The sequence below is a fragment of the Protomyctophum parallelum genome (genome assembly GCF_964188405.1).
Source record: "Protomyctophum parallelum genome assembly, chromosome: 21".
Lineage (NCBI taxonomy): Eukaryota > Metazoa > Chordata > Actinopteri > Myctophiformes > Myctophidae > Protomyctophum > Protomyctophum parallelum.
In genome coordinates this window covers 21,811,791-21,872,738 of record NC_139713.1, presented here as the reverse complement: position 1 = coordinate 21,872,738, position 60,948 = coordinate 21,811,791, and the positions used below count along the sequence as shown (strand labels likewise).

Sequence of the window (60,948 nt, the reverse complement as noted above, 5' to 3'; positions counted from 1 at the left end):
TGCAAGGGCCTTGACTTCTTGGCAGTGGGGCTTTCCTGGTGATGACTGGTCCTCTGACGCCCCCCCCTTTGGTCAAAGATGGAATCCATGGCAGTCTCTGAAACTTCACTTCCATTTCTGCTTCTCTCCAGAGCACAAAGTATTGCACAGATTTCATTACTACTACAAATCTAAACTAGGGGAAATTTACAGTCTCCCCCATGTGTGATAGATGTGGTATTGCAGAGGGTTCTGTCACATAATTGATGGCAGTGTCCAGTAATAACCAATTTTAGGGAAATCGTATCTAACTATAAATGCTCCAATTAAGTCTCTGTACGTACGTCTGTAATCCACGTAACTCGAGAACTATTCGCCCCACCGACTTCAAAATTGACACACACGTTCCACCCCACCACAGGGGGTGCAGCAGTGCCCGGTGTCGAGTCGGTCGAACCCACGGTTGACCAGAACCACAAAAGGCCTCTCCACCGGGCTCTGGACAGGGCCCTTACCCCGACTCCATATATGGAGTCCAACTTGCATCGTTCCAAGTAGGCCAGCGCCCAACGGGCACCGCTCTAGTATATTTAATTGGTTCTCCAGACAACTGCAAAGGGATATCCAGCCAGATTGCTGTTTGGTAATATATGGTTGCTCTGATGAGATAAGGGCCCTTACTTCTCACCAAAAGCAGATATGCTTAAGGCAGGTGTGGTTGCTGCCAAAAAAGTACAAGTCTCCAACTTCTCCATGTTCCAAGCAATGTTTCAACAAGATGCTCTCCATTGCTAAACTAGAACAAATCCGTCATGATGGACAGAATACACAAGCTGCTAAGTTTCAAAAATGTGGATGCCATTCCTGGCAGTGCAGCTTGACAATAGTCGAGTATATGTTCTGTATATCTGGCCGCTATGGTAAAATCTGCATCTTTCACTACTGGACTGATAACTATCCCTGCTTTATGATGGTCATCGATCCCACCCATGTCTCCTTGTTTTCTTCTTCTTTTAATAGTATGTAAAAAAAATAAAAAATATATCTTCTATTTTTAGTAATGCTTTCGAGGCCCTTCTGGATTAGGCCACCTGTTGTTTCCTCATTGTGCACCTTCCACTTACCCCGTGTGTCGTTCTCCATCCATTTCGTTGTTTGTAATGATGTTCTCTTATATTTTTTAACTGTTTGACTCCTTGTTTGTCTCCTCTCATTACTCATTACAATTTTATTTTGCAATTTATCTCGAGTTTGTTGTATTGACCAGAGAGAGCTGAAATCTCAAGCAGCCATTGCTTAGCCACTCCTACCGGAAGTCTCAGAACTCAGAACTTGCTCCCCTTTGCAAGGCTGAGTGAAAGGGGAGCGGGCGAGGTTGGAGCTGCCGTCGTCGGGGTACCACCGTACCAATGAAGCCTCCGCCCCAAGCCCCCTTTTCTCACTGGTACTCCCATGTGACTGCCCTCTTCAGTCCCTCTCAGGAACGAGCTTCAGTACTATACCTCTGGCAATGGTCTTTCCTTCGTCCCGCAGAGTGAACCGTCCCATCTGTGGGAAATCTCTGAAGGTCTCGAGGCAGATGACTCGTGCTGCTCGCAGACGCACAATGCACTCCTGGTCCTGTTTGACAAACCGTGGCCGCGTTTTGCTCTTCTCACTTGTCTTCTTGTCCACTAGACAGATTAAGTGGGTGATCTGCACGTCCTCAACACAGGTGTGGATGTAAAGAACTGCATTGTAACCAGGGCAGATGATGGACTTGTGTTCAAGGATTTCAATTCGGGCATCAAAGGTGCACCCTGCATGGCAAAGATTCTCAGTGTCACACAGAATGAAGCCGGGTAGGATCTCGCCTTCCTCAATGCCCTTTAGTCGAAGCCTGAGGTTCTCACCTGGGGTGGCATGTACTGTCTCCTCGTCTTGTGGCATGTGGTAGAGGTCCAGCACCTCCACAACATGCTTGCTGTTGGGCATCATAATGAGGTGCTGTCCTTTACAGATGGAACCAGACTCCAGTTTCCCCAGAACTATAGTGCCCCTATCGTTGTATTTGTCTAAAATGGGTAATCTAACCGGGCCGTCATTTGATGCATTGAAATTTGCCAAACTGTCCAAGTATGGAATGAGTGGTAATCCTGTATACCAAGTGCACTGTTTAGTTGGTTCCTTGAGGTTAGCTCCAGTAAGACCAGAGCAGGGCATGAAGTGAATATCTTTCTTGGGGTTGAAGCCCACCTTTTTCTTTAAAAATGGCAACAACTTCTCCTTGCATTCCTCATATCTCTCATGGCACCAGTCGACTGTAGGGTCATCCATTTTGTTGATCAGAACAATGATGTGCTTCACCCCAACCGTTTTGGCCAGGATCGCATGCTCCTGTGTCTGTCCGCCCTTCTCAAAGCCGGTCTCAAATTCACCTTTCCTGGCTGAGATCACCAGCACGGCCACATCGGCTTGTGACGCTTCTCCTATCATGTTGGGCACATAACTTTTGTGACCTGGAGCATCCAAGATGTTATAGTGCTTTTTCGCTGTCTCAAAATAGGCCCGGCCCACCTCCACAGTCTTTCCTTTATCTCTCTCCTCTTCGTTAATGTCAAGAGCCCATGATAAATACCAGGATTCCCTGTTCTTCTCCTTGGCCTTCTCTTTGAACTTCTCCAAGGTCCTATCATCCACCATTCCTGTTAGATGCATGATTTGTCCAGCGATAGTGGACTTGCCAGCATCTACGTGTCCGATGAACATGAAACTGACATGTTCCTTCCTGGCAGCGTCTGGAGGGGTGGTCACCATATTGTGTATTATAGGCACTTCCTCATCCATCCTCGCCATCGTCTCCGACATCCCTGGCCCCCTGTCGTCTCTTGGGCTAATTGACATTTCAGACAGCTCCAGGGTGGTTACTGTTTCAACAGCAGTGCCGGAATTACTATGGAAAAATTCAGCCGCGTTCACATTGGGGACGAACGGCTTGGCACCCACATTGAGCACCTTGAACGCAGACTCCAGCTGCTCAGCTGCGGCTTCTCTCAGTTCCAGCATGGTGGTGATGGTGGTGGGGAGCTTGGTGGTGGTTCTTCTTGTTTGGCTCTTTCCTCTTTCAATGTGTCTCTCAATGTTCTTTTAGTCTCTACAACACCTTAAATACGTTGTCTAGACCTCTGGTCTGACATCACACAAACCGTCACACAAACCGTCTCCATGTATAGGCATAGACGTAGGTGAGGGCTGCATAGCTGGCCGAACTCTAGGGGCCTCATTTATCAACGTGATTTACACAAAAAATGGGCTTTTATCAGCATTTATCATTCCAGCGTACCCTACGCCAAAACTCACGTCTGGTCGGGAGCTGTCGTAGGCTTTGTCTGCACCCGTAGATGTGAGGGCTGCAAAGCGACCCAATCTCTAATCGCACCACCGATCCAACTGATGTTACTTACATCCTGTACAGGAGTTACAGTGAGTTACAGTGAGCTAGCATGCACAACTGTGACTTTGATTCTGTTTGACCTTAAGGGAATTGGAGCCTTAATTACTTATCATTGGTAACACATGTGAAGGAATATTATACAATATTTGGCTGCAGTGAAAAAGGGTCACTCATACCTACGGGCGCGTTCGGAAATACCGCACCGGAGCGCACTCGCCTGTTTGCATTGTGCATGCAGTGCATATTCCAACACACCCATGGGTTAAACAGTAACGGCTAAACTTACATTTTGAGTTAATAAGGTCAGGTGAGGACGTGTATGTCAGGTGAGGTAGCCTATAATTTTTGTTCTTCTGTTATGCTACTCATTTCACATTCCACACATTAGGCTACTCTTGTAAACAAGTGTAATGCTTAATTGGGTCGTCCACGCTTGAAATGTACTGTAATTATGCAAACTGTTAATAAATATTTCAATCAATCAATCAATCAATCAATCAAAGGTGTCTGTCTGTGCAGTCACAGACAGTGTGCACACACATGAACATGAACACACATATTTGCATTTTCAATTATAATTAAATACTCCAGCCTATTTTTACGCGCATGCGTGTACCACCTGTGTCACGCGAAACCGCATTACACAAATTCATCCCTCCACCTTTCACAACAACAAAGTCTTTGGTTTATTTGCAAACACAACTGGAATGTGTACAACTTACAACTATGAACAATAATCAAAAGCATTGGGGATATTATTTCAGTAAACATAATTGCAAAGTAATTTAGATCGATACATTTCACATTTGTCGTAAAATGTCTCATGTTCCATCTGGGGAGATAACTTGTGGGACTACTTTGCATGCAGCCAGTCAGACGGAGGCGGAGGAGGACTTCGGTGGGATGGGCTGTGAGGTGTTCAAGATGGCGGCGCCCTGTGGAGTGCGGTTACTCTAACAGGTAAACAGGTCCATTTATTTGCGACTTATTGTTTTAAATGTGATATAATGCATGTATTCACGTGAGTTGGATGGCGCGCGTTGCCGCAGAGCAGTCACGGTTGTCAAATGGATGATTCTTCATCCTCTACTACTCCTTAGTTGCAGCTAACGTTAGCTGTCAACGGCGATGGTGTGACTGACTTGTTTTTTTCATTAGGAAAATACAGTTAATATCAGACTGACTGATTTCTAACATGTAGTCATGTATTTATTTTTCCTTCGCCGCGGTTTCATAACTGCACGAACGTTGAAGTATGAGTATACCGCTACAATAATGCCAGCAAAGATAATCGGATAAAGTAAAGCGAACCCTGCCCATTGTTCTCTCAGCCAGGGTTGTTTACCAAGCCAGCAGTCCGTGGTCCATTCATATTGCCGAACACTGCTTTAGTTGTGTTTAAAAAAAATCTATTCTATATACTTGTTGTTGTCAACATAATGTTTAGAGGAGCTGCAAAGTGCTACCCGCACGGTAATTGCACATGATGTTTTGATCGCCATGAGTCATTTTGGTCGTTTCTTATGCGTCTCTCTCTCTCTCTCCGTGCAGTTATTGCATCTTGTCTGCACAGTGCACACTGAAAAATTAAATTCCGATTAATTTTACTCGTGAGAGAACCACCATGGCCTCTTGCCATTATCATTATTATTGAACCTATGATAAATTAAATTCTATTAAATTATGCATGGTTGGGGCTTGACATTTTATTGCAGCAGTCTCGGTAATGGTTAGCCCGGAACCCTCCATAAAGCTTTTCTGAAATTTGGATGTCGCTTTGTGTAGGGTCCCTGTTCATATTTATATTTTCGTATGGGAATTTTGGAACGCGGACATAAATATGCTCACTATCTGCGCCGTTTGACGGCCTGTTTTCCTTTGAGGGCTTCTGAATCTGTGAACTATAAGTACCTATATACCGCTGCGAATATCTCCTGTGGCGCGGAAGCCGATTGACCGATTTGGTCGCTTTGATTCTTCTTGTTTATTTACCGTTCATTGCGATGAGGTGTCAATAAACACGGAAGGAAGAGAAGAATCAAAGCGACCAAATCGGTCAAACAAAGATTAAAAATACTTAACGGCTTCCGCAGCGGTATGTATAGGTACTTAAACTTCACAGATTCAGAAGCCCTCAGAGGAAAAAATGCCGTAAAAGAGCGCAGACAGGCCGTATTCACGGTGTTTATGTTTTATTTATTTTTTATTTTATTGCCACCAGGTGGCAGGGTACTGCTGGAACAGGACCCCATGGTCTGGGTCGTCAAAAATGTCAGAAACTTCAGTACCATTGGGTTCTGCTTGGAGGGCTAGGTAATGGTGTGCGTTGACTTCACAATTATGAGCTCAGTGACCCTACATTATGAAATGGACTGCCTTGTCAACATTACATGACACATTCAGCCTAACCTTTTAAAATTAAATGAATTATCTATATTGTTTACTACCACTTTCAGAATGTTGCGCTTAAGTTGCGAATTATATATATATATATACACACACACACACACACACACACACACACATGTTATGTATTGCCCTAGAGTGCAACACACACACACACACACACACACACACACACACACACACACACACACACACACACACACATATATACATATACATACATATATTTCATTTATGATCGTCTCTTATGTGGAATTGCCTATAATATGGACTGGATGCATGCGAAAGGAGGCTGTGCGTAACAGCTTGTACACGGCCAAATGCAATTTCCAGTGTTTACATGGAAGTGCTTCGGCAGCATAAAGGTTCTTTGTGTCCCCCGGAGCGTTCCAGAGCTGCCAGGAGTGGCTGCTTGAGGTCACACGCAGGGTGGATCCTGTTTGTGTCACTGGACTGACTGACTGACTGACCGACCATGGGTCCCCGGCCCCGCAAGACACTCAAAGCTACACAACATTCACATTGGCCTAAATCCACTTGCAGTACAGTACAGTTACATGTCCCAACTACTAGCCCCATGACGGGGCAGTTAATTGATAACCCAGAAGACGATCGAGATGTAGCTTTTTTCTGTGAACCACGGCTATCTTAACCCTTTTACTGCTGCCATTTATTGAGAAATTAGGACCTAATTCATGCCAGCATTTTTTTAATTTGAGCTCTTATTTTGAAAAGCCACATTTTGCCTCAACCGGAAGTGAGCTTATCCCTGCCAGCTTTACGTTGCCAAGACAACCTTTGTTTACATGATCGAAAAATGCCGGTACATTTTTGCACTCCACAACGTCGGCTCGTGCCGTCAAAGAAACGCTGTTTTGACCAAAAATGCCATCTGGGACAAGGAATAGGAGATACAGGCGATTGAAAGAAACGGATAGAATGGATTCTTATGGCGACGGTGAATTAATATGAACGATCCAGTGCAGTGCTAACAACAGTGCTAGCTAACCGGCTAACGTGAGTAGCATTATGGCTTGATCAATCATATGCACTAATAAAGGGCAATTGCCGAAGGGCTTCGGCAATGGCAGCAAGCGTTAATATCAAATTAATGCTTCAATTGCCGAAGGGCTTCGGCAATGGCAGGAAGACGGTTAACACTTTGAGAGCCTCATTGAGATTATGCATCTGTCTGTTCCACTAAAATTATACACTGCTGAAAGAAACGGTCTACGGTACAGCATCTATTATGATCATGCCTGTATGCCTGTGTTGTCTTCATTGACCCGTTTGTCAGGGATTTTAAATTAAGTCTAGAACGCTGGTGAGAGCTCTCGTCCACTGATTAGTTACTATTGTTAAGCAATATGTAAGGATTGCTTTGTATTTGGATGGGCATTTGAAATGTCATTCTGGCTTTCTGTTACTTTGGTGAGCTGAGTCACTGCAAATCCAAATGGTATCTCAGAAAACCTGCATAGATTAACTCATCATGACCTATTAAGCCTTGTTAAACCTGTCCTAGATTCATTCTTTTAGAAGATGTTGGTGTGAAGGTTAAGCTAAAGGAAATCAGAATTCAGATTGTATACTACGAAGACTGGCAAGAAAAGATTAGATTCAAGCAAGCACCATAGCAACTTTGAGGTCAAATCATTTCTCAAACAACATTTCTCAGAAATCGTTGTGCTTCTTGTGTGTCAGGTCTGGTGCTTTAAAAAAATCATCTTTACTCTTTGAATTTGGTGTTAAAACTAAAAGCCCAATGAGTATGCTGTATGAAATAATATTTAGGTGTGGTTGCGTATCTTTACTTCAATTTCTGGTCTTATGTCAAGCAAAATGACAACAGAGAGTCTAGGCATATTCATATTGCATATATATTAGCGTCCGCTAATGTTTGGCAATGGAATGATGCATGCCTAATACTGACCGATTTGATATGGGTGGAGTAAATGGGGTTAGAGTTAGATATTCACTGTGTCTTGGGCTTGTGAGGCAGAAACTCTTCATAAAGGCTCTGGTCCTGTGTACATACCTAGGAATTGGGGTCAACTCATCATGGTCCACTCGGTACATTTCTAGGATATACATCAACGGGAAAAGTTTGACTGTTGGTTGCATTTATACTGGACATCAGAGCAAAAAAAATCCCTATTGATTTTTACCATGAACTGATATGGTTATGAACTAATATAAAAGTTTATTGTATTAACCCGTTTTGGGTGGGAACCCATTTTGGTGTTAGCATTACGTTATGCTTTAGCTATTTAAAAATAGCAGATCTACAAGCTCATAGCGCGCCACCGAGGGGCGCGCTACGAGCTTGTAGGTCTGCTGCTTTTTGAAAAATCGAAGAACGACTGACATAGAAACATAGCTTTTTCAGAAAACTGTCATTTTCAAACAGACATTTTTAGAATCTGATCTCAGGTCAGAATGGGTTTAACACTTGACTTGGGTTTCCTGCAGCGGTGCCTGGAGACTGTAAAGGCGGGTGGCCCACTGGCCCTGGGAGCCCTCCAGGCAGGCAGGGAGGGACGTGCTGCGTGAGAGACGCCCCGTACTGCCACCATGGCCAGGGAGCAGCCCAATGTGGCCGACCTCCTCCCGCTTCTGGAAACCTCTGACCTCCGTCAACTAGAAGAGATCAGAGGCGTTGTCAATGAGCACCTCAGCACTGGTAAGACGGTTCACCTGCCTGTGGACACCATTATGATTTTGTGATCCCATGTTGTGCTTTTTGGTGAGTCGAGCATGTCGCAAGTACCAATGTTTGTTTACCACTGAGTGCCATGCTACAAGCTTGTAGATCTGCCATCTTTGAAAAATTGTGAAAACGTGTACAAATCTTTGAATGTACAGTATATTCTTTCACAGCGAACGTCTCATACCTAGCTATACTTCTGAGGGGCCTCTGGAACAATCTATTTTCAGATGGGCGTCGGCGGCCAATTACATATAGTTTTTGGGGTTGTTGACATGGAACGTCTGGTCTCAGTCTCAATGGGTCGATGTTCTTCCCTCCTGCAGAACGAGGGTCCATGCTGCTGAACGTCCTGGTGGACTACTTCTTGGAAACTAACTCGGCCCAGGCCATGCATATCCTCAGTTCCATCAGAGAGCCACACGATAAGGTGAGACCTCGTGTATTAAAGTTGTCGGTCTCCACACCGCCGGACTTTGGTCGTTTGAGTTCCATGATGGAGGCCAGAGTGTCTTTTTCTTGGCTAGATCTTGGTTTTCCCTTAAGGATGATATATACATGGGTGCATGCCGATGTTCCACACGATGTTCCACAAAATGTCTGATCTACAAGGTCACCATGCGATGTGGTGTGAGCTTGTAGTGGTGCCACTGAATCCTTCAGAATAATGGCGATAGATTGCCAGCCAAATGAACCACTTTCACGTTTCCCAAAAAGCAGGAAGCAAAATTTCCCATTTCTACATCGCGCAGATAGTTATTTCTCTTCAGAAGCGTTAAGATTAAAGAGTATTTGAATTGATCAAACTAACAATATGTTGCATCTTCCATAAAACCCTAATGGTCTCCCATATATCATAAAAGCAAAGGTTAATTCCTCAATCTATGAGTTCTTGGTAGAACAGTAGGAACACTAGGTTTGCATGTTTAGGAAACGGCACTGGATAATATGTATTTGTAATTAAAGTGTTCTATATGATGACAGCTTAAAGGGACACTTCACCCTTTTTGCAAAAAAATATATGTTAATGACGCTAAATCTTCTAAACGTCATTAACATATTTTTCTTTTGCAAAAAGGGTTTCCCTTTAAGGATGACAGGATAAGGAAAGCAACAGTCAAGCAGTTGTGTGTTGGGCATCTTTCACGCTGCTTTACAAATCACTGATAGGGACTTGGCCAAATCCATATTAATTGTGGGGGTCCTTGACATGAAAAAATCACTGATATAGCAACATAAGGATTTAGAAAACGGCCTCAGGTCTCAATGGGTTAATCCCTGGGACCTCTTTATTGCCCCCCCCTCCTTGAAATGCCAAAGCGGGTGTTTCGAGTGTTTACATGAGCGGACACAGGCCTGAACCTCCCTGTGTGCACATGACCCTTTCCAGACGCATGAATGTAGGCCAACATCATTTATTTCATGCATTTCATCCTATTTGGTGTATCCTCCTCGTGGTTTACTAGACCAATGAAATGCACTATTGGTCATTCACATCTCCCTTTGGAGCAGCAACTGTACATTGCGCCCAGACACGCACAACTATCACTGAAACACAAAAACAATCCAAGATAAACGAGATGGTTGGCCTTGGATTCTGGCAGTAAAGGGTCTGCATAAATACAGTAGTTGAGCAATCTATTTAATCTTAAAACATCAGTTGTCTAGGGGTGCAACAGTCGATTTAATCTATTATAATAAATAATCGATAATTTAATCAAATAATTGATTAGTAATCACTCCCTATTTCGGGCATAGGAAAAAAATAAAAAAAGAGATAATGGTCCATTTGTGAACCCCTAATATAATGCGAGAGTCTTTTAATGTCCTCACCAGCTAGCATGGAATCCTTTTTCGCGTTTGAGTAAGGATGCACTGTGATTGGCCAGTGCACTTGTGAAAGGACAGTATCCACTTTGAGTGGCAGTCGGGGCAAACGCTCTTGCAGGAACATGATGTAGTATTCTGTGCCTATCGGGTTGCAACTCGAACGGGGCTGAGGTGGCTAAGCGAACTTCACAACGTTCGACACAGCAACTTGCACGCTTTAGCGCGCCCGGCGGTGTCTCTCGTGCCTCAAGTTCGCTTGAGACGGCGCCCCTCCGTCGCGGTCTGAAACTCTACTTTATCCCCTACTACTAGTAGGAGGGGGGCGTGACCATTTATTCAAACGCAAAGAAGATTCCACGCTCGCTCCTCACCATGGATCCTCTCAAATAAATCCCAGTCAGTTGTCCAATAGCCTTCTGTCAGTTCCATCTCTACCAGCTCAGACTATTGCTGAACAGCCCTGGTGGTGGCAGGCTGCGTTCTTAACGTTAACATACAGCATGTTAATCTCTCTTGTGTTTCCCAAGTCACATACTGAGTGAAGTTTCTCTATAACAATGTTAAAATCTCCAATGACTATTACACACTGAATGTGCTGGAGTGTTGTCAGTAATCCAGCAACAGTAGAGAGGCTGACGTCATTTGCGTGCACCGCTACAGTTGATGGCGGGAACATGGACAATAACTTCTATGTTCAGTTCAGCGAAGATTTCTGCCAGGAGGCATGCCCCAATAATAAATTATACTTGCTGTAATTGCAGTAATGTCAAACTGCATCTCTCTCTCTCTCTCTCTCTCTCTCTCTCTCGCTCTCTCGCTCTGTTCATGTTGACATGTTTCGTATGTTGGTGTTAATCAAAAGTGAGCTTTAACTGAATGGCATCTCTTACACAGAACTGTGTGCAGCACTGTCACTGTGTGGAAGAGACAGACTGCAATCTCTATTTAATAAACTTCACTGAGACTAACGCCAACCACAATAATAATGTGACAAATGTTGCGGCTGAATTTTTTTTTTTACACGTTATAATGTTGCAATGCTATCCATACACTGCCTTGACAGCTTGTACATCGATTGGTTACTCACACTCCATGGCGTTATGCCCACGGCACATAGCCTGAATATGAAAAGCTGCAACCAGCAAAGTACTTGTCTGCTTTTGAGTTGAGTCAAAATAGTATACTATTGACATTTCGTTTGTTCTAATATTTCTCAAATGACTCTGGGACTGTAGTTTTAAAAATATACCCTCTATTCCTCTAATACCTACTCTATTTTTGGCACTGTACATTGCTATAAGCAAATGCATCCTCTAAAATGTCTCTCTCTCTCTCTCTCCTTTATTGATCCATAGCACCTTCTGGACAGGATGAACGAGTGTATGGCCAAACAGTCCTGCCGGCTGCCCACCCTCACCCTGCTGGGACATGTCATCCGAAAGCAGCCGTCCTGGATCCACAAGATCGCCCGCTACCCTCTTCTGGTGTCGCTGCTCAAATGCCTCAAGGTATGAGTATGACCCAATGTCCCACGGTCATGACGCCCATTATTATTGTTATATTATTATTATGATCAGGTGGTGTTAGAATAATGTGTTTATAATTGTGGTTATTTTTTATTTTATTTAGCATTCTTGCCATCAATGTCTTGTAACTCCACTGCTGACTTTTCCCTCTTCCACTGGTGTCAGACTGACACAGATGTGGTGGTCCTGATCACCGGCCTGTTGGTGCTGATCACTCTGCTCCCCATGATACCCCAGGCTGGGAAACAACACCTGTGGGAGTTCTTTGACATCTTCGGCCGCCTGGCATCCTGGAACTTGAAGAATCCCGGTATGAAGTGTCCCCGAGTCGCATGCTAAACATTTCACTTTGTGTTTGATCTGGGTGTTAATAATGACTGCTTATTGCGGGGGCACGGTGGCACAGTTGGCAGTGCTGTCGCCTCACAGCTAGAAGGTCCTTGGTTCGATTCCCGCTGGGGACGCTGTGGGCGCTGGGGGTGTTCTCTCCCCTCCGCGTCATCAGTGGTTGGCGAAAGGGCCTTTCTGTGTGGAGTTTGCATGTTCTTCCCGTGTCCCTTAGGATAGGTACCCCCACAAAAACATGCAGTAATCCTGGTCTCTAAACTACCTCCCCTGGCCAGCAAAATCGTGGGATACGTTTATTGCACGTCGGTATACTATCATACTATGTCTCAATAATGTCACATTTTCTTGAACGTAAGCATTAAGTAAGTAAACCAAGCAAAAGAGTGGGAATCGTATCAGTATCAGTAAAAGTATAACTCTAGGGTGGTAAAAAAAAACTGAGATAGAAAAGGGAACCAATAAAGACTTCAGTCAAACTCGCACAGAGCAGGTACGTCGATTAAACCATACGTCGTTGGTATACCATAATTCTTCCCTACACGACATGCGCACGTATAGTCTATACGCTCGTGTGTGGTCTGGATGACATGATTAGCAGACGGTATGCGCTTTTATTTCATTTTTATTTTTCAAAAAATGTTGGCATGGCATACTACATATTTAGCATATAGTGATAGACTACACCAGTGATTAAAGCTGCTATCCAGAACTTTGTTACTGAATAACATGTTATGTTGACCAATATGGTAGAGTATGTTAACTATGCAGCTTGTCATGCGTTATCGCACCATATGTATGTTGTCTTTGATGTTTTCTTCCATCCCCCAGGGCATGTTTCAGAAGTGTACCTGATACATCTGCACGCCAGCGTCTACTCTCTTTTCCACCGCCTATATGGCATGTACCCCTGCAACTTTGTTTCCTACCTGCGCTCCCACTACAGCATGAAGGAGAATGTGGAGACATTTGAGGAAGTTGTGAAGGTCGGTATTGGTACTTTGTTTCAATTTCATACTTGGTTGTGCGCCCCTTTTAATCGCACAGTGTGGCATTTTCAACGGAAAAGAGTCAAATGCCACTTGTCTCTCCAGTTGAAATTACTTTTGTCGAGTGAGGAACTGTAAAATTTGCCTTTACAGTTCACTTAGAATGGATAACATAAACGCTCTCTCTCTACTCCCCATACATAGCCGATGCTTGAGCATGTTCGTATACATCCAGAATTGGTGACAGGAACCAAGGATCATGAGCTTGACCCCAGCAGGTAACTCTATAACCACTCTAACCCTTTCAAACGAAAAGACACGGCTTTCATTTAGCAAAGTGGCATTCTGTATAACATTGAGTGGCGGGTCTGTCCTCTTAATTCAGGTGGAAAAAGTTTGAAATCCACGACATCGTCATCGAATGTGCCAAAGTGTCTCTAGATCCCAAGGAGGCCTCGTGTGAAGAGGGCTATGCTGCCATGCCCGAGAACTTTTTCTCCCACCTCCAGCTCCGGCCCCAGGACTGCACATCCAGCCCCTACACAGACTTCCACAGTAGCTATGGTGAGGAGGACACAACAGAACATAATGTCAAAGTGCATAGTGCTTCCCAGGTGTACTGTATGACTTCTTCTTCATGACTAGTGACTACTAGAAAAATAGTTGTCGGAAGAAGCACAAATGCAGTTGAGTGTAGCTTCAGAGGTTGACATTTTTAAAATCTTCAGATCTCACGCACAAGGAGATCATAGTTAATCTTAAATATGCAGTCTTGTGATGGGAAGCAACACGCAGTGAATAACTCTTTGTGCAGTCAAAACAGGATGTGCATTTGCCTGGTTTCATGTGTTTTTAGTGGGGTTTTTATGTGTGTTTTTACACTAACATCTATAATGAAATCAAATCATGGTATCAAACGTCGGTTTGAGTACAATGTAATGAAAAAAGGTATGTATTTGTAGACTGTGCAGACAGTGTCATGCATTAAGTAATCTGTGGACTATGTTCAAATAAAAGATGCACTACTATGGAATTGCAGACAAAAGCAGGTCTTGATAAAAGCTAATAGTAGCCAAGAGTTGTGTCATCTGCATGTATTTGCAAGCTGCAGGCTAACTAGAGACGTAATGGTCTCATTTAAATATCGTTTTAATCTAACAAAACCTTGAGTGGATTTGTGGTTACCTAGCAACATATCTAGGAAAAAGAAAGCGACACTGCTTTACACTTGAAGATAAAATGTGTTAATGAGGCCAACCTTTTGGTGAAAATGACCTTCAGAACAATGGCCAACCTTTTCTGGTCAGGGCGCACTTGAAAACCTCCACAGTGTTTCCTATCTGACCACTGTTTTATAAATCTCAACAGTGTTTGCGTCCCACCCACCTGACCACTGTTTTAAGTGGACGTATGGGTGGACCATGTGCATTGTCAGCGTGTTTATTTTAACGATTAATCAATCCATTGTTTATGATAAACATGAGCCCTGACCCACAGGTTGGGAATTGCTGAGATTGAACGAGAGAGGTTCCATTTTTATTTAGAAGAATGTCCAGGAGGATAGCAAACAAATGTAAACGCAAATGTAAGTTGATTTCCCCATGTTGCTGCAGATATGATGGTTGTAAACTTGAACAGAGGAAGAATAGATTTTTGAGCATGTCTGTGTGAATTTGATTTCGAATTTTAGCATGGCTAAATATACAGTACTATTGAATGTTTCTGTCTTCTCATCAACAGGAAGCTCTTCCTCAACCCCCTTCTCCACTCCACGACAGCCACTACTCCCACCCCTGTCCTTGCCCCCTTTCTCAGGGACACAGCCCTCGTCCTACCGTAGCCCACCCACCTCCAGGCGGCAGGTAGGGACAGCCGTATATTAGCCAGATCACTGTATGTTCTTTGGTTCATCAACAAGAGCATGAGCAGTTTGTCCCTAAATGTGGATTTGCAGAAGGTAGTTAATTTCTTGTTGTTGTTTGTGTGCAGGGCTGCGTTGTTTACACGCGACATATAAGCCGTGTCAGTGAGTTGGATCGTTCTGCTCTGATCACATGCTCGTCACCCTCCCTCCCGTCTACCAGGCTATCGAATAGCCCCCTTGTTTTCGTAGCGGCAAGGAGGGAGGGAATGCAGAGTGTGGGTGGACAGGGTTTGAGTCATCGAAGCGGGCAAGCTGGCAGGCGGTCGAGTCAGGCTTCAGGAGTAACAAAACATGCCCTCGCCCCCACCCTTGTCCTGCCACCCCTGTGTAGTCTGTCCAAGGGGTTGGTTGCCGTGGCGATGCTGTCTCTCCCTCTATTTGAGGGCCAGCCATGCATGGGGTCTGCTGTGTTTTCTGTCTGGGGACTTGTCAATCTGTTAACTCTCTTCGAACCGAGGCGGAAATCCTGGAGAGGAGAGACAAAAACAACCTAACAAAAATAGGGAGACTTCGATTCCATGCTATCACCGCTTCGAATGAGATTGCCTGTCAGTTCATGGGGTTCAAACGGGTTCAGTTGCTGTTTTCTCTGGCATATGCGGAGGTGAAAAAGATTGAATTCCTTAGCCATAAAGTATGGTTGATGGTGGTACAATGACGTACCGCTTCTTTCATGACTCCTTTCATTCGTTATTCATCCTATTCTTGTAGTTAGAATGATGGTAACAGATATGTAATTCAACAAGTTAATTATTCCCTATAAAACAAAGAATACTTTTATATAGAAGGCTTTATTTTTAGAACAGGTGTTGGAAAGAAACCAATATATTGCGTGCACACCATCTCAAGCTAAACCCGTGGGTCGCAACCTCACGGGGGGTCGCCAAGTTATTTCTGGGTGTTCACCAGATTATTTTCTGAATGTGTAAAACAAATATAGATATTTATTTATTTTTGCAACTGAATGGCTGGAAATGAAGAGTTTACATAGGCCATGTACAATGTACATACAGTACATATATACACTTTAATAATTAAAGCCATAATCATTAACAATTATATCTGGTATATGTATTTTCTCTATTATTAAGGGCATTGTAAGCCGTCAATTTGTATGGGGGGATGGGGTGGGGGTCTCGAGACATGGCCAAATCATTTTTTAGGGGTTTTTAAGGTTGAAACCTAGATTACTAATACTAATCCTAGATTAGTATATAAGTATAACTTGAGCTTTAGTCAGTATTAGTCTGGATATTCTATTACCGATTTTTGTCTTACTATAAACACATTTGAGTTGGTGCTAGTGAAGTTTGGAAGCCATGATTGTGGGGGATATTCTGTCTTAAAGCTACACTATGTAACTTTTAATTTTGTCCAATCTGTATGGTAAATGGTAGACTACAGTATATAACATACACAATTGCAGTGGTTGTGATGTTCTTCCTGCTCTTCTATTGAGACACTTATAACCTGTGGTCTGGTTTAAGCACTACTGGTTGACACGTGGTAATGCCTGAAGGTCACAAAATTCGATGTTTTTCCCCTGAGCAAATAGGCATGCTCTATTAACCCTCTAAGACCCAGCGTTGCTTTTTAGCAACAATTTTATTTAATTTAATTACTAAATTATATATTTTTTTTCTGTTCTTTTTTCACCTAAACGTCATCAGTGATGTTCATTGCAATGCCATTTCAATGCCATTGGTCATGATATTTGCATATAAATACCCCCCACAGAGGCTGAAATTCACAAAAAAAAATGTCTGGACTCTGCAATTTTGAATTTTTATTAACCTAAGACTTTTGACCTTTACCCTAATAAAAGTAGGTAAAATAATGTAATGTAATGATGTAATAAATGTTTTTTTGTGATCATTAGAATGTCTAGAACATGTTTGATTAATTATTGTGAAAGATATCCCCCAAATGTAAATTATTAATTTATTATATTATTATATAATTATTATATAATTATTATAAATTTTTCATCAAACTTTTTTTTATTTTTTTTAACATATGTTTTAGTCTTAGTCCTAGTAGTACAAAGTAGTAGTAAGGTTTCATTCATCCTATTCTTGTAGTTAGAATGATGGTAACAGATATGTAATTCAACAAGTTAATTATTCCCTATAAAACAAAGAATACTTTTATATAGAAGGCTTTATTTTTAGAACAGGTGTTGGAAAGAAACCAATATATTGCGTGCACACCATCTCAAGCTAAACCCGTGGGTCGCAACCTCACGGGGGGTCGCCAAGTTATTTCTGGGTGTTCACCAGATTATTTTCTGAATGTGTAAAACAAATATAGATATTTATTTATTTTTGCAACTGAATGGCTGGAAATGAAGAGTTTACATAGGCCATGTACAATGTACATACAGTACATATATACACTTTAATAATTAAAGCCATAATCATTAACAATTATATCTGGTATATGTATTTTCTCTATTATTAAGGGCATTGTAAGCCGTCAATTTGTATGGGGGGATGGGGTGGGGGTCTCGAGACATGGCCAAATCATTTTTTAGGGGTTTTTAAGGTTGAAACCTAGATTACTAATACTAATCCTAGATTAGTATATAAGTATAACTTGAGCTTTAGTCAGTATTAGTCTGGATATTCTATTACCGATTTTTGTCTTACTATAAACACATTTGAGTTGGTGCTAGTGAAGTTTGGAAGCCATGATTGTGGGGGATATTCTGTCTTAAAGCTACACTATGTAACTTTTAATTTTGTCCAATCTGTATGGTAAATGGTAGACTACAGTATATAACATACACAATTGCAGTGGTTGTGATGTTCTTCCTGCTCTTCTATTGAGACACTTATAACCTGTGGTCTGGTTTAAGCACTACTGGTTGACACGTGGTAATGCCTGAAGGTCACAAAATTCGATGTTTTTCCCCTGAGCAAATAGGCATGCTCTATTAACCCTCTAAGACCCAGCGTTGCTTTTTAGCAACAATTTTATTTAATTTAATTACTAAATTATATATTTTTTTTCTGTTCTTTTTTCACCTAAACGTCATCAGTGATGTTCATTGCAATGCCATTTCAATGCCATTGGTCATGATATTTGCATATAAATACCCCCCACAGAGGCTGAAATTCACAAAAAAAAATGTCTGGACTCTGCAATTTTGAATTTTTATTAACCTAAGACTTTTGACCTTTACCCTAATAAAAGTAGGTAAAATAATGTAATGTAATGATGTAATAAATGTTTTTTTGTGATCATTAGAATGTCTAGAACATGTTTGATTAATTATTGTGAAAGATATCCCCCAAATGTAAATTATTAATTTATTATATTATTATATAATTATTATATAATTATTATAAATTTTTCATCAAACTTTTTTTTATTTTTTTTAACATATGTTTTAGTCTTAGTCCTAGTAGTACAAAGTAGTAGTAAGGTTGAAATCTATTTTTTGCAAGTAGAAATTAATGCGGGTGTAAGTGGTAAAAAGAGAGCCAGCAACAAAATGTTAACACAGTGTAGCTTTAATGTTGTCCATTCATTTGTATGTCCCCTCGTCAGAACTCCAGCTGTGAACTGAACTCATGCGGGGGTAAGGACTCGCTGTGGAGCCCCTCCTCCTTGTGTGGCATGGCCACGCCCCCTTCCTCCAGGGGAATGTCGCCCAATTTGGAGCTCTCCCACAGTGCCTCTCACCTCCCCGGGCGTTTCCAGTCCACCTCAGGTCAGAGTTCAACTTTAAAACACATTAAGACCCGAGACCAGATTCTACAAAAAATGTCTTCTTAAAATCAGTCAGTTTTCTGAAAAACCTATGTTTCTGTGTCAGTGGTTCTCAAACCTTTTCATGTCAAGGACCCCCAGAATGATATGTAATTGGCCGCAGACCCCCATCTCGAAATATGTTTGCGTTAAACATTATATATATTCAAAGATTTGCACACGATTTTTCAAAAATAGAAGATATAGCTCGTAGCACGACACTGCTATTCATATAAACTAAATAGAAATGTAATAATATATACCGTAATTTCCGGACTATAAGGCGCACCTGAATATAAGCCGCACCAGCCAAATTTAGGGGAAATCCCAAATATGTACGTATACAAGCCGCACCGGACTATAAGCCGCAGGTGTTTTAATGTTTAATTACCATTATGTAAAGGTTTCCGCACGGTCGCCCCTTTTCCATCTCACCCCACTATTATACTGATTATATAAAAGGTATTATCATATTAATGTATCATTGTTAAGTTCACTCTGCATATCCACGGGCATAATAGCATGATGATGCCATTACAAAAAATGGGCTAAATCAGGAGAAATGTATTTTATTTTTTATTTTTTATAAAGTATATTTATTGGTTTTTTAAAGACAAACAGACATTACAGATTACACAACAACAACATTATAACAAACAAAAGAAAAGAAAAGAAAAACGGAAACACTATTATAAATAAAAAGATTGAATATACAAAGACATGACAAGGACAATGAACCATAATGACAAGTGACTTTCGAATTTTCATAGACTCCCAATCAGGGAATACATCCATACAGTACATTAATACATATATTAAAAAGGCAGACAACAGTTATCATAGGCACCAAAGCATTACAACAAGAGCAGACCCATGCATGCTCCACTCAAAGGTGGCAACCGCCACCCCTCCAGGCGGCAGGGCCACCGCCCCAAGAAGCGGCCCCGACGCAACGCATCGAAAGTATAGAGATCGACTACTTCTCCAACCTACATCCATTCATCCTGGCTGATCGTTTTCATATCATATACAAGCCTACTGTACGTGGATTTTTCCGTCACCGCCACTCTGTGGGCTGCAGTGGCAGCATTCAAGACACAGTCCCTCCTCACTCTGCCCAATATTATCCACAGTTTGGTGACAGTCAATGGTGCAACGGAGTGAAGTGATCACTGTAGCCTGACAGCTAGCAAGCCTAGCATGTAATATTAAATAACCTAGCCATTATAAAGACCAAAGGAACTGTGGTTGTAACTTGATGTGAACATTTAGGCTTGTATGAATAACATCCAATCGTTTTTCAACCAGCGCTGGCCTCTCTTCCGTGCCTATATAACTAGTCTCCATTCCAAAGTAACGTAACATGCTAATGCTATGCTGCTCCATAGAAAGGTCTAGCTGCGCAACGAAAATAGCAGATCTACAAGCTCACAAGGCGTCCATCCGTGAGGCAGTGTAGACTTGGAGGAACAACAGCTGTTGTGAATTTTGGCCAATCAGAATTGCAGCTGCAAAGCCAGTTTGCATGCATGGACCGGCCATAGATGGATTTAGAAGGCCCTCTAGTGGCCGTTACGTTAGCTCAGAGCCTTAGATGGCTCTGTGTTAGCTGTAAAAATCCATAGATAAGCCGCACCGTTGTATAAGCCGCAGGGTTCAAAGCATGGGTAAAAAGTCGTGGCTTATAGTCCGGAAATTACGGTATATTATTTTTATTGTAGTTCTAGTTAGTGAAGTTTTTCTCTTGACTCTCACTCATGTTGTGTTTTATTTATTTTTTGCCCAGCAGGAGGTAAAGGTACACCTGCTTCCAGCACTCCAGCCACCACCTCACCACCCCCGACATTGTCGGACGACTTTCCCATCATCTCCCTGCCTTCTAACACTGTCCAGTCTAGTCCACCAAGAAAGGTACTGCATGCCTTTGCATGATTTCACACTTTTTTCACACATTTGTCTGACTAGGGAAACTCACTAGGCAGTAGGCACACAGGACTCTTTTACGTTGTGAGCTTGTAGATTTGCTATTTTTACTTCTTTTATTTTTGGGGGCCTAAATTAAGACGAGGCCCAGTACACACAGTGTCTGTGGTGGGGTTTATGAATATATAACCAAAAAAAAAGGTTAAGCTTGTGAATAAATAAATAACTCCATATAAATAATAAATAATATTGGATATCATCGCTGTTGGGCAGAGACCTTATATGTCCATATTATTATTATTTTTATTATTTTTATTCGTAAATGAATATCCTACTTTGGCCTACTTTGTCAGACTGTTGTGATGTGATGCATTGTGAGCATGTAGTAGATGAACAACTTTTGAAACATTTTGGGAGTGAAAGTGGTTAAGTCTGCCTGTGGGGTTGGCTGAGCTTCGGCAGGTACTGTGACGCGATTCCTACTCCAAACAAAACCGGACAACTTGTTGCTGTTAAGGTGATTTTATGAACTCAAAATATAAAGGTCCAAAAAAGGTTGGGTACTGAAACTTGCATAAATAAAAATGAAGGCAAAAACTCAGTCGGGTCAATAGAAGATTTTGAACCTAACTCACCAACCCCCTTCACTCACTGACTGCCTAGCTGCCTGACACACAACATAAATGATAAGATAATTAGGAGACACGCAAATGGAGCTAATAAATCAATTAGAAAATGAGACATTAAAACAAAGCGTTGGAAAACCAAACAAAATAAAAACGCAAGCTAAATATATATTCTGCTTGTGTTTCGTGTTTTTTATTATCTCTGTTCAACACAACCATGTGTTGAACAGAGTGCAGAGCATGTTTTTCTTTGTTTTTGTTGTTTTTTCAAAATATTCTGTGCAGTCTGCTTGATTTATTTTATTCATGAGAACATTGAAAGTCTCTTAACCAATGTGTTATTTCAATTTGGCAATAATTGCAAACATCCGGTAATAATTCTATGAATTGTCAAACTTTCAGGATCGCCGACCAGGAGATTCTACTAAGCCTGCACTGGTGAGGCAGGAACCAGTGAAAGAACCAGAGAAAGGTGGAGGAGAGGTTGCCAACAACAACAGAGGTTAGTCATTAAGTGAATATTGAATATTTATTGTATAGACTTTTATAGTTCAGATATGCTGCTACATTCTGTATATCCCATTTATCCCAAGTATTAAATAATGTAAGGAACAATGGGAAGGAGGGGGGTGGTTTCCAATGCGCCTCAAGACAATTCCAGACTGGTTCTTCAGTGCATCTCAGGAGAAAGCCTCGTAAGGCCCAAAGAAAGAAGGCACTGGAGCAAACTCAGGCAATTGAAGTCTTTCTTTCATTAACAAAAAACGTTGTTAATAAAAAAAGTCTTCAATTGTTCTCCATACAACATTTGTCGTTCACTTCCCTGTTTACCGCTCACAAAGAAAGGCTCGGCCCGGGTAATCTAAGGAGCTCTCAGTGGTTTTGACCAGATGGATATACTAAGCACTTAATTTCTGACTTCAACATGCCTCTCGTTCAAAATATGAAGTGAGGGATTATTCAGCGATTTTATCGTAATGATAGCGAGGTAAGCAAGCAAAAATATGTCTCCCGGTTTTTGTCCGGAACGGAAGGGGGGGGGGCTTACAGAGTAAAAGCGGCCATTTCTTCCCGGCACCCCGAGCTTCTATTTTGAAAGAAATCCTGGTGCTGATTGGGTAAAAGTTTGAAATAATCGTGATATTGATTTGAAGTCTTATGGCCCAGCGCTAGTTTAAGTGTTTAAAGATGATTTCAATATTTGCATTCTTCTAAATACCTATCATGATCATCAGATACAGGAGGTGCAGGGAACATCCCCCTGACTCTGACAGAGCTGTCGGTCTTCATGAAGAAACAGGAGCTTGACCTTCAGCTGAGAACGGAGAAGGAGAGGGAAGAAGGTGAGTAAAGCCTAATGCAGTCATTCTCAACCTGTGGGGCGTGGGCACCAAAATAATTGGTAAACTAAGTAAAATAATACTTTTCATTGTGATGCAATGAAAAGTAGGAACTGAAAGTATACTGCGTTAATATTGAGAAGTGTTGACCCTGTGGTTGAGCACTACTAGTCCACTACTGGTTTTCACTACCACTAATATCACTCCTGAGTAAGCTCCATTGAGTGCGTCACGTTGCGAGTCCAGACGCCGTTCAAATGCAACCGTCGGTGGTGGAACACCCTTCATTCATTAACCCTACTCTCATTTTACACTTAATAATAATAATTACACTCAAGTGAACCAAACAAACCTTTGGATTCAGTGCAGTTTTAAATATTTTTTTATTTAAACAGCCACCTCCGAAGTGATTGACCCCCTTGACAAAGATGCAGAAACGAGACGGAATAATTGTTTTTTAATAAAACCCTGCGGCCATATCGATTTAAATTTAACTTGGAAAATGTTGACTTTGTTAAAGTCAGTGGAGACAACCAAATTAACTTTGAAATGAAAGATTCTACTAATAAGAAATGGGGAATATTGTGTCCTCATTCATCACCATAAGAAACACCATGTAATTGAAGGTTCTGAACAGACAAATGGTTTATGATTATGAAGCTATATTACAATACTACACTAGTACTACATAAAGTACACGGTATTATAGTACTAATATCTTTAGTACTATAAACTTTCAGGGTTAAGTTAACACACATGATCTTGCTGTCTGTGGTTACCCCCAAAGCAGCTGCCATCACGGAGGAGCTGCTGAAAATCACCGAGGATAAGCGAGACCTGGCAAGCCTGAGGGGATTTGACTCCCCCTTCTACCACACCACTGAGACCCTGACAGGCAGCCAGGCTCAGGAGAAGACCCTATCCAACACGCAGCCCAGAGGCACAATCCGGGACAGCCATGATAATGTCATCTGCACCCCAGAGAAAGCGCCAGGTACGGGTGTGTTCGGCAGCGGTGCCGGTGGAGGATCGGAGGACAGCAGGGGGCCAGGAGCCCTGGGTCTGGAGGACAGCAGGGGGCCAGGAGCCCTGGGTCTGGAGCAGCCCTGGTCTTTTCAGACAGTCTTCACGCCCATCGAGCACCATCTGCACCAAAGCCCTCCCGCCCTGGAGGATGAGGCGGCTAAATTTGGCCTGTTTTCCCCCAGCCCTTGCAATAAGACCCCGTCCTCGCTGCCCTACGAGACCCTATTTGACCTGGCTCTGCCCAGGGCGGCCTCACACTTTGTGGGAAAGAAGACCTTAGAGGCTGTGCACCGGGCCGCGATGGAGAGGCTGTCCCAGAGGGAGGACGTCCTGGAAGACTGCGAGGAAGACGGGGTGGTGTCCCCTTCCCCCCTGGAGGTGCTCGATCGCCTTGTTCAGCAGGGGAGCGATGCCCACGATAAGGTTCTCAAGAGGTGAGTGCTTAAGCTTTCTAATTCCAAGTTGTCTTCAAGGCGCTCTGTTGCTAATGGCAGAGAAATGTGTGTTACAACATGTTCTTTCATTATGTAGCCAATGTTGAGTATCCTGGCCTGGTAGCGGGCAACAGTGATGTCGTGTTTTGATGCTTACTGTGAAGGATTTGGCTGGGATGTTTACTTTCCTTCTGTTGAACCATTTGAGAACAACTACGGCCTTTGTCTATTGCCCTGCCCGTTCCCCACACACACACGGACACACACACACACACACACACACACACACACACACACACACACACACACACACACGGACAGTTCCTCTGCTCCAAGTACTGACTCCCTATTACCCTCTAGTTTTTATAATATACCAATTAATTGTATATTATGCTAAATACTCTACATTTATTTCTGTTGCTAGATTGTATATTGCTCAGACAACCAGCTATGTTTATCTATGAACAGCAGAAGAACTGTCCCTATCACCCTCTACCTTTTAATCTATCTGCACCAAAGGCACAGCTTGCTGGATGGAATTTAATCAGCTGAAACAGAGGACCTATTCCAAAGAGCTGACTGAGGTTGTGTTTCTTAACCAGTTGCACCTACAGCAGGGCTCGACAGTGCGACTAGGTGCTCGCATTTGCGACAAAAAATATCACTGTGCGAGTTGTAAAATTAAATTTGTAGCACAGGTGCGACTACAGGATTTGACCGTTCAATCGTGATAAAGACAAGGCTCTGTCTACAGCAAGTGCACATTCTATAGTCGCGGTTCTATACCTAAATTTATATTTCTGAACGGCGGTGTCGTTCGCCAAAAAGAGCAGAGCTACAAGCTAACAACGTGTCGAGGCTCAATGCAGCGTGCATTTGAAGATCTGTCCCTTTGCTCCTACCGCCCCGCCCCTCCCTGTGTTGCTGCTCAGTTCTCTTCCCCGTCAGCACTGAGCAGCGGAGCGAACGCAGCAGGATAGCACAGAAGACAGAAGGAGTTGCTAGGACCCCGACACGTTGAATACTAAAGTTATTTAGAAAGTTTGTAATGTTAAAACATCACTTGATATAACTTTTAACCAAACGTGGGTGAAACAGCGAGCAGCCGCGCACGTAAAGAGTGCACGTGCGCACGCACATGGAGTGGACGGATTGATTGATATACCAAAACAACCCTTGCTTAGCACCTCGCTTACAAAAGCGTGTGCGCAGCAGCGCAATATTACGAGACTGAGCTTCTCTTCTTCCCAGCTAAGTCCTGCCCTATGCGGGAGCTAACTATTTCCGTAGACAACGCCCTGGTAACGTCTGTCCCAACAGCCAGGAATCTTGGTGTTGTCCTGGACAGTCAGCTCTCGTTCAAAGCTCACATCACAGCTGTCACTCGATCCTGTAGGTTCACACTCTATAACATACGACGAATTAGACCGTTCCTCACCGTTCCTCGGAATCAGCCCAGCTCCTAATCCAGACAACAGTCTTGTCAAAACTCGACTATTGTAACTCCCTCCTTACTGGCCTACCAGCATGTGCACTTAAGCCTCTCCAGCTGATCCAAAATGCCGCAGCTCGCTTGTTCTTCAACCAGCCAAAATTCTCACATGTCTCCCCCCTGCTCCGCTCCCTCCACTGGCTCCCGGTCGCTGCCCGCACAGAATACAAAACTCTGATGCTGGCATTCAAAGCAACCAAAGGTATGGCTCCCCCATATCTTGCAAGTATGATTGAACCCTACAAACCCTCCCGCGCACTCAGATCAGCCAACGCAGGGAAGCTGGAAGTACCCTCACTAAAAACGCAGGGACAACGCTCCACACGTCCCAAACTCTTCTCCCTTCAGGCTCCAAAACTGTGGAATGCACTTCCCATTGCAGTCAGAACTGCAGCATCACTCCCAATCTTCCGCCGTAGCCTGAAAACCCACCTTTTCAGACTCCATCATGGCCCATACTGTAGCACTTACCCCACCCCCTTAGATAGTATTTCTGTTGACTTAGATACCATTTGACACAGACTTATAGCATGTTATGTAGACAGCACTATAATTGCATTGTATATAGTCATAGCACGCCATAGTACATATGTATAGCATAGTAGTAAATATGTATAGTTTATATGTATAGTGTATGTATAGTTTCATTATATAGATATTCCACTGTTACTTTCTTAGCTTAGCATGTTTCATGATAAATGCTTTTATGTGATGTATTCCCATGCTTTTTGTTCTTGCTTAATGTAAGTCGCTCTGGATTAAGAGCGTCTGCTAAATGCCTAAATTGTAAATTGTACGAATGACTGACCTGACTGGATATATTATTAGTCAGTGGCTAGCTCAGGTCCATAAGTCTAAATGCAACGCATTAGAGTAGAGCTATGGACCAGAGCTAGTCAGTGGCCTCACTGGCCTGCATAATGAGCAACGTAAAAAAGGCAAAGATCCACCCCACCACCTCCTTCCACCACGCCGAGGTGTAGCCTATATGTCCGATGTTCTGTCTGAACTGAAGCAGTCAGAGCCAAGGAGAATGTTACAATACGAATTCACCATCAAGTAGCCTCTGCACTAAATGTCACACATGATAGAACAGCAAGATAAAAACGGATAGTCTGTCCATCCATTCATAAAATGAATTGATTATCTATCTATCTGCATACCAAACTAATAGTCTATCAGTATAAAATGTATTATATAAAAAATATGATATCCAGATGAATATCAATATTGGGATCATTTCTGAAAATATATTGTGATATAATATTTTGCCATATTGCCCGCCCCTACCTCATATCACTTTATTAAAGAAAAATCACACCTGTGTGAAGTGAGAGGCACTCTTATCATCATTCATCATGAATCATCATACTGGCCAATCGGAATGCCTGTTGCCTGTGATTGGTTAGCTGATTTGCTCGTTTACATATGACGTAAATTGTCCTTTCAATGTAAATGGCGTTTAATGTTTTGATGTTTAATTTACGTCATATTTAGCGGAATTTTGACCTAATTTCTCCGTTCATTGTCAATGGCAAATATTGAGACATGTGGGGACTAAAGCTGTATATAGGAGGCCCTCAAAAACACATTATTTGATAACTTTTCATCGTGCTCCTAAAATAATTTGTGTGCTACTAGATTTTTCAACTTAGGCGCACACGTGCTACTTGGAAAAATGCTAAGCGTCGAGCCCTGACCTACAGTAGCCTTGTTGCCAGGCGTTCTCATCTACAAAGGAGAAAGCCTGGAACTTTAGTAAAGAGAAGCTAAATGTCCAGGTCGGCATACCAGTTTTATCCGATCAGGAGAGACCACTCCACAATCGGCTTTGATTGTAATAGCCCATTCTGGGGATGGGTGCAGGTGCACCCAAACAATGTGCAGACAAGGTTAAAGGCTTCCTCAGTCCCTGCATATTCTATGTGCCATTTCAGATCCATTAACCAACCCACTGAGAACATAAATGCATCGGAAGGACCCTATTTAAGGTCGAATGAGTATGTCACTAACACGCTTGAATGATGCCGTGGCTTTTAACTTTAATTAAAGCATCTGTACTGTACATGAGCGACAACACAGGATTATACTCTATATAGTATAATTATACAGTATGTGTGCACCATATGTTGGGGGTGGGTTCATTACTTATTGCATCATTGAAGGCAATGTACAGCATTAAAGTGGCTGTAGTGTAAACGGGAAGTAGGTGTACCGTGTACGTGTATAAGCAGTATTGTGTATTAAAATTTTGTCAGACCACAGAATTTGTTGTAACCCTCCCAGCCTAATTACGGGTAGAGTGATTTTTTTTTAGTATTTAACTCTTTTACTACCGAGATCGCCTTTTGACGCCTTCTGGTCCAAACGCCCCTGGCGGCGAGATCGCCTTTTTGATGCCTTTTTAAAAATATATATATGAATTGATTACGGTTCACAACTGTGTTCTCTACATGCTCATAACACTCCGGGTGTGATGGAAAAAAAAGTAAAGTAAAAATTCTGCAGGCTTATGCTGCCTGCGGGAATGCAGTTTTTAGAATTGTAATATCTCTACTTATTTTCACTAGTTTGGGGGAACATCAAATGTCTCTTTTCGTCGACAGGCTACAAAGAGTAGACCCTGGAGGACAAAATATACAGGGTTCAAGTGGTTTAAACCACTTGAATGGAACTAAGTGCTGTTTTTTTCCCCACTGTTTTACAGGTTACCTTTGCCAAGCAAGTCAGCTGACTGGACGCACTTTGGAGGTAAACAATCTGTTTTTGATAACACAGTTCAACGTTGATAAAAGCCACTATCGTGATATCTGCAGCAGTAGCGTTTGGTGTCACAAGGCATGGCCAGAGATTTGTCACGAGCATCATGTCAACCTTTACAAAATTATACATACCTAAAAATATCACAGATATTTTCATTACTTTTTTTTTTCTTTCTTAAGCCACAGAAGTGCGTTGTGTAAAGCAGTTTTGATTCCAGATCCAGTTACTTTAGAACGAGTCACAGATTCCAGAGTAGATGACTTTAACCCATTTTGGCCTGACGTCGAAATTTTAAAAAAGTATTTTTAAAATGCATTTTTTTCTGAATGTTTTCTATATCAGTGGTTCTCAATATTTCATGTCAAGGACCCCTAAAATTATATGTAATTGGCCGCCGACCCCCATCTGAAGCAAAGATTTGAGTTAAAAACTGAATATATATCTGATATTTGATATATATCAAAGATTTGAGGCATTTCACATTTGCCGTGCTATGAGCTTGTAGGAGACACGTTACCAGAATATGGGAATGAATCGGCTTGGAATTAAAGTAAAACTTGTGATGAATTTAGTCAGAAAGACACCTAGTAACAACTTTTCATGGATTCTTCAGCATTCAAGGGGTTAAGACTCTTGGGTGAGGGATTGTTGAGTGAATAAAGTAGATGACTGTTCGGATAATTTGCGCTATGCAAGTCCTTCTCCCCACTTTGTGCACAATTCTGAGTGGAAAGATTTATCCCCGACGGTGTACAAAAATATCATTTACGGGTCAGTTGTCACACTAGCTGTGGTTAAATGAACACTCAGGGTTTTCTTGTGTGGCCTAGCCTCCCTCCACACAGCCCTCCCTCCCTCCACACAGCCCTCCCTCCCTCCCTCGGTCAGCCAGAAACAGAATGTCTGTCTAATTTCCCCCAGCTGCAGATCACAGTAGCAGCGCCTTGTCCTTTTAGCCAAAACTCCTCTGGCAGACTCATATAGGACTTCTAACATCAGAATTGAATCACTTCACCCTCGGTTACTTAAATGATAGGAGTCATGTATTTTTGATTGTATGAGAAGAAACACACTGCTCCTGAAAGAACTTAGCATAGTGCTGTAATGAAAATTAAGATCCCCAGGTGACTGTCAACTTTGGTATTCAAGCGAGTTCTCAAGATCTTTTTTCTTCGCCTCCCACGTGCTATGTTGGAGTATATTCGCTGTAAAACTTGTTTTATTATTTTATTTTATTCTCTAAACCATGGCTCTGAATATAATGTTTGAAGTTGTGCTCTTAGATGTTGGCCCAATGTACACTTTCTGTGCGTTTTTTGTTTTTGGGGAGGGGGGGGGGGGCACTATGTCACAAAAAGGTATTCACTAGGGACACATACATCTACCTTCAGGGACTTGAGTGTTTCATTTTAGGATCACCGCAGCCATTGTATCCTCCAGAGTCAGACCATATAGCCCTTCATGTTGGACTTGGTAGACTTTTGGAGTCACTGAATATTTCTGAAGAGACACCAGAATGCAATTTTAGTATGCTGAGTAAGTTAGGTAGGGTAATTATTTTTTAATTATTTGTATTAATTCATTATTTTAATTATTAGGTAGGGTAATTATTTATGCTCCTTTTATTTATGAAAAATATATAACGTAATATTTATTACTATCACTGCTTTTAATTTCAAGGACCCCCATAACTGTACAAATGGAACTATGGTTGTGTATATTCTCAGAGTTGCAGACCTGTAAGGGTCAATTTGGAACCCCCGATGGTCCCTGGACCCCACTTTGAGAACCACTACTTTAAAGGGACACTTCACCCTTTTTGCAAAAACATATATGTTAATGACGTTTAGAAGCTTTAGAACACTTTCCTGGGGGTCTTTATGTGTGTAATATGTGGTTTTAGATATTTTAGATTGTAGCAGTGAGCCTGTTGTCTCTGATGTCATGGACACTGGGCTCACTTCCTTCCTGGACTACATGTTGTCTCAGTAAGACAGCTCTCCCCCTATCCACAAGGAGGAGCAGTGCACCAAAGAATTATGGGAATTGTAGTCCAGGAAGGTAGTGAGACCAGTGTCCATGACATCAGAGACAACAGGCTCACTGCTACAATCTAAAATAACTAAAACCACATATTACACACATAAATACCCCCAGGAAAGTGATCTAAAGCTTCTAAACGTCATTAACATATATTTTTTTGCAAAAAGGGTGAAGTGTCCCTTTAATTCATTTTTTATGTTGGCGTGGACCATGGACATTAAGCAATGCATCCACTAGAGGGCAGTTTAGAGTAAAACATCTTTCACAACAAACTATTTTACTACATTTACTAACTGTGTTAAAAGTTGTCCTACAGATTATGTTCAGTGAAAAAAGGTCTGCAATGATTGAAATTCATTTAGATCATGGGTTTTCAATTGGTGGTCTGTGATGGCATTGCATTCAGTAATAATTATCTGATTGTATCTTATATTGGAGAAACTCGGACCACAGCTGTTGGTATTTTGATGCAATCAAATATTTATTAGTGAATGCAATAAAGTACTCACATTTTGTACTTAAAGGGGAATACCACTCATTTTCAACATTTTACTATGTCATTAATATACCTTAGAGGTGTTGTGTGGAAATAATATTGATTGGATATATTGCCCAACAGCGCTAGTTGTTATTATTATTACTACTACTACTATTCTTACATATTATTGGTTCTCCAGGCTCGGCTCCCCTAGATGAGCTCCACACACTGCGCAGCCAGCTGCTGCTGCTGCACAACCAGCTGCTATATGAGCGCTATAAGAGGGAACAGCATGCCGTCCGCAACAGACGCCTCCTCCGCAGAATCATCAACGCCACCGCCCTAGAGGAGCAGAACAATGCTATGGTAACGGCCCATACTTTGTGTGTGCGCGCACGTGTGTGTGTGTGTGACGGAACCAAATGTATTCCAGGGTAAACTGTTGAGCCCTTCTGTCCTTCGTTCAGGGTTGGCTGTAGGTACTGTGGTCTCCAAAACACAAGGAAAACGGCCAGAATAAGACTCGCTCGGCTCTCTACATAAACTTTTAACGGAAGACTCCTTAGACACAGACTTAGGAAAATAGTTTATTTTATTTCATTGTAACATGCTCATAGGTGTTCATACAGCACTGAAGAAGGTACTGTGACCGATAACATGTGCTGCTTTTTTAAGTAACTTTATGACTGAGGTTAGGGTCCGACCCACATGGCCAGTTAAGATTGAGGGTAGGGTAAGGGTTAGGGATAGTGTTGGTAATGGGTCTGACTAACTTGACTGACTTTTAACAGTGGGAGAACAACAGCGAGCGACACATGAATTTCATGTGTCCCATTGACAAATGATGCACTTCCGCAAAATTCGCCTGGCCGTCGCCCGCTGTTAATACGCACCGTAACGGGATGTGGGAACAATGACACGTTACCGTCTCCATCCGTGGTTTGCTTACAGAAGGACCAGCTGAACCTGCAGAGTGTGGACATCGTGTCTCTGCGGGAGAGCCTCCATGTGGAGCAGCAGAGGTACAGGCAGCTCTGGGAGGACAGGGAGACCGTGGTGACCAGGCTGCACAGCCAGGTCAGACAGCTGCAGCAGGGACGAGACGACTTCTACACCAAGAACCAGGAGCTGCAGGTAGGTACTAGATGCACGCATATATATGCATTTAGTTATACGTACAGAGTTTGCTTGAGTCTATGCCTATGCTTTTGATATATGATCGCCGGTTACAAAAGGTATGTTTTGGGTGATTTAAATAACCTTCGTGGGACCTGTTACATAACGATAATTCACTTCCTGTTTCGAGAGATCAAAATAAGACGGTTAACATTGAAGTGAACGGCGGCAACCGTGAAAAAGTATCGGATTCAGCCACCAGTTGGCGGTGTCTGAGGCGAATAAGTTAAGAGCGTCTACTAAATGTAAAAATTGTTATTGTAATGATGCATTTTATCCCTGCTTGTGGTCAGACTTGATTAAATGCATGCCATTTAGACTGTCTGATAGTGATTATGTTTGTTGATGTATATATTTTTTAATTATATTGTTTTATTCAAAAATGTTGCAGGGAGAGTAGTGAATGATTTGCTTCCACAGTACACACCATATGCCCACAGTGGCCATTTTGCCCTGGGTTTCCCACTATGAGTGTGATGTACAGTACGTACAACGTACTGCAAAATGGCCCGCTGTGTGAATTGGATACACACTCTTTGAACACACTCTTTGGTCAGCATTTGCACAGCTCTTCAGTCACGCTGACATACAGTAATTTAAATTTCCAGAGCAAGTTGCAGGAGTGCCAGAAGAGGATGGATGAGCTGGAGGCAGAACTCCAGAAAGCCAACAACAAAGTGTGCCACACTGGTCACCTCCTCAACCAGATGACCATCAAGGTAGGCCACACACTGTTGGATTAGCCAATGATGCTCAACACCTAACCCCAACATCCCCCTCTCTTCTCCTTTATATTCTGCCTTCACCACTGTCCTATCTATCTGTCAAATGCATGAAATCTCCTATTGTATCGGTGTGTTCACCCTCCGCATATCTTGAGAACCGTTCGACCGATTGACTCCTAGCTTGGCGTACTTGTTGCACCTGTGGTTGTCGAGGATAAATGCACAAATCTCAGTTTCTGTGTGTGTCTGTGTCCCTTTTATGCCCATATACGTTTGGAGATCCCTGATGTCATCAAAATGTCGCTACCAAGTACTATCATAATGATAATGCGTACAGTACTCTGAGTTCTGACTACGGGTATTGCATAGCCAGAGTGGCATGTGTTCCCTACGGCCTACGATCATTGGTCATTGCCCATCGATTGACTAAAATGGAAATGAATGAAAATGGCCTTTGGGTGACATGGGGGTAAAGTTCCTGCCCACCTGTGCCTCCCGTTTGGTTGGGCAGCCACACTGGGTGGATGCCCACCCAGACAAACACAGGCTTAACCCATTTAGACCTGACCTCAACATTTAAAAAGAATCTTCTAAATCCTCCAGTTTTCTGAAATAAATATTTTCACGATTTTTCAAAAATAGCAGACCTACAAGCTCACTATGAGCTTGTAGATCTGCTATTTTCCAATAGCTAAATTATAACATAATGTTTAAAACACCAAAAGGGGTTCCCGCCCAAAATGGGATAATTGACTGTGTTCTTGGGAGGGAAGCCGGGTGACTGAAACGCACACAGAGGTTCACGCTACGTATCTTCCCCAGTTCCCCTCCATGCTGAACAGGCACCCTGAACAATGAGCAAGGGGTCACTAGTACGGGGATAAGGACATGATCCTTATCACAAACACCGATCTTATGTGGGTGTCTGAGCTGCTGGGGAATTTACTCGGGTCTGTGGGGTGGTTGGCAAGTGGAGAAATAATCATCTAACTATCTGGGTGAAACCATCCTTTAACTAAAAGGTGCTGGATGATGTTAAGTGTTCTTCCATCTGGAAGTGTTTTAGGGGAAGAAACTGAATTTGTACTTGGTCCACTTGTCACCTCAAAGAGCTCAATGCAAGGCAATCCCCCCCCCCCACCACACACACACATCTATCATATTAATATTGCATAAAATATCACAATTATTTGGGTTAGTTTGTTTTTTGGCTCATTAGCCGAGCTCGACTTTGAAAGGCTCACGAAGCTCTCTATGGTGTTGCCCAGGCGGTGTGATGCCAGCTCATATGAATGACTAATCGCGTCGGCTGCCGACAGATTATTTATATGTTCACAAATGGTTGTGACAGGTTTGGTTTGTAGCGTAATTGCTGTTTTGTCCTCGCTCATCATTGGCTGTCTTGCGTGTCCTTCAGCTGAGCAACAGTGAGAGCACCCAGCAGCAGATGAGCTTCCTGAACAAGCAGCTGCTACTCCTTGGGGAGGCCCATAAGCTGTCCATGCAGGAGTTACACCATGCAGGCCCTGACAACACAAAGGTATATGTGTGTGTGAGTGCGTGCACACATGCCCCTGTTTGTTTGCACGCTTGTGTACTTTGCCGTGTGTTTTTGCGCGTGAGCATACCCGTGTGTGTGTGTGTGCGCGCGAGCGTATGTGTAAGACGCTGCGCGTGCGTGCACATTTGTGAGACAGGATGCTAAGGACTGTGAAGAAGGAGACAACATACTGAGGTGAAAAAAGGGACACTAATTGGGTTTGTTGGACGTCTAGTAGAACTGTGCGGTCAAAGTATTTTTTATAGCCTGACATTTAAGAAGTGTAATAATCCCTTTCAGATTCATTCATTGATTTGACATATCAATTATACTGCACTTTCTATTAGTGACATTGGCGCAGAAATGTGCCGAGACCCATACTGTAGATATGTTGACACCATGCAAACTATAAGTGCATTACGCAAAGCATGATGTTCAAGACATAGTGCTGATAGAAGATTGTACATTTCCATATAGTGGAAACTCTTTTGAGTTCCCAATTGAATGGTAAGTGATGGGAATTCATATATTTCTGAAGACAAATATCATATTTTATTCATAACAGCCAATACATATAAAGTGTGTTATAACGTTTTTAAGTAGAACGTTTTTTTTTTTTTTTTTTTTCAAATTTAATGATGGCAAAGTATAATTTTGACAGGGTGGCTAAAGGCCAAGCCATCCAGTACTGGGTTTGTCTGTTATGTATGTCTTCTGTGTCCCTCAAAAGTAGACAAATCATAAACTCCGGTACAAACAGGAAGTAACAAAGTGAAACTAATGAAAGAGTGTGAAGTTGTGGTGATCTGCGCTGCCCCTACGTCACAAAGTTAAAAAAAATCACACCTGTGTGAACCAAGTGGTGCAACCCCCCTCTCTCCCCCCCCCCCCCCCCCTCCTCTCTCTCTCTCTCTCTCTCTCTCTCTCTCATTAGCAGGCAACAGTACAGCACTATCTCTCTTTCTGGCACAACAGTGCCCCTACTGGTACTAATAGTCATACTCGTGCTCATTAACACATACATAGGCGAACACATAGGCAGACACGGACATTGCTGTTCCTTGGAGTGGTTGCTCCACTCAAAAATGTAGTATGGCACGTACTACAAGCTGACACAAAAAAAGGGAGGAGGAAGAGGTCAGTCTGTCCGAGTGTGCGTCATCTTTATTAATGTGTCAATCAATCAAGTCCACTGTCTGTCTTCAAGATCGGATTATTCAATTATTACTCAACCCTCAATTTCTTTGCCTTGCCCATCCTGGAGCTGGCTGCCTTGTCTGAAATGGATTTCAGGAGTATGCTGTGCTGGGTTTTCCCCAGAACAATACAGCTGTCACATGCACATTGACATACAGGTGTCTATCTTTCTCTGGCTAATGTGTGGAGTTGTTACATAAGTACTGTGGGAACTCAGAATGCCTTGAAGGGGCGTGAGAGAACCTTCTAAATTCAGTCACACTGTTAAAAGACCGAGACATTATTCGGAGTGACAGCAAGCTCTCAACAAGGTCACAACAAGCAAATTGGTTTGTTTGTTTGTTTTGCTCATGAGTGGTTCATTTCTCATACTGCCTTGGCCATGACTCTGAACTACCTAAACCAGTGGTTTTGAACCAGTGGTCCTTGATGGGGTTCCAGCCTCCAGGTGGTCATCAGCTAAATTATAGAAAGGTGGTAACCAAATGGACGCTTATAGATCTTTAACTCTTGGGAGTATACAATGAAACCAAATGGACCCTTATGGCTCCATTTGGTTTTATTTTACGCTCTCAAGAGTTAAATTATTGTTAAACAGAATATGCAGAATAAATAATGGTCAGACCTTGATATGAACTAACTGTCTTGCTGTGTGTCCAGGAGGCCCAGATGCTGCAGGCGTCCTGCAGGAAGGAGGTGGAGCGTCTGAGGCAGAGCATGCTGCTGCAGGCCCAGAAGCTGGAGGCGGCGCAACAGCGCGTGGCGGAGCTGGAGACCCACCTCTCCAAGAAGGAGCACCTTATCGCAGAGCAGAAGAAGTTCCTGGAGGACGTCAAATGCCAGGCCAAGTACGTCGTGTTGTCCTGGTCACCGTTTTTACATAATCGCCTAATCGCAATTATTTCAGATAATCGCTTTTGTTTTTTGTTTTTAATAATCGTCATAATGGTGATAATCATTTCAATGTTGGAAAAATGTTCATATTCTTTCAAACATCTTCCAGATGTGTTTTTTTGTTAACAACACACTATATATATATATATATACACACACACACACACACACACGCACTCGAGTGTGAGCAAAATGTATGTAAAAACATACATACAGTACCCATGTTAAATGTATATATCCGCCTTTTTTGTTTCCATTCCCACAACACTATACAGAAAAACATGGCATATTTTGGACAAAGTTCAAATGAATTAATGTGATTCATCTGATTAAAATTTGTAATCAGTTGTGTTGAAACAATACTTTATTTTATACTTAAAAAGTCAAATTGTAGCTGTTGACATACAGTACTTCATTGTTGTCAGAGTACTATAGCATCACATTGCGTATTCCCCACTCTTAATCTTGAATCTTGTGAAGTGTGAGCTTATATGGGTGTAATGATGAATATGCAGTGTTACGTTATTTTTTACTTGGACAGACACGTGTTGATGATGATTATGTCAGTTGAACCCAAATGTACATGTGTTTTTTCATAAACCCTCTCTCCCTCCCTCACTCTGTTCACAGGAATGAGCTGCATGCATCAGAGAGCAGGTACCAGGCCCAGAGAAGAGTTACTAACCCTCTCACTCTGTTCACAGGAATGAGCTGCATGCATCAGAGAGCAGGTACCAGGCCCAGAGAAGAGTTACTCAGCAGCTGCAGACGGAGCTCCTGCAGCTCTATAGCAGAGTGGAGATGGAGGCTCCTCCAGGCGGTCCCACCACTTCACCACCAGGGGGCAGAGCCGATACACTCACTCCAGAGTCTAGGTATGAAAAGAAAACTCAGTCTTTTTTAAGTGGTGCAAACCACTTCCTTAAGGTATGAGCACGAAAACAGCCTGGTTGTTTTTCACCACCTGTGCTCAACAGATTTCCCCTACACAAATCTACATTTTGCTCATATACTGAAAGAATACAAAAGGCATATTATTTGACCATTTGAGATACAGGGCCAGGCAATGGCATCTTTGTATGAGGAATAAAATGAAATGAAAAGCACACAGTCTGGTCTGTCACATATATGGCCATCAGTCCCTCACGCCTCATGACATGTCATACCACCATATATAGTTGATGCTCCATATATGACGATCACAACTCTGACCTCAAACCCTTGATCATCACCTAGATCTGCATATATGGAGCCGGCCAACAACACCTACATCTGACCTCAAACCCTTAGATCTCCATATATGGAGCTGACCTGTTCTGACATTCCATTATGTTGATCCTTCCCCATCCATCCTTCCTCTTCGATGTCTCCCTTTGGACCGATACCTGTCCATTCAAACTCCAAACGGGCCCGCCCCAAAGATATTAGTGCAGCCGGTGAAAGGTCTCAACAGGCCAGAAAAGTAAGGCCTTAAGGATCGGAAGGCCCCGTTCATGACGTCATAATTTTAATAATTAATAATTTATTATTATTTAAAAAACAATTGTGTCAGTGTGTATAATCGGACTTCAAAGCATGAAGAGCATGCAGCACAGCGAAGTAGAATATACACAAAAGCATCTTGTTTTACTTTGTCTTGAATAACTGTAAGGTATAACTGGGAGACGGCATAGTCTATACAATGATGCAATCGCAACTCTCAGCGGTGCTAGTGCAGTGAGTGGGAACAATTACAAACGTGACATGACAGGTCGAGTACCTGCAGTGATTATTAGCTGCTGCCAACTAGTGGTAGGTGGACGTACAGGATGAGGCTGAATCGATGCAATATTAGGGACTTTAAGCAATGACGGCTACGGCAGTCCGCTCCGGCTACCGGAAATGGATCAGTGCTCGATACATAAACCTGCCCTCCGTCGAAGCCCTTTCTACTACGACAGAACCTACACTTAAACACGTGTCTACAACGCCATGTCATAACCATGTTTATTGAAAATAGCTGTCATACATTTACACCGATTACTCCATCACCTCTCTTATGCCGTGTAATGTGTTGGCATGTTCTGAATGAAGAAATAACACTAATACCATATGTCATATTAGCCATGTTTATTAAAACGGTTTTAGAATAATAGATTGCTCCAGCACTTTCCTCTTTCCACTGCTGATCATGTCCAGCGCATGTAGTTTCGCCTAGCGGAGCCGTCCTGAAAACAGTCGTTGCTTAAAGTCCCTATGACTAGCCTACTACTACTACAAATAATAATAATTATTACTTTTTTAATATATATTTTTTTAATCGGGAGGCCCCTGGAGGCTCAAGGCCCGTTTTTGAAACATATGTAAGGCCACCAATGGCCCCGGCCCTACCTGGGCCCTCATCAAACACTCAAGACACTGCCCTCGCTGCCACCCTTAGATCTCCATATATGGAGCTGACCTGTTCTGACATTCCATATGTTGATCTGACCTCATCAAACCCTGTACACTCAAGACACTCCATATATGGCCAGTACAGAATTGTTGATCTGATCTGACCCCATGCCAAAGTGCCAGCAGTCTGCGGATGAGTGCACGCAACCGCTTCTCGCCCTCAGGGCGTCTTACAGGTACTGTTGTGTAAAGTGACTGGGAAGAGGGAGAGATAGTCTGGGTGTGTGACATGCAGCACATGTCTGCCGGGCTTGGGAATCGAACCCGGAACCCACCGTTAGGCGTCGGAGCATTTCGCCTTAACCACTTGGCTATCGGCGCCCCAACATGTTCATCTTCATTTTTATTGCACTTGTCCCTGAACCAGGCTTTGGTGAGACTGTAACTTGCTTTGCTCATAAGGACACAGTCACACATGTGCGTCAGAAGCATAGGCACTGCCCACAGTGCCAACAACACGTAATTGACACGTGCAACACTTCGGAATGCGTTGGCTACTCCCTTTCCGATGCTTATGTGTGACCGGTACCTTTTTGATGGGTAAACGCAGCTGAAAGTAATAACATTAATTGTGGGTGTGATTTACTTAGCTGTGGGTGTGATTCATTTAGCCGATTTCTGTGTGCCAGCATGACGTTAACGGTACAGGAGCTGTACATGCTGTCACACCTAAATGAAACACTCACAATAAATGTTATTGCCTTCAGCTGTGTTTAATTGTCATAATGTCTGTCACGAAAAGATCCTATCACAGGGACCCCTGTTCGATGCGGGCTGGAGACCTGTCGCATGTCTCTCCCCCTCTCTCCCCATCACTTTTCCTGCCTTTACACTGTGCTTAAATAAATACAAATATTTATAGAAAAATATTGTGATAAATAATTCTACTACTGTCATTTTCCACAGCGTCATGATGCCAGACGGACCAATGAAAACCAATGCCAACGAGGAGTTTGACGAAAGACCGCCTCACAGGTCTCCTCGGGGCAATGGCAGCACTTTATCGCCCGGGCAACCCAAGGCGACCAACCCCTCCAAGACGACGGTAAACTCTATCAACGGTAGCCAAGATGCTCCCATGCCCCTTCTGGTGGAGCCGTCTCTGTCCTGTCCCCATGGCAACCACCTGGCCCTGGGCCACCCTCCTTCAGACGCGCCCCTCACCGTGGGCTCCTACCCCAGCACCAAGAGTTTCCTGGGCATGCGGGCGCGGGAGCTGTTCCGCAACAAGAGTGAGAGCCAGTGTGACGAGGAGGAGCAGCAGCCACCGGCGCCGCGTCTGGCCGGCCTCGCCCACAGCCTGAAGACTGAGCTGTGCGTGGAACCACGCTGCCCAGGGAGCCCCGCCCCTGCAAGCCCCGCCCCCAAACCAGCACATATACACACCCCAGTCTCTGCCCTCACTCCAGCCCAGGCCCATGCCCCTTCCTCTGCTCCCGCTGCCCAGGGGAGCCCTTACACTGTGTCCAGCAAGGAGTCTGAAGCCAAGCCGAGGGCCTCCTCCAACCAGGACAGCCCCAGAAGGAAGGCTGGGGCCGGGCCTGGTGGAGGGAGGCTTACGGCGGGCGCAACGCGACCCAGGCAGCAGCAGCAGTTAAGAATCATGGACTACGATGAGACCCATCACGAGCACAGTTAAGCATAATTTATACTCCATAGTACGATGGTCTCTCACCAAAAAGAACTGATCTAGAAGCTAACGACGTGTCTCGATGTGACGCGTTGTTGTTAGCTTGAAGTTAGTTATTTTTGGCAAGTGACAACCTCGCGCAATGGAGTATAAATGATGTTTTAGAGACACAACTGAGATGGGGAGAGGGGGGAGACGGGAGAAGTATATGGTGGAAGGTTGGAGGTAGACCTACAAGCGTAGATCAGCAAGAGAGTACAGGTCAACACCTCTTACTGAATTCAGTGTTATTTGTTCCATTCCCTGGAGTGGACAACAGGATTTCACACTTCCTGGTTCAACTGATTTCATTCCCCTGAAGAGAAATGTGACAATAAAAATGTCTGACCGCTAGGGAGAAGGAATCTCTCAGGCCACTCTTACCCCTGCTGTTAACATGCATCATATATCTGGCCTTGATATGAAATGCATGTTAATGCTGGGTGTAAATGCGAGTCTGGCCTTAAGCTGCTCAAAGAGACAGACACCCATAGTATGTGAGCCTTTTTATCAGTATCATTACAGCCCAATTGATGCTTCTTCGCACAACGGAGTCGCTTGTTGTCGCTTGTCTTGACAATAATTTTGTTTATTTCTCCACTGATATTGCGATGTGATTAATTTAGAGTCAAGACCATAAAATGCCAGTGAAATTTATGTAGTATTTAAAAGAATAAATGACAAATGCTCATCATAAGTTATCTAAACCAAAACAGACAAGACAACTAGCTTAATATTTACCCAGCAGCAAGAAATATTATCCCATGTTACAATATGATGATGAAACAATAACTTTGAACAAAGACAAGCCTTCACATTTTGGTGAAGTTGTAATTAGCAAATATTAGACATTGTTACATGATAGATGCATCGCTAAACATTTGAAAACATTGCTCAATTATTTGATTAATCTTCTCACCCTTAAAGAAAAAATATGTAGTTGATAACGATAAGGCCCTTGTGGGTATATGTACCAGTGTTGCACAGTAAAGTCCTGAGTGTTAGTAAGTAGTTCAACCTCTTAAGCCCCTTAGGCTTATGGGAGACCGGGTCTCCCAAGGGTCTATACTTGGTGTCCTGCTTTTTCCACTACTACACCAAATCTTTTCGCCGATCTATAAGCTCACAATGCGTAGTTGTATTGTGAGCTTATACTGTAGATCTGCTATATTTTGTTTATTTTTCACCCATTTCTTCTGAATGTTCCAACTATTATGACGTGCACAGAGTACGGATGCTAGAATTCACGTAGCTAATTTAATGTACACACATGCACCCGTAAAGGGTCCATTTAGTTTGATTTGTACACTGGTTAGATTTGACACTGTCAGAATTAAACGAACACTCAGGATTTTACTGTACACATGAAAGTAGGATAGTACAGTGAGTATGTAGCAAAGTTGGAGTTGGAGCAAACCTGGCCTAGGCCTACCTGCATTTCCATACGAAAAAGGTCATATACAGTGCACGGTAAAAAAGTGTTAATTTAACGTTTAATGAACACTTTATTTTTACTGTGTACACTTTCATTCCATAGTAATATATATAACGTATATATGTGTCTGCAAGAGAGAATGTGATTGTTTGAGAGAGACTGTGTGATTGATTGAGAGAGAATGTGTGATTGAGAGAGTGATTGTTTGAGAGAGACTGCGATTGTTTGAGAGAATGTGTGATTGTTTGAGAGAGAATGTGTGATTGTTTGCGACTGCTCAGACAGCTATGAGTGTGTCTTATTTATGACTGGTCATACTTGTGTTTCACAGGAATGTGTATGACATTTTAGGATTTTCTTTTTATGCATTCCTGGTGTTTTCTATTCCTTCATGTTTTCTTTTTTTTTATCCAACCTTTATCCCGGTACTGCTTGAACAATAACGGGTGCACACAGTTACATATCTAATTGAAATCAGACATCGGTAGTAACAGTTTACATTCTCTCAAACTATAGGCTACTGAGCAGCATTTTCTTTTTCTTTTCTTTTTTTAGTTTAAATGTACCAGCTGATATTTTCAAAGTGCCAAGCTGATATTGCATTCTGACGGAGTAATTTGCACTCTTGAGAAATTGAAAGAAAACTAATTTTCATCGGTTCAAACGGCCTCATTATGCTTTTAAAAGTAAAGTATTATATTATATACAGTAAACTCATCTTTTGAAAGTGGCCTAAATCCTGTTGTCCACTGGGAACCTACTGCTGTCATTTCCTTCTGCCTCGCTATCTAAAGCATGTTCAACAATCCACTGTAAATGCCAACCATAGTAACTACAGCAAACCAAGTCAGATGGTACAATCAGTGCTAACTGAATGCACAGTTTGAAAACCAGGTCTCCACTTGGAGCTGGAGGATTTAGGACAAAAAGGCAAAAAAAAAAGGAAGTTCTTAAAGCAGTTGCTTGTGTTTAACTGTGAACAATAAAGATCGTCTTCAATGTTTTGCACTACAATTCAACTGTTGATTTGTTTTTTAGGTTAACCGCCCTCAGTTACACCAGTTTTAAGGGTAGTACCAGTGTACCACTGAACAGTCAGGATAGGTTGAATGCAGAATTAAGTTATTTGATTATTTTAATGAGGTTTAGTTGTTAAAGGAAATATTCAACAACACGCTTAACCCTGATGAAGGCTACAAGCTGATATGTGTTGTAAATATTTTTAATAGTAGTAGTTTGTAGTTTGTGGACACAGTCAATCTGTTTTTTGGTCCATGAAAAGTATGAACTAAAAAGCATATCTTATAACTCCATTGCATCCATTGGAAAGCAGAAAGTAAACATTTTGGATAAGGTTTCCATCCGGGAGCGATATATTATTATAGTAATACTTTAATTTTTGGCTGCTCATGACACCGAGCAGTCATGAGCTCATCAGCATGAGTGTCTGGAATTCAAGCTGAATTCATGTCACCTAGAGTTATATGGTGGAATGAACAACATGACAAAATAGAAAAGAACCACACAGAAAAAGACATTTACATTCAAGAGTCAATGGCCATGGCCATCTGTTCTTTAAGAAATATTGGTGTCATTATGGCAATGAAACAAATATCTTGCAATAATATTCACAATAAAATAGCCCTGGCTACTTTATATATATTTGGAATTATACGGTATATAAAAAGGCTACATTTATTCTAGAACAAGAAGAGCAGTAGTATCTTAAAGGCCCGCTGACACGCCCCTCGGGAGCTAATAAAGGATATCAAACAATGCTATCATGATTGTGACGTCAGACTGTGACAAGCTTTCTCCATCGACTTCTATGCGGGCTCGCCGGGCTTGGTGGCCGTAGTAGCATAGCAACTTATGCTACTATTTTGGTGTCACATTTAGAGTCATATTTCCTATAAATGTAATTGAAAAAAAATATTTTTTCGCTCTAAAATATTCGTTAGAATGACATTGAGTTGACGTGTAAGTTTGAGGGTAAACTGTTGCATATTCGCAATTTCGCTAATTTCCCCGGCCATCTCTCTCGGTCTCCCCCGCTGACATGCACTCAGCCACGGCATACACTCAGCCCTTCTCACAGGTTGAGTAGCGGCACTGCACCGGGCGAATTTCCCCGGCCATCTCTCTCGGTCTCCCCCGCTGACATGCACTCAGCCACGGCATACACTCAGCCCTTCTCACAGGTTGAGTAGCGGCACTGCACCGGGCGAATTTCCCCGGCCATCTCTCTCGGTCTCCCCCGCTGACATGCACTCAGCCACGGCATACACTCAGCCCTTCTCACAGGTTGAGTAGCGGCACTGCACCGGGCTAAAATGCATATCCGTCTTCAAATAGCTACCACAACATTGTTCAAGTGAACTGTGTGTTTATGCTTGTTCATTGTAATAATCAATATAGCTATGATGATTTATCGCCGCGTCGCTCCGCATGACAAAATGCCCCTCTCACCGCCGGGGCACTGAGCCTCTTCTGGTCAGTGGTCATGCAGGCTGCACACACGGGGAACGTATAGCCTCTATGGTCCCCGGCGCATATTGAACTGGGCATGTGTCTGTGTACACACTACACAGCTACACACACACACACACACGTACACGCACACGTGTACACACACACACACACACACACACACACACACACACACACACATGTATTCATATGTGGGCATATGCCTGCCCACAGACAGATACAGTTCATTCACATATATGGATGGTGGATATATCTATGAGAATTACGTATATTTATTTGGCTGACGGCTCAGTGAGTGTATGCCCGAAGAGAGAGAGAGAGGCATTCGGACAACCGGGGCGGTGTGTGTAGCCTACGTGTATTGTGTACTCAACCTGTCAACTTTTAGCCGTGGCTATAGTGCATGTCAGCGGGGGAGAGAGCTATAGATGCCAGAGGCAGATTCCGTGCCATTGCATGTGTGTGTACATGTGTGTGTGTGTGTGTGTGTGTGTGTGTGTGTGTGTGTGTGTGTGTGTGTGTGTGTATAGTATACACATGCCCACTGCCCAGTCCCCCGGAGGCTCATGATCTCGTCCGCAAGACTATGCCTCAACTCGGCTCGGACAACCAGGCTTGAATTCATCATAGCGATATTTATTATTACACGAATCACCCACAAGTTGATCATTATAGCCTACATAACGCTATGTCAATGATTAATGAGATGAAAGTTTCATTATACTTCTGGTGGTGACGAAGACATCACATGCCTTCTGAGTGTGGCTATTGGAGACCTCCAAGTTGCGCACGGATACTTGTTATTTTTTCCAGTGGTTCCATACATGCTAGTTTCTTCGAATATATCTAATCTTCACAAGTTGTCGCGCTGTGATGCGTTTTATTATTATTAGAGAGAGAGAGAGAGAGAGAGAGAGAGAGAGAGAGGGAGAGAGAGAGGGAGAGGGAGAGAGAGAGAGAGAGAGATACGGAGGGAGAGAATTGCGGTGCGTAAGGGGGAGGCATACTTTGGTTAGACATAGCATTGGTTAGACATGGGTTACGGTTAGGTTTAGGTGTGCTGCCTCGTGGGAGGTTAGGTTTAGGGTGAGGGTTTGAGATAGGTTGTAGATGTAGGACTAATGACTAACCAATGACTAGTCTAAACCAAAAACTGTCTAAACTAAGTACTGCACCCGCGTAAGGCACTCCGTATGCGCGCTGATGCAAGACGCAGTGTGTGTGTGTGTGTGTGTGTGCGAGATAGAGAGAGAGAGAGAGAGACTGCCCCCCCATATCGGTGTGTGTGAGAGAGAGCGTGTGTGTGTGTGTGTGTGTGTGTGTGTGTGAGAGAGAGAGAGAGAGAGCGGTCAGGTTACTTGAGCCGGCAGCAGTGCCCCACTGCCCCGGGTAGAAGCACTATATGACAGGCAGTGAACCTGTGAACAGGGCTCTGCACAAGGCTGAATTTGAGGCCATGTTAGCGGGGTTACAGAGAGCTGCATCCCAGCTCTCTGGAACTCATCACGCGATATTGCGAGTATGCAATAGTATCCCCTCAAACTTACACGTCAACTCAATGTCATTGTAACGAATATTTTAGAGCGAAAAAATATTTTTTTTCAATTTCATTTATAGCCAAAATGACCTAAATGTACCGTCAAAAACGCTAGCCTGAGCTAGCTAGCAGCCACTTGTTGCTAGCGCGGCGCGCCGTAGCCCTGTCTCAAACAATTTCAAACTGTTTTCAGTCAGACCACGTGATGTGCTGTACCACCCATATTAATTTCGGGGCGTGTCAGCGGACCTTTAACTAAAACGCCAAACTCCACGAAGCTACTTACAAAGAGAGCAACAATTTGTTTCTGGTCTTGTCCCCACAATCTCAGCGTCATGTCTATTCACGTCTATACCACTAGAGTGCACTGTTGTTCCAAAGAACAGCACAATTGTAGCTTTGCTGCTACTGTATCAACAGGTAAGGCAGTTGATGGTGTGTTAAGTGTTACATAGTTGATTGAAGATAACAACTCCTTAGGCTATTGCAGTGTTACTGCCTTCTGTAAGGTCAAAACATGATGAAAATATTCATGATGCAAGAGAAGTCTTGTTATGCGGCGTTTTGCCAATCAATATTGACATGATTGCACTAGCCTGGCCTACAGAGCACCAGCTAGAATGCATTGACAGCAGTCAGTGAACTGCCCCTGAAAGTGCTTTTTAGACAGACAGTCAAGTGGCTTGTTGCCTTAATTAATCGCTAATCTCGGCAAGAAAATGACACGTGTAGGCCGTGTGTGTGTGTGTGTGTGTGTGTGTGTGTGTGTGTGTGTGTGTGTGTGTGTGTGTGTGTGTGTGTGTGTGTGTTTCATGACACCATTCCCTGGGCCACGCCGCTGGGTCTGACACACTGCTTCCGGGGACTGAATCATTTTTGTGAGTATAACCGACCAAGTATGATTAGTTTATCAAACGCGTGCATATGTATTTCACGAGAGAGACGGGGGGGAAAAAGTGGTATGATTAATTTACCAGCATTCCGCAGGGTCAAGGAAATTGATGCAGGTTAATTGGGCACATAGGGAATCCTTGGCAATTTGTGCTTTCAGAATCTACTTGAGAAATTAGATGTCAGTGCAAATGTGAAATTGCTCCTCAATGTTCTCAAAGATTTCATGAAATTTTAAATATAAATCTTAAGTATTTCCAGCAAAGGGATTCTTCCCCCTTTTTGCCAACTTGAAATGAAGCACTATGAAAATGATCTGAATGAGAGAAAGTGACAAGTGTAGTAGCGGAGGAGACAATGCTATGTAAAGTTAGCACTGCGCTCTGAGGAGAATGTCAGAAAACCCTCATGCAATAATTCATCGCATTCTTTTGACAAGAAGTAAAGTTTGAATTTATCTGAAGATATGTAATTATAATATTCGAGATATGTATACCTATGTTTAATGCAAAAATCTAACTTAGATAGCCTACTTTTTTCAGCGCACTGTAGAAGTGTACTGTAAAGGGTACAATTACAAAGCATACGACACCCATGTTCATATGAATGAGAATAAGTAACATATAGGGGTGAATAATTAATATAAAGGAGCATACATTTGTAAAGTTTCTCATGGTCAGTGATTGATAAAGTTGCTATATTTTATGCATAACTATACTTCCAATCTTCCTAATTGGTAGGAACAGAACGTGTGTGTGTGTGTGTGTGTGTGTGTGTGTGTGTGTAGATACTTTATTAATCCCGAAGGAAATTAGTTTTGTCCAACAGCTCCAGTGCAATACATACAGAATAAAAAGAAGCATGATGAACATGTAAAAAATCAGTAGAAGTAGAATGCAGTAAAAAAATAATACAATAGCTACAAGTTAAAAAGGCCTAAGTTAAGAATACAACACAACTAAAAACAGAACAAATACATGAACTGACCAATCCCCTCCTGCCTCGTCTCCCCCCAAGGCCCCCATTGAGTCATTATACTTATAGGCTATATTATATAATGCTTGTGCAGTCACTCAGTTTTGTTGGTGATTGTGATTAGCTCACATTACACAATTATTGTGTTACAATTATCTGCATTAGTCACTTAAAAGCAAGAGAAACATTTTAAAATGATACATTTTACTAAAGCATCGTCAGTGAGTCTCATCAGAATGTATTGTAAATCCTGTATTCATGCAGAATCAAGTCAAAAGTGATAGAGTTACTGTCTTAGTTGCACCAAAATCTTAGTTTTATTTAAACGTTAGTGTTTATTCCTCATGGAGCACGATGCAAACGAAGATGCTAAAACAAGAATAATTTTTGGTACACATACTACATACTGACACTCTGGCAAACGGCTTCATTTGTCCTCATTAAAAGCTTAAAAGACCATGAATAAATAATCATTAAAGAGGATACTTTTCCCCCCCTTTTTTTTAAATCTAAGGCCTTATGCAAAACACACTGAAATAGACTAAATAAATATTCACTATATTAAGTCTGTTTATAAACGCGCCCTCCCTCCCTCCCCCACCATGCACCACCACGTTTACATGCCTGTTATGCACCTAAACATCAGATCCTACATTGACTGCTGGTTTTGGAGGGAGAAATTGGACCTTCGAGAGTCTACTTAATGCAATTAAACGAGGATGATGAGTCTTCTGTCTCTCTCTCTCTCTCTCTCTCTCTCTCTCTGTCTCTCTCTCTCCCTCTCTCCTACACATACACTTTCATACAACCCCCACCCCCCTCTCTCTCTCTCTCTCTCTCTCTCTCTCTCTCTCTTGCTTGAATCAGTAAGCAAAGCAGATTCAAAACTTAAAGGAGAGAAAGAAGAAAAGAAAAGACAAGATGAGATGAGCATGCACGGACCAGTCCCTGTGGTTTAATTATTTTAATTATCTTTCCTCTTTCAGCTTTCCCTAAAAAAAAAAAAAATAAGGAAAAAAAAAGAGGCCATTAAAGGATGCCCGTTTGGGTTAATCAGATTAAAAAAACAAGATGGTGGAAAAGATGAAAGGCTGCAGATGTCAGTGCTAATCAGGGGAGTTAAAACTGCTATTTGTGAACTGGGCCGGTTGTTCAAGTGGGTAGAAAGTGTGTGTGAGTGTTATTTTTCTTAATACATTTTCCTCACTTCAAAACACCTCTTTCCTTTAGCCTCTGCTGATAAAGCTCCCTTCCTGCATTCCCTCAAACCAACACTGTGCTACTGCTTGATATACACTGCTGTGCTATATAACTGCCTTGGCAGCAGGACAGGCGAGACTTGGTACGACTGTAAAGAAATGATAAAATAATAAAGAAGAAAGGATAATGTTCTTCCCTCGCTAATGATATGCCTTAGTTTTCACAAGAGGACGAGGCCATTTGGGGGAAATGATCTAGTTGCGGTTAGCAATTAAGATCACCAGAATGGACATTTACTAAAATCTGCACTAAAGATATTATTCCTGTAGCCATGCAGACTTCTGATGCAGAACACAACTTTGAAATGAATGTACTATTTCAATCACAATGGTGTGTTTGTATATAGGATGATCAATATAGACGTGTACACAGACATGATGACAGTACGTACACAGACTAGACCTAATTTGTGCCCCCGTCGTATGGCGATCTACAAGCTACGATCTGATCTGAATCAAGCTCACAATTGCGTCGCAGCCGCAACGCGTTGTGAGCTTTTCGATCGCCTGTTTGCCGGCGCTTGACCCAGTGGTACGGCGACGTATAAAGCGGGCATCAGCCTACAGTCATTCAGGAGAGCAAACGGAACGCTGTCAGGTTTCATAACGTGGGGAGTTGTTAAAGTTCCTCTGACTGCAGAGCTTGACATTTGTTCAGGCCAGAATGAGCACAAACCCAGCACAGGTGTTGAGCCACAGCATGTTGAGAGGGGGGTGCAGGGGGGGGGGAGAAAAAAAAACAAAGATCTACTTTCAAACTAAATCAAGCAGAAGGAATGTCCTGAGTGTGTAGAAAGATGGACGGGAGCCCATGCAATATTAAAGCGCCATGTCTGGCGATGCCAACCATGCCACTCCTAGCCGCGGCTCCCGCCCTCCCCGTTTCCCGGCCATCGGCTCTTCCCTCAAGGTGACACTTCAAAGCGGGCACACAGACGTGGCAAGCCTGGTTGTCGGCATGGAGCCAGCCCCCGCCCGTCTCTCTCTCTCTCCCGCCCGCCCGCCCACCAACCCTCCACCGCACTGCACTCCACTCCATCCCGCTGCCCCCCCCCACACACACACACACACACCCCACCCCCACCTCAAAGACACAGTGCCTACCCCCGCAGGGACAGGTCAGCGCCAAGATCCACACCGCTTGCCACTCGGGAGCCGCTGTCAAAAACTCTACCCACAAGCTTAATTAATAACAGCCCATTCCTAATGCAAGGCTTCTGAAACAGCAGCCCATTTTTTTTCTCTTCCCGCTTATTGGTGAGTTCTGAGGCCTCGACAGAAGGCAGACGAGAACAATTAAATGGGGAAGGTTGGGGATGCATCCAATTCATTTGAATTTCGATGATTGGGATTCACATGCATTATTCCCCATGCTTTGTAACCCATTTTCCTGCGGCGTACTGGGGTGTGGCTGTGTTTTGCAGACGGCTGTCTCCCATTGGATGATTGGAGGAACTCACTTTAATTGAACCTGCAGAATATGAGGGGCTGCCCTCCTAGACTTTGCTCAGTTCGTTGACACAGAGTACAAAAAAAACGGAGGAAATACAGATATGCATGTACACACGCCGGTACTACGGTACTACACACACACACACACACACACGTGTGCGAGACAAAACTATATCAGCTGGGCCCGGGCCCCATGTAATCACCTCTCAAACCTGGAGGGAGAAGTTTTATGGAGCGCGCCATGATCGATATTTGCCGATCCGTCCTCCCCATATCAACCTCAAATAAAAGCAGAGAGCAGGAGAGACAGGTCAGCGGAAGGCGGGTCACGGGGAGGTCTGCCGCGGGCCTGTTTGATGTCTGCCAAAGTGCTCATCAGTGTGTGGGAGCGGCCTCATCTCTGCTGTGCAGGACACAGCGGGTCACCGCCACCTCACCCTGTGCAACGCACGGCTGATTGTCTTGCTGTCGGGGCGATCGGATTGTTTTCGCGTGTGTGTGTGTATATGTGTGTTTTTTGCAGAGGTGAGAGGACGTGGATCTTTCCTGCAAGCTGGGCTCCGTTTTTTAATGGGGCCCCAGCTCCAGCACCTTGTGGGCCGTACAGCTCGTCAGCCCACTACTCGGAACAGCCTGTTGATGAGGAGGGGGAACCCGTATAACCCCCCCACTCCCCCTCCTCTGCAAGCGGATGCGCTGCCAATCCTCGGCTCGTGTGGTTACTGTATTTTTATTCACTGCATGCTGCCCGACCGTGCCGCCGCCTCTCGTCCTTGTGCATTCTCCATTGCGCTATACTATATATGTTCGCGAGGTCGGGTGGAGAAAGTGCGATATCCTCTCCAGCCCGGGCCGCTCACGCCTCAGAAGAAGCTGTGGTTAAATGGTACATGGCTTTGAAACATAAGGTCTGTAAGTACGAGCTCAGCCACCAGAGCATTATAGCATTTAGGGCAGGATATTGGCTGTGTTCGCTGACATGGTGATATAATTAGGTCGTAATAAATAAGCGAGGCAACGGGGAGTGAAGCCACGTCTCTGCAGTGGTCATTAGAGAAACCACATAGGCTGTTTAAAAAAAAAAAAGTCACCTGTCTACCTCAAGTACACACGCACGCACACTATTTCTCTCGCACATGCACAGACACCGCTCCTTGTTCCTCTTCCTTCTCTCTTTCTGTCCTTTCTCCTTCTTTTTCTGCTCCCTCTTCTCTCTTTCTCGCTCTTTCTCACACACGCACAGTCGCACACACACACACACACACACACACACACACACACACACACACACACACACACACAGTGGCCTACTTGCCGACTCCATATAGCCTATCAGGAGCGTTCTGAACTCTACCCAGAAGCCTTGGCCCTTTAAGTGTGCTAACTGCGGTGGCTGTAGGCTCAAACCACTTTAATTAGTACACTTATTGCACAGCAAGGGCAGGTATGAAGGAGAGGCCTCACAGTGCAGTTTTTTTTCTCCCTCAGATTAAGACTTGTTTCAGAGAGGGCTGCAACCTCCTGCACTGACCCGGTAATTAACTTAATTTAGCTTTTTTCTTCTCTTATTTTTGGCAGATTTATGTCTTGTCTGACATACATTTTTGGTAACAGTTGCAGAATTAAGTTAATCTCGTCTGTCTGTACTTTATCTCCAGCGTTCCCTGCACAGCATAGCAATGTTCATGTATTTTGTGCGTGCTACCTGCTGTTCGTCTTGGCGCCATGCATGTGCATGAGTGGGCTGTAATGAGTCAGGCATTGGGGTTTTAATAAGCAGAGCTTTACCCAAAGATCCTTCAGTGATTTGCATCCATGTCGGACAAGACGCACAAAGCAGGGTGATTGATTTATGGCTCGTTCCATATTGGAGCGGGCGTTGGAGAGAGAGAGGGAGAGAGAGAGATGGTGAGAAGGAGGGAGAAAAAGAGATAGAGAGAGAGAGGCCATAGATTTATTATCACGCTCAGTGACAAAGGGAGGAAGAGAGTGTGCATATGTTAATCCGCTGGCTGAACGATGATCAAAGAGTGGAACAAGCTGAGCCTTGCTGATCGCCTCGGGGCAAACAATGCTCGCCAAGCAGCTGGGAAAGTGTGCAGACGAGGAGTAAACAGATAGTTATAAAAATCAATAGCTGAGGTTTGGGCCGCGGCATGGTGTGAAGGTCAACAGAGGATGTTGTCCAAAGGCATGTGGAGAGAGCGAGAAAGGCTTGGAAACCAGGGGGCACCTTTAGACCAATTTAAGAGAAATGGTGTGTTTACAGTGAAGTTGGTGGGAGGCCTCGGTAAAGTTCAAGCTCGGGTTATGGCTCTGCTGCCCGGCTTACTTAGGAAAAAAAAGCAGTAAAAAACAAAAGCCATCAGCTTTGGCTCGAGAGCCAAACATCTAAGAATGTGTTCTCTCCCCGGGTGCATTTCGTGGGCAGCGCCGCGGCTGTTTGATCGCGCTACACGTCATTGGGTGGAGGACCTCACGTCAGCTCATTTGGGTTTCAAAGAAAATAGGATTTATTTTTTAGTGTTAAAAAAAACACCTTGTATTGGCTTTGTTTATTCATTGTATGTTATTTTCTTCTTTACACTGACCCAACGTATTCCCCGAAGGCTGCTGCCTCTGGCTCTCATGCTGGTTGGTTGCTTTGGGAATATGTGCTTTTTCTGTGATCCTGCCCAATATTCCCATTTTTGGTTGGAATGGGTATTTTCCCCCTTCCCCCCTAAACTGTGTGATTCTCCAGCATGTCATCGTATAAATAGGATGGATAGGTGATGATCGCTCTGTCTTTCATCAGGAATAAAAGTAATCCTTTAGCTTTCCTTGCCTAGAGTAGCCCGTCTCTGTTCAAAGATTCAGCTGTCATCACGCTGCGTTTATGTTCTGTGAGCGAGTTAATTATAAATTCACTGCATTGTTTTCCTGAAGTTGAATAATTAAGTTGACTTAGCTTTTTAGCCCCTAGATTTGCGTCTGTTGACTTTTTTCTACTTTTGAAGCAAAGTGTTTTGCGATTAGTCATTTTGTTTAATCTTGTAATGATGCCATCCCCTCAGGCTAAATGCCTGATAGTGCTTACCAGTTTATTTATTCATTTGTACTTTTTGACGTGTTAATCTGCATAAACGGCACAGGGCTCCACCAGGACCTCCTAATGTCTCTCTCCACCTGCCAATCACAACAAATTCCAAAAGCATGAACTGAAACCTCCCCCTGATCGGGGCAGAGGCCTGTCTGTCACTCAACCTCAGTCCAGCTTCTCCTGTCAGGGAAAGATTGATATTTGGCCATTCATCTCCCTCAAACGACTTCAGCATTGATTAAGCGTAACACTGTTTCATGCCACTGTACACAGTTATTAGGCTAAAGTAAGCGTTAGGCTTCACTACTCTGTAGGATAGTCGACTGATGTTCAAATCATAACCTACCCGTCTGTATAAATCAGCATTCATAAGACTGGACTGCGAAACTTGCTAGAATCTGTAAGCACAAGCTGTGCGGCGAGTTGACAACAGGCCATACGTCAAAAGGAATTGGCTGACCTCTCGGTGCAGAGCGGCCTGGCCATTAGCAAATCCCCCAGAATGTTGTTGGACAGTCGGAGACCTATAATTTACTGTAGCGTACGCTCAGTTAGCCCTACAGCAGGCCTCTGGTTATCTGATGCAAATGTTCCCCAATGAAACGAATGGGGAAATATCAACAAGCTCTTGAGTAATTGTGGCTGATAAAAAATGCATGGGGGTTGTGGTGTGGTGGACCTGCTTCCCGCAGATACAGAAGTTATCTCTCATTACTTGGACCGTGATAAAGTGTACTGACTTCAGCGTCAAGCTAAAGCAATGCATTCAGCTCCATCTAATAAAGCCTTCTTGCATACCTCGCACTTACTCTTGCGATCCATTTGCAATGGTTTGTTATGGAGGAGAAATATTGTTAGTGGCTGAAACCATTAATTCTCTCTCTCTTTCTCTCTCTCTCATGGTTAGACGCTTGTCTCCGTAGTAAAAAAAAGAGAAAAAATCCTGCATATGAAGTCAGGATGTTTTATTCATTGTAAAAAATTTAATTCATATACAAGCGTGCATGTACACCATGTCAGGCTTTTTCTCAATAACAACCCCCAGAGTGCACTTTAAAACGTAGTGTCTGCACCAATTCCTCATTGGTGTTGTGTGCGGTTCTGATGTCTATTAGCTCATTTTCAACAGTGACTTGACTTGAATAGGTTGTTGCTGTATACTGTATGTGTTTTGTTGCAGAACCACCACCGTTTCCTTTCCCTGTGTGTCAGGACTCAGGACAAACGCTAATTTAATCTGCCACGGAAAACAGCTGTTTGCAGGCAACGCTCCGCCGTGTGACAAAATAAATGTGAATCATAATGAGGGTGACACAACACCTGTCACTGCGTGCGTAGCAGGTGATCAAAACTCTTTGCAACAAATGGATGAAACTATTACAAACTGTATACTGTATAATATCGTTTTAAAATAATGAATGCTCTTTATAAAACCATGCACTACACAGTGAAACTCTAGAAATCTTCCTTTACAACTCTCACAAATTCAAGTATGAAAAAAGATATTGCTGTATTATTATTAACATTTATTTATTTTGTTGGTTGATGTGTAACATCAATTAACATCATTAGCACACATTAGTAAAATCCTCAGTGTCAACTTATCCATTTGTCACACGTTCGTTTGTACACTCTTAAATGAATGAGCACTCAGGGTTTAACAGTGTAGCCCGACAGAGGGGGGAAAAAAGACTGAAATTAAAAAAGTTGACTTCCTCAGATCGGGTTAATGCGTGTGGCAGTGTGCACTGACGTCAACAGCTGTTCTCTAACGAACCGACTCTCTGATGACTCATTGACAGAGAGCGCTCCTGATTGCCACTCTCGCTAACTGGGGAAATGTCAGTGTCTGTGCTTTTGGCGGAAGGCAAGATCACAGAGTCCCTGCAGCCTCCTGGCTGCCACAACCAAGCCATGATGAAATAGTCGTGGTGTTAATGGATGTGAGAGCCACCCTGACCCTCTCCAAAGAGCGGCCTCTCTGTCTCCATTAAAGGGGAGGGTGGGGGGGGGGTTCTTTTGGTATGGATCAGAGAGTCATGGCGCTCTCTGTGCCAGAGGGACTCGTACAGCGAGACAGCGAGGTCTCTCTCATGCTCTTGAGTCTCCGCCATGCCGGGACCCATGCACCGCCACCCTTAGGGAGCGCCTGTGGAGGACAAGGCTTTTTGCAATAGGAAAACACTCAGATAATAATTAGGTTATTAGCGTGAGGGTGACTAATTACCTAATTGTACTGTCAAAGGGGGCTAACAGGAGGGGGGCCAGGTTGCGAGGTGAGAAGGGGAGCCTTGGGGGGGGGGGGGGGGGGCTCTCTCTCTCTCTCTCTCTATTCTGCAGACTTGGCTTGCTGGGTGGGTGGCGAAGTGCATGGTCCCTTACTCTGTGTCTCTCTCCCTGCGGCCTCCTTCCCCCCAACCTGCTGTTCGGGTCCCGGTGACATCTGCTCTGTTGCACGATGTCCCCCCCCCCCCCCCCAAAACACCACCTTTCCTTCTTCGGAGGCCGGTGTATCCCCTCCACATGCACACGCACCTCCCTGTGCAGATGTTGCCGTCCCCGCGTCCTGCCTGTGTGGAGCGCGTCAGGCCTGTTTGATGTGTGATGAAACGGAATGGAGCGAGCCGCTCGGGGGCTCTGGGAGCACTGGCGGGGCGTGGAGCGTGGAGAGGCTTACTGGGAAAGAGTTGAGGGAGCGGCGGTTGATGTCGAGGGGAATGGTCTCATTACAATATCAATCGCAGCTCGGGGGCCCAGGGTTCGGGACTGGGACGTCCCTCCCCTTGCTGCTGGTCAGCGTCCTCGGGAGGCGAAAGGTGGGGGAGTTGGAGGACAGGACAGGAGAGGAGGAAAGAGAGGAGCGATTGGAAGGAGAGGAGAGAAAAGAGAGAAGTTACTGTATGAGGAGAGGAGAGAAAAGGAGAAGAGAGAAACTGAGAGAGGAGAATCAAAGAGGAGAGGAGAAACTAGATGGGCTCCAACAACGGCATGGCTTCCCTGTGTAATCTGTTGCTAGCTACTATGTTTGCAGTTCAGTGGAGTGCATTTCTCCGCCAAAGTATCTCGCATCAATTTGGGTCATATTTAACGTTTCCATGCGGCTCCATATTTAGGAAAGATGTGTGTAAAAGATAAATAGGCCTATATACAGTATAAATGTTTAAAAAAGAGGATTCACAGATTGTGAATAATATTCGGCGATTGACGTCCTTACTTACTGGCAGCATGCACACGAAATTTGGCACAGATTGGTGTAGTGTTTTGCAAGATTAGCCATGGAAAGATAGAAACGCACACACATGGGGACATACTGTACATCCAAGTGTACAAATGGAACCATGTGTACACTCTCAGAGTTAAATTAACATTGATTTTACAATATAAATTGGGGTCTCAGAGATAGAAATGCCATTAAATCACTGCTAGAGCTGTAGAAAGCTTCTCTTATGGGGGTCCTTGGCATATATTTAAAAATGGGGGGTGCGGTGCAGACTATAATGAGACATGAAAAAGTTTGGGAACCATGCACTGACTATAGGCGGCTGCTGTGTGAATGGTTCTTCCTGCAGCTCTCTGTGTTCCTCTGTGTCTAATCTCGCTCCCCTTGCAGCATGTTAATTACTGTTGTGAAAGCACAGATGATGGTGGTGGTGGTGGTGGTGGTGGTGGTGGTGGTGGTGGTGGTGGTGATGGTGATGATGATGGTGGTGGTGATGATTACCATTTAGTGCGGGCAGCGCCGCGGCAGGTAGTGTCCATGCAAATCTGTATTGGGAACTCAATTCAGTAAAGAGAAGAGACAAATCAATTGAGGCAGAGAACGTTTTAAAGCTTGAGTGATATAATTGAGGTACCGCAAGGAAACACACACTTACAGTCAATGTATACCAGTAGTACAGGATGACATGTATGGAAAAACCAGCCGTGTGTCACAGCCTGCATTAGCACAGGAAGCCTAGATATACTGCATTAGTCTCCACCCTCCCCTACCCAACCGTCTTAGGAAAAACACTGATCTAACAGGTGGAGAAGTCAAACGCAGGTCTAAGACAATAAAGCAATAACCTTCTATAATTATAGACAGTAAACAACAGCTGAGTTATAAACAGAGTAGAGCTATAGCCTTCAGGCGGACAGCAACAGCTGAGTTATAAACATAGCTAGCCTGAGGTGTTTTCTGTTTAAACAACACCCAAAAACCCAAAATTCCTTGACAATACCCCCCTTTTTAAACTTTAAAACACTCACTCATATCGTACGGGTAGGCGAAAAACCCCTTATCATAACATTATCTCGTAACATTCTGGGAAAATTCCTACACCGGCCTATCTCATAAGAGAAAACGACCACCACATGGCGTACGACATGATAAAACCATAAAATCAATAACATAGTATATACAATAAAACACATCAGAATACACAGGTATTCAGGCACAAACATCCCACGAAACCCCAAAGAAAAAAACACACATAGAATCAAACAATATCATCTTCCCAGAAGGGAGGAACCCACCCTCGCACCACTGGGACTTCCAACTGGAGCATTACTACAGAAGCGGGACCCACAATCCTTGACATTATTGCTTTAATACACGCAGAGATAACACAAATCACAAGCAGGAATACAAACACCGTCATGACAATTAAAACCAGTATACGCGTCCACGTATTCCCCACACCACCGAACCATCCTTCGAAAAATCCCCAAACCACACCACCATGGATTTTGTGTAATTCTTGCACACCTGCCAAAGTATCATTGTGCAGTCTAGCAATAGCTTTTGACGGGTCTGACACATAACTGCAACATTCCGTTCCAATAACTCGACAAGTTCCTCCTTTGCTGGCTAAAATTACGTCCAAAACCATGCGATTCTGCAAGGTTATAGTTTTAATTTCATTTACTTCAGTCGCCAAAGCTGATACGGCGTCATCGGATGCATTCATGTGCTTCTCTAAGACAGTTGATAGAGCTGTAAGCTCCGCTTGCGTATTGTACACTCCATAGCTAGGAATCACTACCCCCAGGACTTTTTGCCACCAGGAAAGTGACCTCTTCTTACGAGTAATAGCTTTTCTCATGTGTTGGGAATATAAAGATTGGATTTCTGTTATATTTACTCTCCTAATCATTGGAATAACATGAGCCAAATAACACAATCCTTGACTATTAGCCGGAAGACGTGTGTAAGCTTTTGCCCCACATACAGCATAAATCTTTTCTGGTAAGTTGGAAGGATTGCTGAGATCTATTATCATTGTAGTATCACTGTCACAAGAACTCTTACCTATAAGCACACTATTACCGCTGCTGGGCTGTATTGTAGTGAAGCAGTATTTTACATCTTCGGCCTGCAAAATGGGCATAGTCTTACATGTAGATGAAGACCGGAAAATGACATTATTCTTTACACGTTGATATGTGTGGGCAAATAGATTAGGTGTATTGGGCATCTTTCCTCCTTTGGGCAACTTCTCTGTAGGGTTAAATTTCCATAGAACAGTGTTAACATCTACATCTTGCCAATTATAAAACAACAATTCCTCTCGTGTAAGCGGAATGGACATCCACAAAGGCGCAGCCACACTTGTAGGCAAATGTTGACAGATCCAGCAATCGCTATAATTCATCTCGACTGCGAAACTCAGTGTCATTGACATTGCCAAGTTGGGGTGATGAATGTCACGCTGCTGCCTCGGCGTGACAGAGCCATCCTCACTTTCATGGAGCTGCAGCATCCACATCATCACTAGCACTGGTATCAGCAGCAGCGCTGACTGCACCGCTCCCCGCGACCACATCATCTTGCGGTGTTGGAGCCTTCTTGCAATGCGAAGCGTGAATCCACGTCACTCTCTCCTTCACTTTTACTGCTGTGGGTGTAGTCAACAGCACTTCAAATGGCCCTCTCCACCTTGGAGAATTCCAATGCCGCCTCCTGAAGTCTTTCACGAATATCCAATCGCCAGGCCAGAACGGATGCGTTCTCTCACCTTTCGCTAAGGGCGTCGGAAGCGCCGCTTTCACCTGCATAGAAAGAGAATTCACAATGAGATTCAATTGCTTACAATAGGCTACTATAGCCTCGTCAACAGCCACAATATCTGTAGGGCCACCAGTATACAGATTCTGCCCTATAGACATAACTCTACCTGTCAACACTTCATGTGGTGAAAGCTTTATGGTGGAGTGCTGTCTACCTCTCATATACATCAATGCCAAGGGAAGGCAAGATACCCAGTCCAATTCTGTCTCTTCCATCATTTTCTCAAGTTTATTTTTAAGAACGGCGTTAGCCCTTTCAACAGCACCTGCACTCTGCGGATGCCATGCACAATGCTGCCTTAAATCAATTCCAGTCTTCTCCGCCATGTATGATATTGTTTTGTTAACAAAGTGGCTTCCGTTATCCGAAGACAACTTTAAAGGAATCCCATGCCGTGAGATAACATCTTGTAACAGATGTTTAGCTGTGGTCTTTGCATCCGCATGTCTGCATGGGAATGCCTCAATCCACTTGGAAAAAAGATCAACTACCACAAGACAGTACTTATATCCTCTAGCAGGAGTTAACTCAATATAATCCATCATGACATGTTCAAATGGACAGCTAGGTGTTGGAAAAGCAGATTGTATTGTTTTTTGTGACTTACCCACGTTATGTTGAGCGCACACCAGGCATCTCCTGCAGTAGTTCTCTGCAGTGGTGGTGAATCCGATGCTGTCCCAGGTCTGAGCTAAAAGATTAATCATACCTTGTTTTGAGACATGATCCAGTCCATGTGCCATTTTCGCCATGTAGGAGAACAGCCGTTTAGGCAAGTAAGGTCTTTGATGCGGCCCCCTCCAGATTCCATCTGGGCCACACCCACCATGTTTCCTCCAAGCTGATTTCTCTCCGGACAGAGCCAAAGATTGAATCTCCGTCAAAGACATCCGTGGGTCAAAAGACACATCCGGCTGTGACACTGCCGCTTTCCCAGCGGAATCAAGAAACATCTGCAGTGCCCCTGTCTTAGACTCAGCTGCCTTTTTTGCCATAGAGTCTGCAAACCAATTTCCCTCTGACACTGCATCTACAACTTTACCATGAGCTGGACACCTACAGACAGACACCTGAGATGGAAGCAGAACGGCTTCTAAGAGGTTGTTCACAAGAAGATGATGTTGAAT

At 43.4% G+C, this 60,948-nt stretch overlaps 2 protein-coding genes across 3 annotated transcripts; one reads left to right on the top strand and one right to left on the bottom strand.

Annotated features, from left to right (window-relative positions):
* Positions 1-1,446: 1,446 nt before the first annotated feature.
* LOC310878877 (eukaryotic peptide chain release factor GTP-binding subunit ERF3A-like) lies at positions 1,447-3,024 on the bottom strand (the record flags this gene model as incomplete). The annotated part of the gene is made up of 1 exon (XM_083793293.1): positions 1,447-3,024. One exon carries the CDS (start codon positions 3,022-3,024, stop codon positions 1,447-1,449), a length of 1,578 nt encoding a protein of 525 aa, XP_083649419.1.
* A 1,272-nt stretch (positions 3,025-4,296) lies between these two features.
* tsc1b (TSC complex subunit 1b) lies at positions 4,297-43,100 on the top strand. Of its 2 annotated transcripts, none has more exons than XM_083793732.1 (22): positions 4,297-4,372; positions 8,291-8,501; positions 8,852-8,955; positions 11,711-11,863; positions 12,047-12,191; positions 13,058-13,212; positions 13,420-13,493; positions 13,601-13,779; positions 14,956-15,077; positions 18,692-18,854; positions 20,682-20,803; positions 21,844-21,943; positions 22,677-22,784; positions 23,572-24,241; positions 28,441-28,484; positions 31,217-31,383; positions 31,969-32,151; positions 32,802-32,912; positions 34,336-34,458; positions 36,316-36,503; positions 37,254-37,424; positions 39,889-43,100. In XM_083793732.1, the coding sequence occupies exons 2-22, from the start codon at positions 8,393-8,395 to the stop codon at positions 40,619-40,621; spliced, it is 3,924 nt and encodes a 1,307-aa protein (XP_083649858.1). In that variant the 5' UTR covers positions 4,297-4,372; positions 8,291-8,392; the 3' UTR covers positions 40,622-43,100. The 2 variants fall into 2 exon arrangements, with proteins under 2 accessions (XP_083649858.1, XP_083649857.1); XM_083793731.1 differs by having other exon boundaries at positions 23,569-24,241.
* Positions 43,101-60,948: the final 17,848 nt, after the last annotated feature.

Bases quoted from the DNA above. Each gene is read 5' to 3' on its own strand.
- tsc1b (XM_083793731.1), top strand. From the start codon at position 8,393: ATGGCCAGGGAGCAGCCCAATGTGGCCGACCTCCTCCCGCTTCTGGAA. The intron at 12,192-13,057 runs GTATGAAGTGTC...TCCATCCCCCAG, and splicing joins CTGGAACTTGAAGAATCCCG to GGCATGTTTCAGAAGTGTAC. The intron at 21,944-22,676 runs GTTAGTCATTAA...CATGATCATCAG, and splicing joins GGTTGCCAACAACAACAGAG to ATACAGGAGGTGCAGGGAAC.